Genomic DNA, 72089 nt, shown 5'->3' with positions numbered 1-72089 from the left:
AAATAACTAGTCAACACTCGACCCATCCTCCTGTTTACACAGTAACTATTGTGACAATCGTCAATAGTCAGAATTCGTACGTACTTAGCTTTTAGATAGTAGTATACTGACTAGTAAGGAATTCTTTTAAGTTTAAATGCAGCAAAAAACAAACTTACATATTCCTAGCCCTAGTATAGCAGGCCTAGGAATGATATAGAAACAGCCAATGTTGAATCTCGATGACCACCGGATGGACAGGATTAAAGGATCCTAGAGCCATGAGGGCACTACGAGTCAACTACAACCACAAAGGAGGAATGACAATGAGAAAGCAAGAGACAGAGAGCATAGAGATTAGCATAATGCTAATCTCTATGCATGTGGAATGACCTTCCCAACCATGTTGAAGACTGTACCTCTCTCAACCAGTTTAAGATAGAAACGAAGCACTACCTAATAAATACCCTGTAACCTACCTTACCCCTCTATTCTCAATCCATGTCTGGTTTTTTTAAACAACGCTGTTTGTCGACCTAATTGTATTTGTGCTGCTTTTTCAGCCATGTTCCCCCATTTTTTATCTCTATTTTTATTTGTTCTCAACACATTTTATTCTTTATACTCAATTAGTATTAAGATTTAGTCATTAATGCTTTTCATGCCCAAAACGCTTTGCGTAATTACAATACAATACAATACAATACAATTTTATTTAGGTAAGGTACATACATACAATAAATATTTACAAGGATTGTTTGACTTATAGGTATAGCTAGTACATACAATGCCTAAAGCCACTATTACGCAAAGCGTTTCGGGCATGATAAACTTAAATGACAAGCTTAATACTAATTGAGCATAATGAGTAGAATGAAAACAAGAAATGAAAACATAGATGAAAAAGCAGCACAAATACAATTATGTCGACAAACAGCGCTCTTTAAAGAAAAAAACAGACATTGGTTGACAATAGAAGGGTAAGGTAGGTTACAGGGAATTTATTAGGTATAGCTTCGCTTTTAACTTAAACTGGTTGAGAGAGGTACAGTCTTTAACATGGTTGGGAAGGTCATTCCACATTCTGGGCCCCTTGATTTGTAGAGCATTTCTAGTTTGATTAAGTCGTACTATAGGAATATCAAAACTGTATTTATTTCTGGTGTGATGCTCATGGGTTCTGATACAACCTTCTATGAAGCTTTTGAGATCAGAATAGGCATTATAGTTTAGCGTTTTATATATGTATAATACACATGAGAGAATGTGCAGTGACTTAATGTCTAACATATTCAGAGATTTAAGTAGGGGTACCGAGTGATGTCTGGGGCCAGAATTGGATATTGTCCTAATAGCAGCTTTGTGTTGAGTAATTAGAGGACGTAAGTGATTTTGGGTAGTAGAGCCCCAAGCACAAATACCATAGTTGAGATATGGATAGATAAGGGAGTAATAGAGAGTCACCAGGGCAGTGGCTTTAAGCATTGTAATTAAAGCATTGCACTTTAATTAGTGGCTTTAAGCATTGTATGTACTAATCAATCTTTGTAAAATCTCTTGTATGTATATACCTTACCTAAATAAACATTTATTTATTTATTTATTTATTATTTATAAAGTTCTGCTGTGAAGACGCTAGCCTTCGAAGGGAGGCGACACATATAAGTGCGGTCAGGAGAAGCAACAGAGTAGTCCACACCGTCCGCAGACTTAGACCCATTGGTGAAGACGGAAATAGAGTGGGAGTGCAAAGAAAAGTGCTCAAGGAAAAGGCGTTTCAGAATCGTAGGAGGGGTAGAAGCTGTAGTGATGTGAGTCAAGGACGTACAAAACTTTGCTAGAGGAACTCTCCACGGAGGCAAGGATGGAATAATACGAGGAGAAACATTAGAAATATGAACAGAAAGAGAATCCTGTAAGCGAGATAACCGGACAAAAAAAGGGAGGCGATGAAGAACAACAGGAACCACAGGAGGGGTAAAAGTTAAAGCACGACAGAAGAGAGAGGAAGGATGTTGTAAGGACTGCTCAAGATAGCAAAGACAGTAGCGATCACGGAGGTCCTGGAGAGAGAGGATGCCAGTGTCAACATACAAACTGAGGGCGGGAGTCAAACGAAAGGCACCAGAGCTGAGATGCAACCCAGTATGGTGCAAAGCATCAAGACGGCAAAGAGTAGAAGGAGAAGCAGAAGAGTATGCAGGGCAACCATAATCGAGTTTAGACAGAACGAGAGAGGAGTGGAAATAGAGGAGCGTGCGCCTATCCGCTTCCCAAGAAGTATGGGACAAAACCTTAAGGAGGTTAAGGGCCTTAGAGCATTCAACTCAGAGGTAAGAGATATGGGCTGACCAAGACAAATGAGTGTCAAAGATTAACCCCAAAAGCTTTGCGGAGTACACAAGGTGATGACCATAAAGTGACAAAGAGAGACAAAGAACGACATGCTTTCGAGTAAAAGTCATAGCACAAGTCTTAGACACAAAGAACTTGAAGCCATGATCAGTGGCCCAAGACGACATGACATCAATCGCAAGTTGAGGCCGCCGTTGAAGGAGAGGCGAATCATCACCCTGACAACAAAGGGTAAGATCGTCAACATAGAGAGCGGAGAAGACGCCAGAAGGAAAAAAGGAAAGAAGACCGTTGAGGCCAACTAGAAAAAGAGTAGTGCTCATAACACTACCCTGGGGTACACCCTCATACTGCCGAAAAGGGGCAGAGAGAGTGGCATCAAGCTGCACACGAAAGGAACGACGAGAGAGGGAACTCTGGAGGAAGAGAGGGAGATGACCACGAAGGCCAAAAGAATGAAGTTGAGACAGAATATGATACCGCCAGGTAGTGTCGTAAGCCTTTTCCAGGTCAAAAAGGTTGGCAACAACGGAGGTCTTCGCAGCAAAAGCAGTACGAATATAGACCTCCAAGTTCACCAGGACATTCGTTGTGCTGCACCACTTGCGAAAACCATATTAAGAAGGGGAGAGATGGTGATAGTATTCTAAGAACCACATCAAACGAACGTTAACCATACGTTCAAAGAGCTTGCAAACACAACTCGTGATGGCAAGGGGGGAAGTCGTTGGGGGATGACCCCGAGACACCCTGGTTTCCGAACAGGGAGGTCAACAGCATCGAGCCAGTCTTCAGGGACTGACGATGACTCCCAGACCCGATTTTGCAGACTCAGTAAATACTGAGACGTACACGGAGAGAGTTAGCAAACCATTTCATAATGAATGCCATCGGAGCCCACTGCCATAGAACCACAGAGGGCTAGGGCAGACTGAAGCTCAGAGAGAGAGAAGGGATCATTATAGGGAAGGCGAAGATGAGTACAGAAATTTAAAGGACGAGATTCAAGAATAGGCTTACGAAGAAGGAAGGATTGGGGAAGATGAGAACCAGAACTAACATGAAAAGTGGGAACCCAGTTCGGTCGCGACCTGCAATGGGTCCACCACAAGAACACCACAAGAACATCATGGGGGCGAAGGACCGGCGAGACATCGGGAACGAACTTACAAGGGTAAGTTGGTAATCTTGCGAATACGCTTCCAGACCAGTGATAGAGGAGTTTTGGACATAACAGTGGAGACAAGACATCCAGCAAGCACGTTTAGCCGAACAGATGGTCCTACGGGCCACCGCACTCGCCTTTTGAAACAAAAGAAAAGACTCAACTTTCTGCCGGCGGCGATGTCTCTTCCAGGCTGCACGCTTACAGCGGACAGCACGAGTACAGTCTACATTCCACCAGGGAACACACTTCCACATTCCCCAAGAGGAAGATCGAGGAATGGAGTGGAGGGCAGCATCAAAGACAGTGTCATGAAAAAGAAGGAGGGCATGAGGGAGAGGCAGAATGGAGAGGTTGGAAATAGTAACATGGAGAGTAAAGAGGCACCAGTCAGCCTCTGCAAACCGCCACCTAGGGAAGGAGAGAGGAGGGTGAAAAGAGAAAAAACTAACAAGGATAGGAAAATGGTCACTGCCATGGAAGTCATCAAGGACCCACCACCCAAAATCTGAGGAGAGGGATGACGAGCACAGAGAAAGATCGAGACAGGAAAGGGAGCAAGTCCGAGAGTCCAAATGAGTGGGCTCACCAGAATTAAGAAGAGACAGGAAAGAAGAGAGGAAGAAAGGTTCAAGGAGGTGACCCTGGGTGTTTGTCAGCACATCTCCCCAAAAGGCATGACGACAATTGAAATCACCCAGCAGGAGCACAGGTTCTGGCAAGGAGTCTAGGAGGTGTTTAAGATCAGCAAGAGAAAGTGGGACAGTGGGGAGGAGATAAATGGAACAAACCACGTACCATTTACGCACAAAGACACACGCAGCAGAACAGTGGAGAGGCGAGGAAAAAGTAAGGGGAGGAAGGGAACATCTGAGTGAATCAAGAGAGCAGAAGGGTTATGGGCCCCAGAAACAGCTGGGGGGGGGGGGGGGTGAGAGAAAAGAATAGCCACGGAAGCGACCAGGACGAGCACCAAGCATCGGCTCCTGGAGACAGACACAAAGGGGGGCGAAAACTGTGAAATTAGAAGTTGGAGGTCAAGGAAATTGGCGTATTATCCACGGATGTTCCACGGAAGAATAGACATTGGCAAAAAGAGAAAGGATTGCAACAGAGATCAAAGAAGAAACAAAGGTGAAAAGGGAATACAGCACGTGAAAGAAGCACAGGGTCAGGATCAGCGAAGCCAGGGTTACTGGGCATGGGTAAACTGAGTAAAGAAGGAGGGAAAGAAGTGGGAGGACAGACCAGAGGTGGACGAACAGGGTCTGGAGGAGGAAAAGGAAGAGGAGGAGGAGGAGGAGGAGGAGGAGGGGCAGAAAGAGGGGAGCGCACCTCAGCAAGGGCAGTATCCGAGACAGAACCGGGGGCTAAACAAACCCCCACAGTAGGAACAGGGAGCTCCACCACCGAAGCGGGAGGGGAAGGAACGAAAGAATCAGTGATAGGGGGTTGAGAAGAAAGCGAAGCCTTCTTACCTACCGGGAAGGAGGAAGGAGAGGAGCCAGGTTTCCGCTTCTGACTCAAAGAGACAGGTATCCCAGCAGCAATGTATTGGGCAACAGACTCCAGCATCTCGAAAGGAGAAGAAGAGTGCCAGCGAACAATATGACCACCAGGAGAGCGATGGACATCGGCCCGCACTGTCAGGTAGTGTGGTGAGCCAAGAGACGGAGGAGAATGACGGGAAGGAAGACCAGAAGGAGAGGAGAAAGAAGACACAGGAGACATGACAGACTGGGTAGAAAGAAGGGGTACCCTAGACAGAGAACCAGAAGGGGGGGACCCTCTGGGACAGAACGGAGGGAAACAAGGGAGGTGGTGGTGGATGTGTCCGGGTCTAAGGCTTGGAAACGGTTGTGGGACTGAGTAAGGTGGGAAGGACGAGGAGAGGAAGAGCGCACCACGCGAGCATAAGATACGCCAGTGAAAGAGGGGAGACAATGAACTTAGCGCCGAACCTCAGGAAAAGACAAGTGGTCCCGGTGCTTCAAGTTGAGGACAGCCGCCTCAAGTTTGTAACGTATACACGTGCGGGAGAAGGTAGGGTTGGCCTCATCGCAATTGAGGCAGCGAACCTAGGGAGAAGTGCACTCCAGCTTAGAGTGACCCTCGCCTCCACACATGAGACAGAGACAGGACTAGAGCATTTGAGGGCACCATGCCCAAACCTCCAGCACTTTTTCAGAGCCAAGGAGATGGAATATACGCCTGAATGGAGCATCTGGCACCAGCAAGAATGACAGGGCGGAAGGGTCCTACCATCAAAGTTATTCTTCACAACCCGAAGGGGCAGACGGCGATAACCATGAGGGGGATGAGTAAACATATCCACCTGGAGGACAGAATTACCCTGGGCCTTGAGGATATGCTTGATATCCTCGAGGTCTTTTCAGTCTTTTAGATTCCTAACACCAGTCGCAACATGGTGTGGGAGGAGAACAGTGCCAACACTGGCATTTACCCGAGCGCTCTTTGTGACCCGAACAGGGGTCTCGCCAAGGCAGGATAAGGCGGCCAAGCGGGTGGCTGCATCCTGAGAAGCAGCAACGACACGGGTACCAAGACGGGTGGGGTTGAAGGTAACTGAGGCATCTACGGAATCTACAAGATGCCTATGAAGGGAAAAATTGTCAGGAGTTGAATGTAAAGGATGGAGGTCAAAGTACTTAGTCCATGAAGCAGGACCAAACAAAGCATGGTACAAATTAGTATGGCAAGGGAGCATACGAGAGTAGCCGTGGCGGGGACAGCGATGAGAACCTTTAGAGAGAGACTGGTCAAAAGGCGCAGTAGTCATAATAAGATGGAGCCATGCAAGGGGTCGAGGCGGTTACCACAGCAGGCATGGGGCTCGACCCAACCACAGAGGAGGGAGGGGAGCAGGAAGGAAGAGTCCGGTCTGGGCCTAAACCGGGCCCTGTAGCAGGGGGCTACAGATCCTGGTCTTCCAGGACGGTCCGACTCAGGGGCCTGGTCACCCACCCCATGAGCCTGGGTAAGAGAAGTCGTGTCGTCATCCATGCAGCAAACAGTATCAAAAGTTTGGGACCTGGAACCAAGAGATGCCACCTACCAGGGCAGCCAGGGAGACTGAGCAAGGGCCAGTGCAGGAAGGGTGCGTTGTCCCGAGCGGTGCTCCCCCTTTTCAACAGGGGAGTCCTACTACATCGTTCATTCTCCCACACTGGTGCTAAGACCCCATTCCCCCTATCGCCCCAGCCTGGACACCCAACCATCCACTCAGGGCAGCCCCTCACAGGCGACTCCTCCAGCGGGTGGTCCGATGGCTCATAAGACCCCTACGTGGTGCCCTTCAGCACTTCCCTTCCACCACCCAAAAAGGGGCAGGAGAGGGGGCAAAGGCAACATACACCGGTCACAGGGCGGTGTACGTGAGCCCCCCTCACCACGGCAAGGAGGCACCACGGAGGGGTTAAAAGGGGCAATACCAGTCGTCTTATACTCCAGAAATTATGAAACTTGACAGCAATAATAAGTTTTTAAACTCAAATATACTTTTATTGTTTATTATCAAGACAAGTTGAGGTACACAACTGTTATCAATCAAACCTTTATCGGTATACAAATCATGGAATACATTCTTAAGGAAAAGAACATCACTTGTGATACAGAAATCACAGTATCATGATACATTTAATGAACAAATCCACAAAGGCCGTATTGAGGGTTCAAACTTGTGTCCGGGCTAAGATGCACGCTAAGGTCCGACTAAGGCGCTTCCGGGATCATCCAGCACATAAATCAGTACAACCACGATGGGTCGCACCTCTGCGGCCAGATCACTTCGCCGCCACACCCACACAAGCAACACCATATTCAAGTGGTGTTCCTGACAAAGAAAAAAAAAAGATTCTCTATAATATTCTCTTTACTCCGAGTAAATACCTAACCTGTCCTCCGATAAAGAGCATCACTTTTTGCTCATATGCATCACACAAGGCCAAAAAAATTACGAGAAAATGAAAGCAACTCAAGAAAGTGATGTACTGTCCCATTTTCTGTTTTGGAGCCTCTGGTAGGGTAGGAGAGACTACTTTAAATTGACCGTTTTCTTGACATTGTGAAATCTTTGGAGGATGGCCTGAAACACCGTCCATCCCCCTGAAACCAGGTAATGATGATCACTGTTATTTATTACCCGAGGCAAACTTACATTACTGTATAGTGTGCCCAAAGCATGGTCTTTGGGCATGTGTGTTACGAACCAAAATTCCCCGCCTGAGCACGAAATCGTGAAGTCCACGCCATCTGTGAGTCCGCTCCCCCAAAATCCCACAACATGGACAACGCCATCTAGTGATGACGAGAGATGCCGGCAATAAGTGCTGGATGCCTGTCCTAGTCGGCTCGTGACGTAGCCGCTGCTGATCTCTGGTGAGGTGGCGTTTAGACAGTGAATGCCATCTATGGAGTGAATAGGTGGATGTTTGTGTCTAAGCTAGTAAGTGATGTTTCCTAGTGATCCCATGTAGTGTCCCCAGTACTGATGACGTGTCTGCTTTCAGAGTCAACCTAGGACGGCTGTGAGGTACGTTGAATCAGTCTACCCAAGGCAGCCAAGGTCTCTTCACCGGTCTGCTTTGTAGACGCTGTGAGCCACCCCCGGACGAACTCTACTGAGTGTGTGATAGCCTGCTTGAGGAGTGGCAGTGACGGGCTTCGCCGTCTCCGGGGCTGGCTGGTGGAAGAGACCACCCACTGCGGTGCTGACCGAGGAGAGTGAACAGCGAGTCACACGAGGCTCCTGCCTAGGTCTCGCAACCTTAGTATTAGTCGTGGAGTGGCTTAACAGCGAGGCTGACTAGTACCTGCCAGCTACAGGCTGGACTGTGGTTGTAGGCCATCACGACGAGGCACCCAGTGGGATTGTAATTTGGCTGGCCTGTGGCCAGGGTAGATTCATCGTGGGTTCTGGGCGACGGAAGAGAAAACCAGGAAAGGCTACCCAGAGTGAGCATCGCAAAGTATCCAATGTCTTCCGAGGAAGACGAAGATGTAAATACTGTGTAGTAATAATTCCCTTTTGTGACTTTAATTTACATATGGTGGTGGGAAAGGAATATATATAATTAAACATACTTGTGTATTTAATGTACCTCCCCCATTGATTTTACTTGCGTTACGGAGCTCACCCCTTGAAAGCCTCTACTAACTTGGGGCCGGATACCCAAAAAACTAATACCATCAGAAAAGAACCTGGTTGCGTCCCAGTAGGGCCATAACAACGTGCTCTTAACAAATGAATCAAATTACATCCAAAAGATCTATTTGGTCTCAAGTCTAACACACAGTTATGTAAATGAACTCCACATCTCACCAGCTTGTACCATGTAAGGTAGACAACAACAACAGTTATGGTAAATAGACACTCATCTTGACAATGTCCAAAATGAGCTCATATTCTAGTGTAAAAGTCAAATGAGAAGTAAAGTGTACCTCTAGCACACCCTAACAAACTGTTTATAATTAAAAATAATTTAAAACACAACAAAACTTTTGGCTACACTGACACCACAACCGTTACTCACCAGACTAATCAGACACATTACAATCTCAGATTCTACACACTCACACTGTAAGCTCATTGAAGTGCAAACTAACATTACTAACAGTAGTAAGTCCAACAGAACCAACAAGCTAGAAGGCTTATTCAATAAATTCAATTTCAACAATAAGAGGATCGACTGGGAAGAAATAAATATAGACCTTGGAAACATTCATTGGGAAACCATCTTAAGCGACAAAACTCTCACACAGGGAATAGCTCCACTGACAGCTGAAACCTACTAGATCTACTTAGAGAACATGCCTGTGAGGAGGGTCAGAAAGAGGATAACTCTAGAAAGAGAACACGCAGACGACTGTACAGAAGGAAAAACGGAAATTGCTTAAACAGACACAACTGTCTTTAGAAAGGAAAAAAATAACGGAAATTGCTTAAACAGACACAACTGTCTTTAGAAAGGAAAATAAATCTAAACAGAGAGATCGAAGAAATAATTCTATGAATAGAGCAGACATTGAAGTGATCATATTAGTGAGGGAAACAGATAACAGACTGAACAAAAACCATCTAATTATCGCAGGGGACTTTAATATTGATCTCTGTGAGCCTGAGGACCCTCCTGTTGCTAGCTTCCTAAACTGTATGAATTCCTGTTTCCTCATATCATTAATCACTAGACCTACATGATGTAAACAATGTATTAACTCATAATCACAATATCTCTGTAATCAATTTGAATGTTAGATCCCTAGGTAAACACTTCGATGATGTTAGTGCCTTGATTGAAACTATTGACAACAAATTCTCTTTTGTTATACTTACTGAAACATGGTTGAAAGAGGATACTACTCAACTCTTTAACATGCCTAACTACTCAGCAATTCACAACTGTCGTCAACTTCAGAGAGGTGGTGGCACTGCTCTTTACTACCACCATGAACTAACATGCTTAAAAGAAATTAGAACTAGAGACTGCTATGGGGAGTATATCTTCGCCAGCTTCAGAGTCAAGGGTGCCGAGTCTGTCCTGTCTGTGGACGCAGTTTATAGAATTCCTAACACTGATGTGTCCGAATTCAACTCAAACCTTAGAAATCTAATACTTGATAACAGACTGAACAAAAACCACCTAATTATTGCAGGGGACTTAAATATTGACCTCTGCGAGCCTGAACACCCTACTGCTGTTAGCTTCCTCAACTGTATGAATTCCTGCTTCCTCATACCCTTAATCACTAGACCTACTAGAATCACTGATAGCACTGCCACGATTCTAGATCACATCTGGACAAACATAACCTCTCCGCTTACTTCAGGTATAATCACCGATAGCACTACAGACCATTACCCCACATTTCTCTTAACTAACATTAGCAAACCACATCTTGAGTCAAGAGAGATACGTTTTAGACTGCACAATGAAACTGCTATAGACAATTTTATAACTGCTGCTGATAATGTCAACTGGGAGTCCGAGTTAGGTAACATAGAGGACATCAACCTAGCAGTGCAATCTTTTCTTCAAAAAACTCTTAGCCTTTATAATACCCACTGTCCTATGCTTACAAAACAAGTCACAACCAAAAGGCTTAACAATCCCTGGCTTACAAAGGGAATACTTAAATCTATTAATAAAAAACATGACCTTGAGAAGAAGTATAGGTTAGGAATTGTCTCCAAAAATTCTCAAAGAATTACTCATTATTGCTATCTAAGATAATTACACGAGCCAAAACTAAATACTACGAAGATAAATTTACCCAAATAAAGAGCAACATTAAACAAACTTGGAGCACAATTTCACAAATATTGGGATCAAAGAAGTCTTTAAATAACAAACCGACTCTCCTGTCTAATAACGATGGTCAGCTTTCAGCCTCTGATTCTGCTATTGAGTTCAATAGGTTCTTCTCTTCCATTGGTTCATCCCTTGCAAATGATATTCCATCTTCCAGTACTGACATTAAGGACTATCTTACAGGTAACTATCCACAGTCTCTGTACCTAAAGCCTATTAATTCCACTGACGTCAATGAGATAATCCTTTCCCTTAAAACCAAGTCTAGTGCCCTTGAGGAGATACCAACTTTAATTTACAAAAAAGCCTCCAGATCTTTAGCCCCTGCTATTGCTTTGCTCTTCAACAAGTCACTTGAACTCCAAACCTTTCCAGATATTCTAAAAAAAAAGCGAGAGTAATGCCTGTCCACAAATGTGGTGATCTCACAGATGTTAACAACTACAGACCTATATCAATCCTGCCAAACTTGTCAAAACATTTTGAAAAACTAATCTATAAGCAGCTTTACTCATATCTAGCCAAACTCAATATACTTAGCCCTTGCCAATATGGCTTCAGACCCAAAAAAAGCACTAACGATGCACTTATTAGTATGCTTAACTCGATTCATACAGCTCTTGATAAAAATGAGTTCCCTGTTGGGTTATTTGTGGACCTGCGTAAAGCTTTTGATACTGTCAACCACCAAAACCTTCTTTTTAAATTACATCATTATGGAGTCAGAGGACACTCCCTACAACACCTCAAATCCTACCTTACTGACAGGCTCCAATATGTTTCTGTGAATAATACAATTTCTCCCACCCTACCCATCAACATTGGTGTTCCTCGGGGCAGCATACTTGGCCCTCTCCTCTTTCTCATCTACATTAATGACCTTCCAAATGCCTCCCAACACCTCAAACCAATTCTATTTGCTGACGACACAACCTTCATTTACTCCAGTCCTGATCCACTTGCTCTAAATGCAACAGTAAATACTGAGCTTAATAAAGTCCATCTTTGGCTAACTGCCAACAAACTCACCCTTAACATTGACAAAACTTTCTATATTCTGTTTGGCAATAAATCCTCTAATCAAATAAATCTCAAAATAAACAATACCCAAATTTGTAACAAATTAGATGGCAAATTCCTGGGCATTCTCCTTGACCACAAGCTGAATTTCCAGGGACACATTCTAAATATATCAAAAAAAGTTTCAAAAACTGTGGGCATTCTTTCTAAGATCAGATATTATGTACCACGCCCTGTCCTGGTGACTCTCTATTACTCCCTTATCTATCCATATCTCAACTATGGTATTTGTGCTTGGGACTCTACTACCCAAAATCACTTACGTCCTCTAATTACTCAACACAAAGCTGCTATTAGGACAATATCCAACTCTGGCTCCAGACATCACTCGGTACCCCTACTCAAATCCCTGAATATGTTAGACATTAAGTCTCTGCACATTCTCTCATGTGTATTATACATATATAAAACGCTAAACTATAATGCCAATCCTGATCTCAAAAGCTTCATAGAAGGTTGTAACAGAACCCATTAGCACCACACCAGAAATAAATACAGTTTTGATATTCCTAGAGTACGACTTAATCTAACTAGAAATGCTCTACAAATCAAGGGGCCCAGAATGTGGAATGACCTTCCCGACCATGTTAAAGACTGTACCTCTCTCAACCAGTTTAAGTTAAAAACGAAGCTATACCTAATAAATTCCCTGTAACCTACCTTACCCTTCTATTGTCAACCAATGTCTGTTTTTCTTTAAAGAGCGCTGTTTGTCGACATATTTGTATTTGTGCTGCTTTTTCATCAATGTTTTCATTTCTTGTTTTCATCTACTCATTATGCTCAATTAGTATTAAGCTTGTCATTTAAGTTTATCATGCCCGAAACGCTTTGCGTAATAGTGGCTTTAGGCATTGTATGTACTAGCTCTACCTATAAGTCAACCAATCTTTGTAAAAATTTATTGTATGTATGTACCTTACCTAGATAAAATATTATATTATATTATTATATTATTATTATTACTAGAATCACTGATAGTACTGCCACGGCTCTTGATCACATCTGGACCAACATAACCTCCCCGCTTACTTCAAGGATAATCATCGATAACACTACAGACCATTACCCCACATTTCTCCTAACATTAACAAACCACCTCTAGAGACAAGGGAGATAAGCTTTAGGCTGCACAATGAAACTGCCATAGGCAATTTTATAGCTGCTGCTGCTAATGTCAACTGGAGTCCGAATTAGGTAACATAGGGGACATAAACCTAGCAGTGCAATCTTTTCTTCAAAAAACTCTCAGCCTTTATAACACCCACTGTCCTATGCTTACTAAACAAGTCACAACAAAAAGGCTAAACAATCCTTGGCTTACAAAGGGAATACTTAAATCCATTAACATAAAACATGACTTTCAGAAGAAATGTAGGTTAGGAATCGTCTCCAAAGAATTTTCAAAGAATTACTCATCATTGCTATCTAAAATAATTAGAAGAGCCCAAGTTAAATACTACGAAGATAAATTTACCCAAACAAAGGGCAATATTAAGAAAACATGGAGCACAATTTCAAAAATATTGGGATCAAAGAAGAGTTCAAATAACAAACCGACTCTCCTGTCTAATAACGATGGTCAGCTTTCAGCCTCTGATTCTGCTATTGAGTTCAATAGGTTCTTCTCTTCCATTGGGTCATCCCTTGCAAATGTTATTCCATCATCCAGTACTGATGTTTATGACTATCTTACAAGTAACTATCCACAGTTTCTGTACCTAACGCCTGCAAATTCCACTGATGTAAATGAGATAATCCTTTCCCTTAAAACCAAGTATAGCGCCCTTGAGGAGATACCAACTTTAATTTACAAAAAAGCCTCTTGATCTTTAGCCACTGCTATTGCATTGCTCTTCAACAAGTCACTTGATCTCCAAACCTTTCCAGATATTTAAAAAAAAAGCGAGAGTAACCCCTGTCCATAAATGTGGTGATCTCACTGATGTTAACAACTACAGACCTATATCAATCCTGCCAAACTTGTCAAAAATATTTGAAAAACTAATCTACAAGCAGCTTTACTCTTATCTAGCCAAACACAATATACTTAGCTCTTGTCAATATGGCTTCAGACCCAAAAAAAGCAGTAATGATGCACTTATTAGTATGATTAACTTGATACATGCAGCTCTTGATAAAAATGAGTTCCCTGTTGGGTTATTTGTGAACCTGCGTAAGGCTTTTGACACTGTCAATCACCAAAACCGTCTTCTTAAATTACTTCATTATAGGGTCAGAGGTCACTCCCTGCAATACATCAAATCTTACCTTACTGACAGGCTCCAGTATGTTTCTGTGAATAATTCAATATCTCTCACCCTACCAAACAACATTGGTGTTCCTCAGGGCAGCATACTTGACCCTCTCCTCTTTCTCATCTACATTAATGACCTTCCGAATGCCTCCCAACATCTCAAACCAATTCTATTTGCTGACGACACAACCTTCTTTTATTCCAGTCCTGACCCCCTTGCTCTAAATGTCACAGTGAATACTGAGCTAAATAAAGTCCATCTTTGGCTAACTGCCAACAAACTCACCCTTAACATTGACAAAACTTTCTATATTTTGTTTGGCAATAAATCCTCAAATCAAATAAATCTCAGGATAAATAATACCAAAATTTGTAACAAATTAGATGGCAAATCAAGGGACCCAGAATGTGGAATGACGTTCCCAATCAGGTTAAAGACTGTACCTCTCTCAACCAGTTTAAGATAAAAACTAAGCACTACCTAACTAACTCGCTGTAACCTACCTTACCCCTGTAATGTCAACCCATGTCTGTTATTTTTAAACATTGCTGTTTGTTGACCAAATTGTATTTTTACTGTTTTTCTGCCATGTTCCCCTTTTTTTTATTTTTTTATTTTCTCAACACATTTTATGCTTTAATCTCAATTAGTATTTAGTTTTAGCCTTCAGTGTTTTTCCTGCCCGAAACGCTTTGCGTAATAGTGGCTTTAGGCATTGTATGTACTAGCTGTATCTATAAATTCATCAATATTTGTATCACGCCTTGTATGTATGTACTTTACCTGAATAAACATTAGATTTTTTTATTTATGTACATAACATCTGATTTAGAAAAGAAAGCCAAGTGATTTTAAAATATTTTTTAGCTATGTTTTGTATGTGGCACTGGAAATTCAGCTTGTTATCAATAAGAAGTTCATGGAACTTGCCATCTACTTTATTACCAATCTGGATATTGCCAATTCTTGATTTAAGAAAATGAGGGTTGTGTAAACAGCAAATAAAACTGGCTTGAGGAATTGAGACACATTTGGAATTTCATTTATGTAGATGAGAAAAAGTACGTAAGTAATTATGTAAAGAGGGCACCAAGCCGGGAAGGTTATGAAGCACCATTAACTATGTGGAATATAAAAAAAATGGTAAATATCACTACGAATGCCAATTCGAGAACAAAAGCCCATAAGGCAAATGATATCCCCGAGCAAAAATCTGCTATCACAATAATAACAAATTCTGCTTTCAGACAACATTCAGCCCTCTTGTTTAACTCCCTTAACGTGCTAAACATAATCTCACTCCACAAATTTTCTTGTGTCAATTACATTTACAAAATCCTGTTCTTAAACGCAAATCCTGCTCTGAAACTCTCCATGGACAGATGTAATAGGACCCATTATCACCACACCAGAAATAAATATCTCTCTGATATCCCCAGAGTCAAACTTAATCTGTGTAAACACTCTATGCAAATAAAGGGACCCAGTCTATGGAACTCACTCCCTAATGAATTGAAAAGCTGTCCAACTTTTGCGTCATTCAAAAACAAAACCAAAAAGTACCTAATCTCATCTGCATAGTTTTTTACCTTGTTGCTTTAAAATTGCACTGTATCTATTGCTACCCAATCTCCCTATCTTTATGTACCCAATCTGAACATCTTTACCAATGTAATCATTACTGTCGTCTTATATGTGCTATCAATCTGCTGTACAGTGTCTGTTAATCTTGTTTAAATTACCAATCAAGTTGTCAATGTAATCAACCAGAGCTTTAATATACCAATGTTCTTTAATATACTTACTATTCTCTCTCATCTCATTTTTTTTCTTGCAATGTATCTGGTATTATTTTATTAATTCTGCTAAAATTTACCTACTTAAATTTATCTGTTAGATTAAGGACCTGCCCGAAACGCTGCACGTACTAGTGGCTTTACAAGATTGTAAATACTGTGCTATGTATTCTCTCTAACCCAATGTACCTTCTTGTATATAAATAAATAAAATAAAATAAAATATCAAAGGTATCTGATTCATCAAGGATTCTATCGAGGGACAAGTGAGGGACTGTTGGGAAGCAAGACATACGCACCTCCTGTTAGTCAGGTTATTCGACAAGGATGTGTACGACCATAAGAGGGACAATGCAATATGAACAATAAAGAGCAGGGAGGCACTCCATTAAGTGCCTATGAATTAAACATGTATGGCTAATACATAATCTCTTCAGAGCCAATTCTCACCGCTGCTTACGGTGGTAGGAAGAAGGCCAAGGAGACATGCTACCTTTAGGAGAACGCAGTTTATCAGGAGTAACAGAAAACCAACAATCCTGCTAACGGGCAAGGATTGAAGAATGAATAACTGGATAGAAGACAGAATAAGAAACATCTTTATGGGAGATGGGGCAAGTGCAGAGAGCCTCCTTAGTTACAAAGTCTGCACACTCAGTTAAGGACACCAATATGGCTTGGGACCCAGCAAAACTCCACTGTCCTAAATCTGCTGGAGATAAGAAACAAACAATGTTGATGTTGACCAGACCACACACTAGAAATTGAAGGGACGACGACGTTTCGGTCCGTCCTAGACCATTCTCAAGTCGATTGTGATGAGGACAGGTAGGGACAGGCATTAAATAGGCAAGAGAGAGCTGAGGAGGAAAGTCAGGTGTATGACCGTACGGCTTTCCCCCTTCCATTTCTTTCTTTCTCTTTCCCTTTCTTTCTCTCTTCTCCCTTTTTCTGTTCATTGTCTTCTACGCTCCCTTGCTATCCTCTTCTTATTCCTATTACTATATCCTTCGGTGGTTATAATAGGAGCTGCCTCGTATGGGCCAATAGGCCTGCTGCAGTTCTCATTACTACTATCCCCTACACCTGACTTTCCTCCTCAGCTCTCTCTTGCTTATTTAATGCCTGTCCCTACCTGTCCTCATCACAATCGACTTGAGAATGGTCCAGGACGGGCCGAAACGTCGTCGTCCCTTCAATTTCTAGTGTGTGGTCTGGTCAACATACTTCAGCCACGTTATTGTGACTCATCGCCTGCAGACAATGTTGAATTTCGACAACCACAGGATGAACTGGATTAAATGCCAGTCTCCGTGGTGTAGTGGTAAGACACTCGCCTGGCGTTCCGCGAGCGCTATGTCATGGGTTCGTATCCTGGCCGGGGAGGATTTAATGGGCGCAATTCCTTAACTGTAGCCTCTGTTTAACGCAACAGTAAAATGTGTACTTGGATGAAAAAACGATTCTTCGCGGCAGGGGATCGTATTCCAGGGACCGTAGGATTAAGGACTTGCCCGAAACGCTACGCGTACTAGTGGCTGTACAAGAATGTAACAACTCTTGTATATATCTCAAAAAAAAAAAAAAAAAATGACTACAGAGTCATGAAAAGGCACTGTGAGAGTTAACTACAACAACAAAGGAAAAGTGACAGCAAGAAAGCAGTTGACGAAGAGCATACAAAACAACATGAAAATCTTCTGTGAAGATGCTCTGGAGGCAGGCAACACATAGATGTGGTCTGGAAAAATAACAGAGTAGTCTACACCATCTGCAGACTTTGACCCATCTGTGAAGTCGGAAATGGAGCGGGAGTGTGATGAAAAGTGTGCAAGAAAAAGTACGACATAAGTGAAAGTGAGGAGGGTGTTGTAGGGACTGCACAATGTAACGAAGACAGTAGCGATCACGGCGATCCTGTAGAGACAGGATGCCTGTTTCGACATACAGGCTTTGGGTAGGAGTCGAACGCAAGACACCAGGGCTGAAGAATAACCCAGTATGGTGCAGAGCATCAAGACAGCAAAGAGTAAAATGAGAAGCAGATGAGTAAGCACGACAACCATAATTGAGTTTAGACAGTACAAGAGAGGAGCTTGCTCGTATCAGCTCCCCAGGAAGTATAACTTACCTTAAGTAAGTTAGGGACCTTAAAACATTCAACTCAGAGGTAAGAGATATGGGGAGACCAAGACAAATGAGTGTTAAAGAATAACCCCATAAGTTTAGCAGAATCTATGCACAAGAGCCGGTCGGCCGAGCGGACAGCACGCTGGACTTGTGATCCTGTGGTCCTGGGTTCGATCCCAGGCGCCGGCGAGAAACAATGGGCAGAGTTTCTTTCACCCTATGCCCCTGTTACCTAGCAGTAAAATAGGTACCTGGGTGTTAGTCAGCTGTCACGGGCTGCTTCCTGGGGGTGGAGGCCTGGTCGAGGACCGGGCCGCGGGGACACTAAAAAAAAACCCGAAATCATCTCAAGATAACCTCAAGAAAAGGGGATTACCATAAAGCGACTAAGGGGGACGAAGAATGACCTACTTCCGAGTAAAAGTCAGAGCACAAGTTTGAGTTGTGGAGAACTTGATGCCATGATTGATTGTCCAGGACGACACGGCATCAATCGCAAGTTGAAGATACAGTTGGAGGAAAGGCAATTCATCACCTCGACATCGAAGTGTAAGATCGCTGACAGAGAGCTGAGAAGATGCCAGAGGAAAGGGAGTAAAGATGATTGAGGGCAACCAGGAAAATGAGCAAGTGCTCAGAACACTACCGTGGGGTACACCTTCGTAATGCCGAAAAGAGGCAGAATGGTACAAACCCTCACTCTAAAGGAACGATTAGAGAGGAAGCTTTGTAGGAAGAGAAGAAGATTACCACGAAGGCCAAAGTAACAGAGTTGGGACAGAATACAGTACGCCATCTCCAGGTGGTGTCGTATGCCTTTTCCAGGTGAAAAAAGGACAACAGCAACAACAGAGATCTTAGCAGCAAAAGCAGTATGAATATAGACCACCAAGTTCATCAAGACATCAGTCATGTTTTGACACTTGCGAAAGCCAAATTGAGAATGGGAGAGGTGGCAATAGTGTTCCAAAAACCACATTATACTGACATTGAACATACATTCAAAGAGTATGGAGACGCAACTCGTGAGGGCAATGGGGCAGATGTCCTTAGGAGCTGTCCCTAGAGACCCTGGTTTCCGAATAGGAAACCAGGGTCCAGGTTGAGGTGTTGGGAGGCATTTGGAAGGTCATTAATGTAGATGAGAAAGAGGAGAGGGCCAAGTATGCTGCCCTGAGGAACACCAATGTTGATGGGTAGGGTGGGAGAAATTGTATTATTCACAGAAACATACTGGAGCCTGTCAGTAAGATAAGATTTGAGGTATTGCAGGGAGTGTCCTCTGACTCCATAATGATGTAATTTAAGAAGAAGGTTTTGATGGTTGACAGTGTCAAAAGCCTTACGCAGGTCCACAAATAACCCAACAGGAAACTCCTTTTTATCAAGAGCTGCGTGAATTAAGTTAATCATACTAATAAGTGCATCGTTAGTGCTTTTTTGGGTCTGAAGCCATGTTGACAAGAGCTAAGTATATTATGTTTGGCTAGAAAAGAGTAAAGCTGCTTGTAGATTAGTTTTTCGAATATTTTTGGCAAGTTAGGCAGGATTGATATAGGTCTGTAGTTGTTAACATCTGAGAGATCACCACATTTGTGGACAGGGGTTACTCTTGCTTTTTTTAGAATGTCAGGAAAGGTTTAGAGTTCAAGTGACTTGTTGAAGAGCAATGCAATAGCAGGGGCTAGAGATCTGGAGGCTTTTTTGTAAATTAAAGTTGGTATCTTCTCGAGGGCACTAGACTTGGTTTTAAGGGAAAGGATTATTTCATTGACATCAGTGGAACTAGTAGGCTTTAGGTACAGAGACTGTGGATAGTTACCTGTAAGATAGTCCTTAACATCAGTACAGGAAGATGGAATATCATTTGCAAGGGATGATCCAATGGAAGAGAAGAACCTATTGAACTCAATAGCAGAATCAGAGGCTGAAAGCTGACCAACGTTATTGGAAAGGAGTGTTGGTTTGTTATTTAAAATCTTCTTTGATCCCAATATTTGTGAAATTGTGCTCCAAGTTTTTTTAATGTTGCTCTTTATTTGGGTAAATTTATCTTCATAGTATTTAGTTTTGGCTCGTCTAATTATTTTAGATAGCAATAACGAGTAATTCTTTGAGAATTCTTTGGAGACTGTTCCTAGCCTATACTTCTTCTCAAGGTCGTGTTTTTTGTTAATGGATTTAAGTATTCCCTTTGTAAGCCAAGGATTGTTAAGTCTTTTGCTTGTGACTTGTTTTGTAAGCATAGGACAGTGGGTGTTATAAAGGCTAAGAGTTGTTTGTAGAAAAGATTGCACTGCTAGGTTGATGTCCCCTATGTTACCTAACTCGGACTCCCAGTTGACATTATCAGCAGCAGTTATAAAATTGTTTATAGCAGTTTCATTGTGCAGCCTAAAGCTTAACTCCCTTGTCTCTAGAGGTGGTTTGCTAATGTTAGTTAAGAGAAATGTGGGGTAATGGTCTGTAGTGCTATCGGTGATTATACCTGAAGTAAGCGGAGAGGTTATGTTGGTCCAGATGTGATCTAGAGTCGTAGCAGTACTATCAGTGATTCTAGTTGGTCTAGTGATTAAGGGTATGAGGAAGCAGGAATTCATACAGTTTAGGAAGCTAACAGCAGTAGGGTGTTCAGGCTCGCAGAGGTCAATATTAAAGTCCCCTGCGATAATTAGATGGTTTTTGTTCAATCTGTTATCTAGTATTAGATTTCTAAGGTTTGAGTTGAATTCAGACACATCAGTGTTAGGAATTCTATAGACTGCACCCACAGACAGGACAGACTCGGCACCCTTGACTCTGAAACTGGTGAAGATATACTCCCCACAGCAGTCTCTAGTTCTAATTATTTTTAAGCATGTTAGTTCTTGGTGGTAGTAAAGAGCAGTACCACCACCTCTCTGCATTTGACGACAGTTGTGAATTGCCGAGTAGTTAGGCATGTTAAAGAGTTGAGTAATTAGGGAGAGGAGGGGCAGAAACAGGGGAGCGCACCTCATCAAGGGCAGCATCCAAGAGATAATTGAGGGCCAAGGGAATTTCCATATTTGGGACAGAGGACTTAACCACCGAAATGGGAGGGCGATTCAAGGATAGAGTCGGAGCCGGAAGGTGAGGAAGAGATTGATGCCTTTTTACCTGCTGGGGAGGAAGAAGAGGAGCCAGGCTTATGTTTTTGATATAGACAGGTGTGCCAGCAGCATCGTACTGGGCGACAGCCGTTACAGTCTCAAAAGAAGGAGAACAGGAGCAGTCAGTATGAAGATTGCTGGGAGGAGGGACAACGACCTAGATGGACAGGTGATGTGGAGGGCCAAAATACAAGAGGGGAGGGCCGAGAAGGAAAAGAGGGCACAGGAGACAGGGAAGGAAGGAAGGAAGGAAGGAAGGAAGGAAGGAAGGAAGGGAGGGAGGAAGGGAAGGGAGGCACCAGACAGAGAACCAGGAGGAAGACCCTCTGGCCCAGAATTCAATAGAGCAGGTGAGGTGGTGGTGGTGGTGCCCAGGTCCATGGCCTGGAAACGGTTGTAAAACTGAGAAAGTGGGAGAGGGTGACAAGTGGAACGCAATATATGAGTATAAGACATGCCAGAGGAAGATAAAAGATGGCGTACTTGGCGTCTCACCTCAAGAAAACATAAATGATTCTGATGTTTCAAATTGAGGATGGCTTCCTCAAATTTGTATTGCACACATGTGCGGGAGAAGGTAGGGTGGGCATCACTGCAATTGATGCAGTGAGCTTGGGAAGAAAAGCACTGTCTTATAATGATCTGAGTATCCACACAAGGGGCATAGAGACACGGCATTTGTGCATTTGAAGCGACCATGCCCAAATTTCCAGCACCTATTGGAGAGGGAGAACAGATGCTCCTTCAGGAACATCTGGTACCAGCAAGAATTACGGAAGACGGAAGGGACTTACTATCAAAAGTGATTTTCATTACGCAAAGAGACTGGCCAGGATGACCACGAGGGAGGTCGAGTAACATCAATCTGGAGCATTGAATGGCCTTGAGTTTCAAGGATATGTTTACTATCCTTGTGACAATCTATTGGGGCAATCCCTATATATCTACATATATATATATTGGTGTATACTGGCAGCAGGTCTTCTTTCAAACATGTTTCATTGAATATGACCGCATATTCTGTATTTATTATTTTCTGGTTTAGGGCTTCTATCCCTCTAACTATTTTCTTAGCATCAGGGCTTAGTTGAAATAGGAGTTCTCCAAAACTCATTTTCGTACTTTTAAGGTGAAGAAAAGAAGTGATTTACTATAGAATGTATTACACTTATTTATACAATTTGCACAACGTTTCGAACCTCCATGGTTCATTCTCAAGTGAAGCGATTTTACAGGGCTGGTTGATTTTATACCAGCATTGGGTCAAGTGATAAGACAATAAAGGTGAAAACATGGGGGAATACATAAGGGATAAATGTGGGGTGAAACATAAGAACATAAGAATAGAGGTAACTGCAGAAGGCTTATTGGCCCATACGAGGCAGCTTCTATCTACATACAAAGATTAATCAAGTGTAATTGGCCTGTTATGTTGAACATTGTTTTCTGTGTTGGCATCGTTATGTTCTGGTCTTGTCCTTACTCTCATGGTGGGTAGAGTAAATAGTTCCGTGATTTGGGTGTTCATGGTAGGTTGTTCTATTCTTATGTGAATTGCTTCAAGAATTTGTAATCTTCTTGCATCTTGGGTTTTGTCTATTATACAGGAATTCTTGTTCAACATTTCTCTTGTTAGGGTAATGTCATGGGCTTGTCTCATGTGATTCCTAGGGGCACCGGATTGAAGATGGCATGCCAAACGCCTCGTCAGCTTGGTCGACGTCATACCTATGTACTTAGATTGAAGGTTACATCCTTCGTGGGGGCAAGTGTACATGTATACAATGCTTGACTGCTGTAGAGGGTTCTCCGTCGGCTTCGGGCTGTTTTTGATAAGGAGTTCGGAAGTCTTCTTGGTTTTGTAGAATATTATGAGGTTTATGCTTTGGTTAGGAGTAATGCTTTTTACTCCTTTACAGATTATTTCTTTCATTATTCTTTCCTCTTCTATAGGTTCACTGGGCATGATTGATTTGTAATATAATTTTATTGGAAGTATTGTGGTTTCTGTTCTAGGTTCTGGATTATACCAACGGTCCAAGTGTCTTCTCATAGCAGCGTTTATTTCCGCGTTGCTATATCCGTTGTTCAACAATGCCTGAGTTACTCTTTCAAACTCTCTACTCACGTTGCTCCACGAATATAAGCATTGAGAACACTGGCTTTGTATCTTTGGGGGCACTCACTTCTACCGTTCAGGCATAATCCTATGTTGGTGGGCTTGGTATATACGTTGGTGCTTAAGGGGCCATGGGACCAGGATTTAAAAAATTGTTGTAGGGTATTCATAATTTATTATCCTGATACATGTGAAAGGTGCTGCACCTAGGCCAAGTTTCAGCATCTCAGCCTAAATAGAGACGGAGAAAAAACAAAAAACAAAAAAAAAGACGAATTTTTCAACCATGTTCAATTGATTTCACAGCCCACAATTGTGAACCAAAATCATTTATACGACACTCAGCTATGACCTTACTATATAATAAAGATTTGCATGTCACATTATTATCCCAGATGTATTTAGTGCAATAATACAGATTTTATAAAAGTTTCCCAAAAACGTATGCAACAAAATGAGGTGTATCATTATTTATAAAATCAATAAATCTACGTAGATAAGAATAATGACATGCGTTTATAGAGGCGTAAACTCTACATATAATGTGCAAGTTTCATGTAAATAGAATAATAAATAATTATTATCCCAGATGTATGTCACATTATTATCCCAGATGTATTTAGTGCAATAATACAGATTTTATAAAAGTTTCCCAAAAACGTATGCAACAAAATGAGGTGTATCATTATTTGTAAAATCAATAAATCTACGTAGATAAGAATAATGACATGCGTTTATAGAGGCGTAAACTCTACATATAATGTGCAAGTTTCATGTAAATAGAATAATAAATAAAGGCTGTGAAATTTTATCTAGTTGTAAAAGTTGGAGTTGCGTAGCGCGCTCTCAAAGTTTACTCAACCTGCGGTCACTCGTGACTGGTGATTTACGCATTGCGGCCAGCTCGTATGGAGAGCTCGCATGCATCTAGCTGTCAATGCTTTTCTCTTGTTCGTTTGGTAAGTCATATTGCAGTACAAATAGCTAAAAATAGCATGTTCTGGGAGATATTGTGTGAGCGCGTCAGCATACATCCTCTCTCCATGAGAGACACGCACTGACTGCACCACCCTCGTGTCAGACAATAGAGTGTTGCCATTTGTGTGAGTTTATATTCATTTTATGCATAACATGTTATTTTCAACGCTATTACGAAAAATAAGACATCTACAACGTAAGATACAATACCCCGCGGCGTACTCACGGCGCGAGGACCAGATTCACGAAAGTTGCAGCGTGAAATTTGACTCTAATTACGATATTTTTCAAGATATCATTAAACGGTTTGGACCACAGTGTTGCCAGAACGTTGTAGTATTTTTCGTAATTTTTCGTAAATATTCCATTTTTCATCGGATTTTCGTTTACCATACACAGTCTTTAAGTCCAGTCGAGTTAAGTCCAAATTAGTCCAGTCCAGTTCTAATATTCTGGACTATCTTACAGGTAACTATCCACAGTCTCTGTACCTAATGCCTACTAATTCCACTGATGTTACTGACATAATCCTTAACCTTAAAACCAAGTCTAGTGCCCTCGAGGAGATACCAACTCTTATTTACAAAAAAGCCTCCAGATTTTTAGCTCCTGCCATTGCATTGTTCTTCAACAAGTCACTTGAACTCCAAACCTTTCCAGAAATTCTAAAAAAGCGAGAGTAACCCCTGTCCACAAATGTGGTGATCCCTCTGATGTTAACAACTTCAGACCTATATCAATCCTGCCAAACTTGTCTAAAATATTTTAAAAACTTATCTACAAGCACCTTTACTCTTATCTAGCCAAACACAATATACTTAGCTAATGCCAATATGGCTTCAGACTCCATAAAAGCACTAACGATGCACTTATTTGTATGATTAACTTGATACATGCAGCTCTTGCTAAAAATGAGTTCCCTGTTGGGTTATTTGTGGACCTGCGTAAGGCTTTTGACACTGTCAACCACCAAAACCTTCTTCTTATATTACAACATTATGGAGTCAGAGGACACTCCCTGCAGTACATTAAGTCTTACCTTACTGACAGGCTCCAATATGTTTCTGTGAATAATTCAATTTCTCCCACCCTACCCATCAACACTGGTGTTCCCCAGGGCAGCATACTTGGCCCTCTCCTCTTTCTCATCTACATTAATGATCTTCCAAATGCCTCCCAACATCTCAAACCAATTCTATTTGCTGACGACACAACCTTCATTTACTCCAGTCCTGACCCCCTTGCTCTAAATGTTACAGTGAATATTGAGCTAAATAAAGTCCATCACTGGCTAACTGCCAACAAACTCACCCTCAATATTGACAAAACTTTCTATATTTTGTTTGGCAATAAATCCTCAAATCAAATAAATCTCAGGATTAACAATACCCAAACTTGTAACAAAGTAGATGGCAAATTCCTTGGCGTTCTCATTGACCACAAGCTGAATTTCAAGGGACACATTCTAAATATATCCCAAAAAAGTTTCAAAAACTGTTGGCATTGTTCCTAAGATCAGATATTATGTACCACGCCCTGCCCTGGTGATGCTCTATTACTCTCTCATCTATCCTTATCTCAACTATGGTATTTGTGCTTGGGGTTCTACTACCCAAAATTATTTACGTCCTCTAATTACTCAACACAAAGCTGCTATTAGGACAATATCTAATTCTGGCCCCAGACATCACTCGGCACCCTTACTCAAATCTCTGAATATGTTAGATATTAAGTCACTGCACATCCTCTCATGTGTATTATATATATATATATATATATATATATATATATATATATATATATATATATATATATATATATATATATATATATATATATATATATATATATATATAAAATGCTGAACTGTAATGTCAATCCTGACCTTAAAAGCTTCCTAGAAGGTTGTAACAGATCCCATGAGCACCACACCAAAAACAAATACTTATTTGATATTCCAAGAGTATGACTTAGTCAAACTAGAAATGTTTTACAAATCAAGGGTCCTCGAATGTGGAATGACCTTCCTGTGGTGTTGTGTGTTACTGAGGAAGTCTTGGTTGTGGGGTTGATATAAAGCCATTGCTTGATTATTGACTTTAATACTTAAACTAATACATGACTAGCAGCTTCCAAGCTGGTAGCGTCCTGTACGCTCCCTTGTTTACCTCTCTCTTGGCGTCTGACTCGCCGCACATAGAAAACGGATGGTACCGTTTTCTGTGAACATGACATCCCTCCTTTTCTTTAAAAAGAATGAATACAGGATGTCTACCATGCTTGTAGCACAAAGCAAAGTTATTGACACAAAGTAAGTTATTAACATATCAAGAGATATTGCATACATTTAACATTAATTAAGCACACAAAGAATTTAAACAACTTAATCTTTACCACAAAGGATTTCAGTGTTAAAAATACATATGCAATGTTAAACAAAAATGAAAGAAACTGTAATAGAAAGTTACAAAATATTGAATGAGAGATCTGCATTATTCAAACAATATTAAATTTAGTTTAGCATAATAAGTAAATACTTTGCATTACATAGGAACACAATTAATCATCAAATCGTGTAGGGCGTTTAACATGACGTTTAGGACGAGAGTCCCCAAATACAAGAACATCCCTCGATGAATTGTTTATTGAGTTATAACTCATTTTTTCTTTTTCCTTTGTACGACTTTGCACTTCATCATTTTCTACACTAGTTGGAATCACTTTGAAATAAGCCATATTGCGTGTTATACTATGATCTCTATTACTCGCTGTTACCATAGTTCCTTTTACACTAATCACTTTATATGGTTTTGTATCATACGGCATATCTAGCTTTCCTTCTTTTTTTTCTTTTTAACGAGAACAGTATCTCCAACCTGTTCCTTTGCACGTTGATCATGAGCAATTTTCATTTTTCCCTTGGCCAGTGCATCCTGAGCGAGACAATGACAGTGAGATCCTCATAGGACGTCCAAATAAGAGTTCGCCAGGCGACTTACCCAGTGTTCCATGTGGTGTTGCACGGTAGTTCCTGAGAAAAGCATACATAGCTTGTTTCCAGGATCGTCCTTCGGCATGAGCACAGCGTACCGCTTTCATGAGAGGTAGCATGAATCTCCCGACTTCTCCATTTGCTTGAGGATGTAGCGGCATCACACGGCGGTGTTTGAATCCAATATGCTCAGCAAAGTTGACGAAGTCTTGTCCATTAAATGGCGGTCCATTGTCCGTCTTGACAACTTCAGGAATGCCAAAGTTTGAAAAGATCTTGTCGAGTTTCGGGATGACGGCCTTTGCAGATGTGGAAGTGATGATTTCTACTACTGGATAACGTGAGTGATCATCAATGACTGCCATCAAGTACTCTCCAGTTGGTAGTGGTCCGCAGAAATCCATCGATACTTCCGTCCATGGTGCAGCAGGTAGTGGTGAAGGTTGTAGAGGTGTTGGTCTTGAAGTATCCACTGCAGCTTGGCAAGGGACACAGGCATCATGCATGTCCTTTGCTTGACGATCAATGCCAGGAAACCACACCTTTTCTCATAGCAGCTGTTTGGTCCTTACAAGACCTTGGTGTCCTTGATGTGCAAGCTTCAGAGCACGTTGCTGGAGAACAGCTGGAATGACGATACGAGTACCTCGCAGCACGGTGTCGCGTTGTTGCGTAACACTTAATTCTGTCTGGATACATTCAAGTGCTTTGAATGCATCTTGGTCAACTCCTGAGGGTGGGATGCGTGGAAACTTTTTCTTAGTCAATGCATCCACTGTTGCTTGCAGAGTTGGGTCCTCTAGGGTTGCAGTACGGATTTCATCAAGAGTGAGAGCCTTAGGGACTGCATCACAGGTTACAGAGTGTACATATTCCTCGGACACTTGCTGATGCTTGGTGATGGTGAAACTGTTGGCAGGATGTCGATTGATGTAATCAGCAGGATTGCCTGCACCCGGCTTGTATTTCACCGTAAAGTTGTATGGTTGCAGACGAAGAGCCCATCTCTCAATGCGAGCTGGTGGTTTGGACTTTGGATTATTGAAGATGGTCTCCAACGGTTTGTGGTCAGTGACTTTCGTGGTGAAGGGTGCACCAAGCAGATACACATTGAAGTGTTCACAGCCCCATACAAGAGCAAGAGCTTCCTTCTCTGTCTGACTGTATCGTTGCTCAACATCTGTGAGAGAACGGCTGGCGTAGGCAATTACTACTCTGGAATCTGGTTGATCAGGTTTGTGTTGGGCTAACACAGCACCTAAACCAATAGGACTAGCATCCACCGTTAACTCAGTGTCCATTGATGGATCAAAGTACGCAGCAGTCGCATTCTCTACAAGTGAATCTTTCACAGCATCAAATGCATTTTGCTCGATATCGCTCCTGTACCATGATGCATTTTTCTTCAGTCACGTAGAGGCTTCGTAATGGTAGCAAAATCTGGAATGAAGCGAGAACAGTAGTTTGCCATTCCCAGAAAACTATGTACTTCAGTGGATGTTGAAGGAGGTGCAGCAGTCTTGATATCTGCAACTTTCTTAGGATCAGGAGACAGACCTTTGTCACTAAGTACATGTCCAAAGAATTAAATTTTATGTTGATTGAACTCACACTTAGCTCGGCATAGCGTCAATTTTTGTTCTCGTAGGCGTTGCAGTGTTGTACGAAGAGCTTTGTCGTGTTCAGCTTGGGTACGGCCATAAACAATGATGTCATCAGACATGTTGTCAGCATTAGGTATATCTTGCAATACCTGGCTAATGATGTGCTGGAATACCTCAGCAGCACTGTTAATACCAAAACTCAGGCGCTTGTACCTATACAGACCTCGATGTGTCGTAAACGTTGTGATGAAGCGACTCTCATCATCAAGTTCAAGCTGATGATAGCCCTTGTTTAAATCTAACTTGCTGAATACAGTTGCACCATTCAAGTGGTAGATCATATCATCTACAGTGGGTGTAGGATGGCGTTCACGCATTATTGCCTTGTTGGGAACACGCATGTCCACACAAATGCGTATCTCATCTGGATTCTTCGGCTTTGGTGGAGTGACAATTGGGCTTACCCATGGTGTTGGACCTGTTACTGGTTCAATGATATCTAGTTCCATCAGCTTATTCAGTTCGGCATCGACTTTCTTGTGAGTATGGAATGGTTGTCGGCGATGTGGTTGGGCAGCTGGAATTACATCTGGGTTGATATGCAGATGTACATTGCTATCAGTATAACAACCTATGGATTCAAATCGATCAGAAAATTCAGCAACAATAGCATCAACATTGTTTGCAGATTCCACTGCTACAGCATTAGAAAGCTGAAGTAGCCCCAATTTGGTTGAAGTCTTGTAACTGAGTAGAGACTCCTTTGCATTCCTAACAACATGGAATGTAGTAATGAGCATTGCACTCTTTGACTTAATCTCTGCAGCGAAAGTTCCAATCACTGGCAAGGCTACCTTTGAAGCATAGGCAGTGGCTTTGCCATTATAGTTCTCAAGCTTTGGGAACTGTTTTTTAAATATTTCATAGTGGCACTCAGCAATGGTGTCAATGTTTGATTCAGTGTCAATTAGAACTTTGAGACAAATACCAGCAATGTATACTATAGTCTCTGGGTTGTTTGGAAGATCATTCCATTCTGTGACTGATTGTACTCCATAAATGTAATCACATTCACTGTTATCTGAGACTGGTTGTAATGACATGTTGTCTTGTACATTATTAACATTCTGGATGTAACACGGGTACGGGTTCCTCTCTCTTTACTTCTCTTCCTCTACTCCCTCTACCCGTATTCTTACTTATTATTCTCTACCAAGGGACTCCAAAACTTTTACCAAAGCCAACTCCACGCCACGTGGTCCTAAGACGATTGACCGACTTAGGATTCTACACCCAGTATGACGTGACCTAAGCTCTGAACAAAACCCTAGAGTCACCTCTGCTGCCACCACCAGACCAGTAATACAAGAGCAATGATCGAGGTCTGGATCGATCACGCTAATTAATCAACCTAGGGGCTTGATCCCCACTATAAACGATGACCTTGAGTGTGGAATAAATTACACGGTAATGATAATTCCGATTCGATGTTAGAATCGGCGCCCAATGCAACTCTGCCTCGTGTGGACCACGTGACCAGGACAAGTATACACATAAAACACATGGAAACAATAAAATGCAAATTAATAACAAATTTAATTTATTAAAAGAAAACTAAAACAAAATCTAAATAGGTTCACTCCCTATCACTTTAACACTCCCTACTTGACCTGAGTGGCAAATGAGACTATTTCTATACTTAACAATAGCAACTATACCTTGGGCGACCACAGCTCTAGGTGTTGGGGCTGTTCTTGGGGAGAGGTAAGATGTTGACCTCTTATCCCAGCTGCTTCCGTGACCACACTGATTTGTCCTCGTCTGGCCTAGCCCAGACTAGAACCTTGTATCCTTCCGCCTAGTCAAAGTTTTTCCAAGTTACTAGCCAGGTTTAAGTTATAACAATTAACCTCTGTTGTACTTAATTGATCCAGACTGGTTGAATTATTTTACTGAATTAAATTACAAACATCTAACGGCAGAACTGTTCCCGATCCCCAAAAATGGTTATTAAAACTTTGAGAAATAGTAGACCTGTCAACCCCTGATGACCTATGACCGCCGGTCACTCCGCTTTAAAAGTTAGATCTGATTCGTGACGTCACTGATGGTGACTTAACTCAATAATTAGAATACTCTTGATATTGTATCCAGTACTATTATATAATACAATTTTAATGCAAAATGAATAAAGGCTAATTTTCTCTAAATTACTGAATACTATAGGATGATTCATTATACGCAGTTATGAACAAAGCGTCGGTTATTTCCACCGCGAATTCCCCTGGGGGTCAGGTCACCATGCGGCTCAGCTTCCCATTCTCTTTTGTCGATAAACCACTCTGGATAATTCTTACAACAGCCTAGTTTGTTACAACCCCCCCGCACAAGCACTTAGTAAACCTTGTTAATTTGTTAAAATTCACGAGGTTTAGTATCCAAACCCACAATTCAACTCATGCCACAAACAAAAGCTAACCTAACTAATAAAATTTGACAAATAATAGTCCAACATCATAATGAACATGTTCATATTTCATAAATTTCTCAGCTGTCAACTGACAGCAATCCTCCAATATCAGGAAACATACATCCTATCCTTACTGACATAGCTAAATAACATGTCCCTACTCTACCATCAAAACTAGCTATTAAACTCTCTTGGCTCTTCACTAGCCAAGTCCATGTGTCCTCTAGAGCCGGCCACACCGTGCTCAAACAAACATTAAAGTTATAAGTTCAGACTGAACTTTGTCATCCGGGAGCGTACTACGGAACTATCAGTTCACATCCGTGTACTAACCACTCCCCATCAATGTCAACCTTGACATGTTAAGGAACACACCTAATGTTTATTACAGGTATCTAAAAATAAAAAGAATTCCTATACTATATCACAGGTTTCAGCTGACTGTACAGCCAAGTGTTCTCACTCCCTAGAAGTGTCAATGTTTATATTGGTCCGCCTCTCCTGTGTTCAAACATTCTGAAAAAAATAGCACAACATAATTTTCCATAACCGTTTGTTCTGGGCTGAGACAATTACACAGGGGCTTCGATTTTGATTACTGACCAATTTATAGAGTAAAATTCATATATTATACCAGAATTATTTTAAATCTGTTTTTCAACATTTATAAAGTATTGATTCTAAATCTGTTTTTCAACATTTAACGGCAGAACTGTTCCCGATCCCCAAAAATGGTTATTAAAACTTTGAGAAATAGTAGACCTGTCAACCCCTGATGACCTATGACCGCCGGTCACTCCGCTTTAAAAGTTAGATCTGATTCGTGACGTCACTGATGGTGACTTAACTCAATAATTAGAATACTCTTGATATTGTATCCAGTACTATTATACAATACAATTTTAATGCAAAATGAATAAAGGCTAATTTTCTCTAAATTACTGAATACTATAGGATGATTCATTATACGCAGTTATGAACAAAGCGTCGGTTATTTCCACCGCGAATTCCCCTGGGGGTCAGGTCACCATGCGGCTCAGCTTCCCATTCTCTTTTGTCGATAAACCACTCTGGATAATTCTTACAACAGCCTAGTTTGTTACATGGATATGAGGTGCAATATTGTGTTTACCACCTCGACACCTATGAACTGATCCTCGTACAGTGCTTTTATTCACTGACTGTGGTTTCTTGAGTGCAGACCGACACATAGCACCAAAATGACCTAGTCTTCCACAATCATAGCACGTCTTACCTTGAGCAGGACAAACATTATCTTGGTGTGGGTAGTCTCCTCCACAATTGTAACATTTATTGTTGACACCCCTCTGATGTGGGTCGTTGTGACTGCTTGAGTCTTGTTCCTTGACCCCAGTTGTGATGTAGTTCTCGGCTCAATTTGCTGTTAGGTTTGGCATGATATCTTCTGTGATCACGGTGTCCTCCCTGAACCTTACGTACCTCATCACTGTTAGTAACAGTGGCAGAACCGTTATTGGCACTGCACTCCATTACACGAGCATCACGTGCAGCATCTTCCATTCGACGAGCAGTATCCAGTATCTTGGTAAGAGAACTTTCATCATCAACAAGTTCTAGAGCTCTTCGACGGAGACGTGTAGATGTGCATGTTTCAATTATTTGCTGTTTGATTTCTTTGTCAACATCAGCAAACTCACAATAGGCTGCTAAACCCTGCAGACGTGTGTGGTATTGATCAACGGTTTCATTAGAGAGTTGTTTTGATCTCCTGAAATGCATAATTTCCATTGCAGTATTTTGTCTTGGTTTGAAATGTTCTGTTAATTTGGCTTTGGCAGTGTCATAATCTTTGGCACCACCAGTGTCTTTCAGTGTGTCAAAGATGTCACAAACTCTATCACCTGCATAATGAAGTAGAAAGGCACGCTTTCTTTCAGCACTTTTGATGTCAGAAATTATCAACATATTTTCAAACCTTTTAAGCCATTTGATCCACCTCTGTGACAGGTTTGTCTGGTCACAGTCAGAATCAAATGCAGGAAACTCAGGTATATTTGCCATTTTTACTGAATAAATGTAAACTTATCACTTAAAATGTTCCTCAGAATATTAAACCCTTACTACACTGTATATGTTAGTTAAGAATTCACTGTAATTACTTTAATTTTGCAAAGCACACAAGCATTTTAATGCAAAAGTTCACAGCAGTGCACAATATAGCAGCAACTGACTTCTTACCTAGCCTTTGTGTACATGTGTTGTTCCTACTCACAGCAGCACAGCAGTTGTCAGCAGTTGGTACAGCAGTTGTCAGCAGTTGGTACAGCAGTTGTCAGCAGTTGGTACAGCAGTTGGCAGCAGTTGGTACAGCAGTTGGTACAGCAGTTGGTACAGCAGTTGGTACAACAGTTGGCAGCAGTTGGTACAGCAGTTGGTACAGCAGTTGGCAGCAGTTGGTACAGCAGTTGGCAGCAGTTGTCAGCAGTTGGCACAGCAGTAGTCAGCAGTTGGTACAGCAGTTGGTACAGCAGTTGGTACAGCAGTTGGCAGCAGTTGGTACAGCAGTTGGTACAGCAGTAGTCAGCAGTTGGTACAGCACTTGGTACAGCAGTTGGTACAGCAGTTGGCAGCAGTTGGTACAGCAGTTGGTACAGCAGTTGGCAGCAGTTCGTACAGCAGTTGGCAGCAGTTGGTACAGCAGTTGGTACAGCACTTGGTACAGCAGTTGGTACAGCAGTAGTCAGCAGTTGGTACAGCACTTGGTACAGCAGTTGGTACAGCAGTTGGCAGCAGTTGGTACAGCAGTTGGTACAGCAGTTGGCAGCAGTTGTCAGCAGTTGTCAGCAGTTGGTACAGCAGTTGGCACAGCAGTTGGTACAGCAGTTAGTACAGCAGTTGGCAGCAGTTGTCAGCAGTTGGTACAGCAGTTGGCAGCAGTTGGTACAGCAGTTGGTACAGCAGTTGGCAGCAGTTGGTACAGCAGTTGGCAGCAGTTGGTACAGCAGTAGTCAGCAGTTGGTACAGCACTTGGTACAGCAGTTGGTACAGCAGTTGGCAGCAGTTGGTACAGCAGTTGGTACAGCAGTAGTCAGCAGTTGGTACAGCACTTGGTACAGCAGTTGGTACAGCAGTTGGTACAGCAGTTGGCAGCAGTTCGTACAGCAGTTGTCAGCAGTTGGTACAGCAGTTGGTACAGCAGTTGGTACAGCAGTTGGCAGCAGTTGGTACAGCAGTTGGTACAGCAGTTGGTACAGCAGTTGGCAGCAGTTGGTACAGCAGTTGGCAGCAGTTGGTACAGCAGTTGTCAGCAGTTGTCAGCAGTTGGTACAGCAGTTGGCAGCAGTTGTCAGCAGTTGGTACAGCAGTTGGTACAGCAGTTGGCAGCAGTTGTCAGCAGTTGGTACAGCAGTTGGTACAGCAGTTGCAGCAGTTGTCAGCAGTTGGTACAGCAGTTGGTACAGCAGTTGGTACAACAGTTTGCACAGCAGTTGGTACAGCAGTTGGCACAGCAGTTGGTTCAGCAGTTGGCAGCAGTTGTCAGCAGTTGGTACAGCAGTTGGCAGCAGTTGGTACAGCAGTTGGTACAGCAGTTGGTACAGCAGTTGTCAGCAGTTGGTACAGCAGTTGGCAGCAGTTGGTACAGCAGTTGGCAGCAGTTGGTACAGCAGTTGGTACAGCAGTTGGCAGCAGTTGGTACAGCAGTTGGCAGCAGTTGGTACAGCAGTTGGTACAGCAGTTGGCAGCAGTTGGTACAGCAGTTGGTACAGCAGTTGTCAGCAGTTGGCAGCAGTTGGTACAGCAGTTGGCAGCAGTTGGTACAGCAGTTGGTACAGCAGTTGGTACAGCAGTTGGTACAGCAGTTGGTACAGCAGTTGGCAGCAATGTTGTTGTTTGATGAGTTTTCAGCACTGTCAACACAGCAGAGTTCACAGCATGATGAAATTTGTAGCACGAAGTGTCGTTTTGTACACAAAACATCGGGTTTTGTACACAGCATCAAAGCGTCGTTTCGTACACAGCATCGGCACACATGGATCGCAGATTCCTTAGTACACGGCTTCAGTCAGCACAGCTTGGTTAGCACATAGCATTGGTTAGCACACAGCATTGGTTAGCACACAGCATCAGTTAGCACACAGCATTGGTTAGCACACAGCATCAGGTATGGTGCTCACAGAGAGCACGACTTCCTTCCTCCTCCGGGGGCGAGACCGCATGTTCTTCCTTGTGTTTTAAGCTGAACAAATACCTGCGTTCCCAGTTCATCCTCATCTCCAGTGTGGTGTTTGTGTGTAGCTGAGGAAGTCTTGGTTGTAGGGTAGTAATTTCCTCAACCTTGTGAAGGTCACGGGTCTTGTTTACGTTAATTCGTGGCCTTCCCTCCTTCTTTGCTCTGTGGATTTTCCGGGGCTGGAACTTTACTCTGCAAATGAAGAGAGAGTGGTCGGTGTCACAATCTGCGCTCTGGAAGCTGCGGGTCAGGTTGACGCTTCTCAGATTGCTTTGCCACGTAAGCACCAAGTAGAGTTGGTGCCAATACTTAGACCTGGGTGTCTCCAGGAAACCTTATGCTGGGGCTTGGTGTCGAAGAAGGAGATGATGATGCAGAGATCATGACGACACCAGAACTCCAGGAGGCGCTGCCCACTCTCATGCATCTTCCCAAACTGGTCCAAGTAGGAAGGCCAAGAGCTGTGATCCAGAACCAATTCTTGCATTAAAGTCTCCCAGGAAGAAGACTGGCTCTTGTTGAGGTATGTCTCTGAGAGTTAGGCCGAGGTCATCATAGAACTCGTCCTTCGCTTCGGAAGAGGAGATCAGTTTTGGTGCATAGGCGTTGATGAGGCTGGCCATTCCTGCTGCTGTATGAAGCTGAAGTTTGATGATCCTTGCAGACCCCTCCGTGGCCGGTACTATGGACCCTAACAACCTGTTCCTGATGGCAAAGCCAACGCCATGCTCCCTTACCTCTTCTGGTGGTTTGCCCTGCCAGTAGAAGGTAAAATTCTTCTCCCGTATGCTGCTGGTCGCGGGCAGACGTGTCTCCTGCAAGGCGACTATGTCCATCTGGAGCCTGCGTAGTTCATTGTTGATCACAGATGTCTTGCGGGCATTGTTCACTTCCAGTCGATCTTCCGAGTGATCCGGTGTCATGCTCCTTACATTTCATGTGCCCAGTTTGAAAGCTGGGTAGCTCTGTGTTTGTTTTCTTTTGCCTGGTGCATGGGTTGACGATCCGCTTATTGGATTGTGGCCCTAAGCCTCACGCACCCAGTGGAGCAGGTGGACCGTGGCGGGACAGCACCTTATTGGATGGGGGCTGCCCAGCTTGAGGTGGGCGACAGCTGTCCTATGAAATCGGATGATTTCTCCCAGAAGGCTTATCACCGGTAACTGTCGCTTCCCGTGTTGAGCCATCGCCAAGGAGATGCTGGAGTGTCCTCTCCAGGGCACAGGCCTGGGCAGTAATTATGGAGGATCAGCTGTTGCCCATGCAGCAGATCCACCCTCTCCACGCCACCGATGTGATCCAAGGGAAGGGCAGGCGCCGATATGCTTGGCACCAGTGTCGTCGCAGGAGTTGCCAGAATGTAGCTGTAAACAGCTGCAAACTGCCTTAGGGACTCCGACTCCGGATTTTTCCTCAGGGTTGACTCCCGAAGTCTTTCCCATGCGTGGGTTTAGCCACAAATAAATAAATAAATAAATAAATGTTTATTTAGGTAAGGTACATACATACAAGAGAAATTACAAAGAATAATTGATTTATAGATAGGGCTAGTACATACAATGCCTAAAGCCACTATTACGCAAAGCGTTTCGGGCATGAAAAACTTAAATGACTAAAGCTTAATACTAATTGAGTATAAAGAATAAAATGTGTTGAGAACAAATAAAAATAGAGATAAAAAAGGGGGTACATGGGTGAAAAAGCAGCACAAATACAATAGGTCGACAAACAGCGTTGATTAAAAAAAAAACAGACATGGGTTGACAATAGAGGGGTAAGGTAGATTACAGGGAATTTATTAGGTAGTGTTTCGTTTTTATCTTAAACTGGTTGAGAGAGGTACAGTCTTTAACATGGTTGGGAAGGTCATTCCACATTCTGGGCCCCTTGATTTGTAGAGCATTTCTAGTTTGATTAAGTCGTACTCTTGGAATATCAAAACTGTATTTATTTCTGGTGTGGTGCTCATGGGTTCTGTTACAACCTTCAATGAAGCATTTGAGTTCAGGATTGGCATTACAGTTCAGCGTTTTATATATGTATAATACACATGAGAGAATGTGCAGTGACTTAATATTTAACATATTCAGAGATTTGAGTAGGGGTACCGAGTGATGTCTGGGGCTAGAGTTGGATATTGTCCTAATAGCAGCTTTGTGTTGAGTAATTAGAGGACGTAAATGATTTTGGGTAGTAGAACCCCAAGCACAAATACCATAGTTGAGATATGAATAGATGAGGGAGTAATAGAGAGTCACCAGGGCAGGGCGGGGTACATAATATCTGATCTTAGAAAGAATGCCAACAGTTTTTGAAACTTTTTTTGATATATTTAGAATGTGTCCCTGGAAATTCAGCTTGTGGTCAATGAGAATGCCACGGAATTTGCCATCTAATTTGTTACAAATTTGGGTATTGTTTATTTTGAGATTTATTTGATTAGAGGATTTATTGCCAAACAGAATATAGAAAGTTTTGTCAATGTTAAGGGTGAGTTTGTTGGCAGTTAGCCAAAGATGGACTTTATTTAGCTCAGTATTTACTGTGGCATATAGAGTAAAGGGGTCAGGACTGGAGTAAATGAAGGTTGTGTCGTCAGCAAATAGAATTGGTTTGAGGTGTTGGGAGGCATTTGGAAGGTCATTAATGTAGATGAGAAAGAGAAGGCCAAGTATGCTGCCCTGAGGAACACCAATGTTGATGGGTAGGGTGGGAGAAATTTAATTATTCACAGAAACATACTGGAGCCTGTCAGTAAGGTAGGATTTGAGGTATTGCAGGGAGTGTCCTCTGACTCCATGTTACGGCCCTCTCGGGACGCAACGGGGTTCTTGCTCTGATGTCGTTAGAGGAAGATATTGGTATCCGTTCCCAAGCCAGTAGAGGCTATCAAGGGATGAGATCCGTGACGCAAGTAACTTAAAGGGAGTAGGGAAAGAAAGTTAAGAACTTAATATTATAATTAACACCATCACCGATTAAATATATAGAATAAAAGAGTACACAAGGGGGAGGGATATTAACACTTGACAAGGGGATTCTTCACAAGGTAGTCTTCTGCTGAAGACTCTGGATAATTTCAAGACTCTGGTAATCCTCAGTTAGGTGCTGAGTCCTTGGTGCTTTCTTCGTGGCCTCAAGACGTGTCCTCTGAGAACGCCGAGCCTACCCTGGCCACAGGTCAGCCACAACACAGGTCCACTGGGGGCACCGTCGTGGAGGCCGTCAACCACACGTCCAGCAGGTCTGCTGGCAGGTACTGAGCCACCAAGGCTGGTACGGCCACTCCACGAACGATAAAAGGGGTACGCCCTTGGCAGGAGTCTCGTGTGATATCACCAATCACCCTCCTGTCCTCAATACCCCAGTGGATTATCGTCTCCAACCGTCGGTCCCGGGTAAATCCTTCCACTGCCACTCCACTGGCAGGCTTAACACACCACAGTGTTCTTCCGGGGGGACGACGTCACAACAGCTGCAGCAAACTTTACTGTATGGAGACTGGCTGCCTCGGGTAGACTCACTCCACCTTCAACACAGTGGTCCCAGGTCGGCTCTGTAAACAGACACGTCATCAATAACTGGGACACTAATACACCACACTCACAGGCTCAGATACTAACGCCTGACGTATCCAGTCCATAGATGGCGCTGTCGTCGGAGCACCACCTCACCAGAGGTCAGGAGCGGCGGTGTTGAGCGCTGAACCAGACTGGAAACTGGTCCTCGAGGCCAGTACACGCTGTCCTCACTAGGTGTCGTCGTTCGTTTGGCGGGGGTTTCGGGAGCTGACCCACAGATGGCGTGTTTGTCACTGCTCCAGGCTCGGACGTTGAATCCGGATTCGTAACACTCCATAATGATGTAATTTAAGAAGAAGGTTTTGGTGGTTGACAGTGTCAAAAGCCTTACGCAGGTCCACAAATATCCCAACAGGGAACTCATTTTTATCAAGAGCTGCATGAATCAAGTTAATCATACTAATAAGTGCATCGTTAGTGCTTTTTTTGGGTCTGAAGCCATATTGGCAAGAGCTAAGTATATTGAGTTTGGCTAGATAAGAGTAAAGCTGCTTGTAGATTAGTTTTTAAAAAAATTTTGATAAGTTAGGCAGGATTGATATAGGTCTGTAGTTGTTAACATCTGTGAGATCACCACATTTGTGTACAGGGGTTACTCTCGCTTTTTTTTTAGATATCTGGAAAGGTTTTCCAGATACAAGCAATTTCAACAAAGATGACAAACAAAAAATAAAAATAAAATTGAAAAATCGTTGGAAAGGAAAGGCAGAGCTTAAGTACACTTTGGTAGTATGTGAGACTACAAATTATGTTCTAGTTATTCAGCTGATATCCCACAGTCATCCAGTAAAGAAGTGAGGTGTGCCTCAGTGGTTATGACATAAGTTTTTCCAGAGTCAGTCTTCCTAGCTATTATTTTACCATCGCGCACAAAACAATGTTTAATAGCAGGGGACCTTTTGCAGATTCCACGTAGTTTAAATAAGAGATTTTGTCTGAATCTGGTAAGACATTCGTTCACATAAACATTGGATTTCCTAGCGACTGCAGTAGTGATAAGGTCTGACTTGCGGGAGCAGCTATCTAATTTCACACGAATCTTCCTGTTATTTGTACTAGATGATTTCGTACCCACTCTATAAGCTGACTTAATGTCACTTGCTTCGATTGAATAATTCAACTTAGTACGCAATTCCTGGATCACGATGGCAGTACAGTCTTCTCTGTCAGTTTCATGGGGAAAATCCTGTGATGAGATGATGACAGAATCAAGGAGCTTAAGTTGGTCTGATTCGTCTTGGGTTGCATTGTGTTGCTGTTGTAGGGAGTTAAAATGGTTCTCTAACATTTGTAACATCTCTTCTTGGTTCTTAGAGGTTTGGGTATAGTCTTGGGTATAGTTGGGTAATTGTTTTATTGTGAAGACCTCCTGGAATCTCTTGTTGAGTTCTTCACACACCTCCTTGTCATTCTCTGTGTATCTGTTATCCCCTTTTCGCAGCTTCATCACTTGTTCCTTCACTGCTGTTTTCCTCCTGATGTGGCTGTGGAGCAGCTTTGGTTGGGTCTTGGCTTTACTCACGCTGTCATTTTCAAACTGTCTCTCTGCTTTCCTCCTCATTCTGAGGTACTCATTTCTGGCCCTCTGGTATCTCTCCATGCTGTCTGGTGTTCTGATATTTCTGTAGTTTCTCCGTGATCTTTTACTCAGTTGCTTCGCTACCTTGCATTCCTGGTTGAACCATGGGTTTTTCTGTTGTTTTTAGTTTTTCTCCTTTTGGACAGGAATAAACCTGTCTGCAGCTTCCTGGCATTTCTGAGTGACAAATTCCATCATGACCTGCACATTCTTGTCTCTAAGTTCTGTTTCCCATGGTATTCCCCCTGAGGAAATTCCTCATCTCGTCATATTTTCCTCTTCGGTAATTCAGTCTTTTTCCCTCCGATCCCATCCTTGGATAGGTTATCTCTACCTCCACCAAGTACTCAAAGGTCAGTACACTGTGGTCACTCATTCCTATGGGGGCTTCAACTTTGACTTCCCTTATTTCTGACTCATTCAGGGTGAATATCAAGTCGAGTCTAGCTGGTTCATCATTCCCTCTCACTCTTGTGGGTTCCTTGACATGCTGGCTCAGAAAATTCCTTGTTTCCACTTTCAAGAGTTTAGCTCTCCACGTATCTGCACCACCATGTGGGTCCCCATTCTCCCAGTCTATCTTTCCATGGTTGAAATCGCTCATGATTAAGAGTCTTGAGCCATTCCTGCAGGCAACTGAAGCTGCTCTCTCTATTATATTAATGGTTGCCATGTTGTTCCTATCAAACTCCTGTCTAGGTCTTCTGTCATTTAGGGGAGGGTTGTAAATGACTGCCACTATTATCTTAGGTCCACCCATTGTTATAGTTCCTGTTATGTAGTCTCTGAATCCGTCACAGCCCGGAATTTCCATGTACTCACCTAGTTGTGTTTGTGGGGGTTGAGCTCTGGCTCTTTGGTCCCGCCTCTCAACCGTCAATCAACAGATGTACAGATTCCTGAGCCTATTGGGCTCTATCATATCTACGCTTGAAACTGTGTATGGAGTCAGCCTCCACCACATCACTTCCTAATGCATTCCATTTGTCAACCACTCTGACACTAAAAAAGTTCTTTCTAATATCTCTGTGGCTCATTTGGGCACTCAGTTTCCACCTGTGTCCCCTTGTGCGTGTGCCCCTTGTGTTAAATAGCCTGTCTTTATCTACCCTATCAATTCCCTTCAGAATCTTGAATGTGGTGATCATGTCCCCCCTAACTCTTCTGTCTTCCAGCAAAGTGAGGTTTAATTCCCGTAGTCTCTCCTCGTAACTCATACCTCTCAGCTCGGGTACTAGTCTGGTGGCAAACCTTTGAACCTTTTCCAGTTTAGTCTTATCCTTGACTAGATATGGACTCCATGCTGGGGCTGCATACTCCAGGATTGGCCTGACATATGTGGTATACAAAGTTCTGAATGATTCTTTACACAAGTTTCTGAATGCCGTTCGTATGTTGGCCAGCCTGGCATATGCCACTGATGTTATCCTCTTGATATGTGCTGCAGGAGACAGGTCTGATGTGATATCAACTCCCAAGTTTTTTCTTTCTCTGATTCCTGAAGAATTTTCTCTCCCAGATGATACCTTGTATCTGGCCTCCTGCTCCCTACACCTATCTTCATTACATTACATTTGGTTGGGTTAAACTCTAACAACCATTTGTTCGACCATTCCTTCAGCTTGTCTAGGTCTTCTTGAAGCCTCAAACAGTCCTCTTCTATTTTAATCCTTCTCATAATTTTGGCATCGTCCGCAAACATTGAGATAAATGAATCGATACCCTCCGGGAGATCATTTACATATATCAGAAACAAGATAGGACCGCGTACAGAGCCCTGTGGGACTCCACTGGTGACTTCACGCCAATCGGAGGTCTCACCCCTCAACGTAACTCTCTGCTTCCTATTGCTTAGGTACTCCCTTATCCACTGGAGCACCTTACCAGCTACACCTGCCTGTCTCTCCAGCTTATGTACCAGCCTCTTATGCGGTACTGTATCAAAGGCTTTCCGACAATCCAAGAAAATGCAGTCCGCCCAGGACTCTCTTTCTTGCTTAATCTTTGTCACCTGATCGTAGAATTCTATCAAGCCTGTAAGGCAAGATTTACCCTCCGTGAACCCATGTTGGCGATTTTTCACGAAGTCCCTTCTCTCCAGATCTGTTACCAGGTTTTTTCTCACGATCTTCTCCATCACCTTGCATGGTATACAAGTCAAGGACACTGGCCTGTAGTTCACTGCCTCTTGCCTGTCGCCCTTTTTGTATATTGGGACCACATTCGCCGTCTTCCATGTTTCTGGTAGGTCTCCCATCTCCAGTGACTTACTATACACTATAGAGAGTGGCAAGCAAAGTGCCTCTGCACACTCTTTCAGTATCCATGGTGAGATCCCGTCTGGACCAACAGCCTTTCTAACATCCAGATCCAGCAGGTGTCTCTTGACCTCCTCTCTCGTAATTTCGAACTCTTCCAAGGCCGCCTGGTTTACCTTCCTTTCTCCTAGCACAGTGACCTCACCTTGTTCTATTGTGAAGACCTCCTGGAACCTCTTGTTGAGTTCTTCACACACCACTTTGTCATTCTCTGTATACCTGTCCTCGCCTGTTCTAAGTTTCAATACCTGTTCTTTCACTGTTGTTTTCCTTCTGATGTGACTGTGGAGTAGCTTTGGTTCGGTCTTGGCTTTGTTTGCTATATCATTTTCAAAACTTTTCTCTGCTTCTCTCCTCACCCTGACATACTCATCCCTGGTTCTCTGGTATCTCTCTCTGCTTTCTGGTGTTCTGTTATTCCGGAAGTTCCTCCACGCCCTTTTGTTCAGTTTCTTCGCTTCCATACATGCCCTATTATACCATGGATTCTTTTGTTGCTTCACGGATTTTTTCCTTTGGGCCGGGATGAACCTCTTTACTGCCTCCTGACACTTTTGGGAAACATAGTCCATCATACCCTGTACAGACTTATCTCTGAGGTCTGTGTCCCAAGGTATTTCACTTAGGAAACTTCTCATCTGTTCATAATTTCCCTTTCGGTATGCCAGCCTTTTGAATCCTAGTTCTTTTTTGGGGGAGATAATTCCTAGCTCTACCAGGTACTCAAAGTTCAATACACTGTGGTCACTCATTCCCAAGGGCGCTTCCATCTTAACTTCCCTTATATCCCACTCATTTAGGGTAAATATCAAATCAAGCATTGCTGGTTCATCTTCTCCTCTCATTCTTGTTGGTTCCTTGATGTGCTGGCTTAGAAAGTTTCTTGTTGCCACGTCCAGCAGCTTAGCTCTCCATGTTTCTGGTCATCTATGCGGGTCTCTGTTCTCCCAATCTATCTTCCCATGGTTGAAGTCTCCCATAATTAGTAGTCCAAATCCATTCCTGCTAGCAACAGAAGCTGCTCTTTCTATTATGTTAATGGTGGCCATGTTGTTTCTATCATATTCCTGTCTGGGTCTTCTGTCATTTGGTGGTGGATTATATATGACTACTACTATAATTTTTTTCCCTCCATTTGTTACGGTACCTGCTATGTAGTCACTGAAATCTTCACAGCCCTGAATATCCATCTCCTCAAAATCCCAGCCTTTTCTTATCAGCAGAGCTATGCCACCACCACCTCTTCCTTCCCTCATTTCCTCATAACATAATAGTCATGTGGGAACATTGCATTTGTTATCGTTTTTGTTAGCTTTGTTTCTGTGAGGGCTATTATGTCTGGGTTTTTCTCTAGTACCCGTTCTCCAAGCTCATTTGCTTTATTTGTAATTCCATCTATGTTAGTGTATATTGCCTTGAGACTTTCTTTTGTCCCTTCTCAAATCGCCTCCTTGGTGAGTGTTCTGCTGGTGGGGGAAGCTGTTCTATGGGTGTGAGGTCCTGTGAGGTGGATAACAGGGTCTCAGAGGATACTGGGATGAGGGGCGGGGGATCCTGTGAAAGGGGAGGGACAGGGAGGGTATGGGGTGAGAGGGGAGGGAGGACAGGAAGGAAAGGGGGGAGGGAGGACTCGGCGGGAGGAGGGGAGGGAGGACTCGGCGGGAGGAGGGGAGGGGGTATAAAGGTATGGATTGGGTGTGGGGGGAGGGAGATTTGGCAGAACATTTGAGTAGGGGCAGGGAGAGTTCAAGTAGGGGGGTTTTCTATGCAGAGGAGGGTGTCGGGGTTGTCCTTCCCTCTGGTGTTACTGGGTAGCTAGTTGTGGGTTCCCCCTCGCCTCTGGGGGTGTTGTGTTGGGAGCTGTGACTTCCTGGTTTTCCCCTCTTGACCTGCGCCTCTTCCTTGCTTCTGCCGCCACGGCTCTCTCCTCCCGTGTCATGTCTCTCTGGAGAAATACATTTTTTAATTTTCCCACGTTCAGTGAGAAAATTCCACGTTCCAAATTTTCCAAATTTCCCACGTTCAATTTTCAGTGAGCTCTTCTTTGATAGAATCTTCTCCTTTGTGCTCTCGTATGTATGTATGTATGAGAGCGTGTACATGTGTATACAACATTAATAATTTTGTAACTAGCGACAAAATTGTTATTTGCTTAGCTAAACGAACTAGAGGGTTTAGTACCTGAACTGATTATGTGCCTCTGTAATCCTTTACACCACCGCCCACGGGATGGGTATGGGGTGCATAATAAAGAAAGAAATTGAATAGTACACTGGCTTTGTATATATATATATATATATATATATATATATATATATATATATATATATATATATATATATATATATATATATATATATATATATATATATATATATATATATATATATATATATATATATATATATATATATATATATATATATATATATATATATATATTATTAAATATGACCGAAAAAATAAGATTAATAATTAAAAATTCTAACACGAATTTTCTCAATATTTCTTTTCACTGTTGATGGTAATTGAAAAATCAATTCTCCAAAATTCATTTTTATTTCTAGTCTGACGCGACACTTGAACGCGTTTCGTAATAACTTATTACATTTTCAAAGACTTTTAGTTTACATACACACAACTATAACCTGCAAACACTAAACAGAGTTCTTACTATACTATGATTTAAACAGCTTTCATTATATTTTATACCCTCATTTTGGGTGAGGTGATATGTTACAACAGTTTTGGATGAGGTGAACAAAACTTTCAACACAAGACAGAACACGAAACAATGGGTATTAATTGGGTAAATTGATGGTAAGAATGGAAGTAACTGCAGAGGGCCTATTGGCTCATATTTCTTGATGCTTCTATATTGGAACGGAGTCTTGAAGTGGGTAGAATATAGTTGTGCATTAATTGGCTGTTGACTGCTGGTGTTGACTTCTTGATGTGTAGTGCCTAGCAGATGTCAAGCCGCCTGCTATCGCTGTATCTATCGATGATTTCTGTGTTGTTTGCTAAGATTTCTCTGGTGATGGTCTGGTTGTGGGAAGAGATTATATGTTCCTTAATGGAGCCCTGTTGCTTATGCATCGTTAATCGCCTGGAAAGAGATGTTGTTGTCTTGCCTATATACTGAGTTCTTTGAGGCTTACAGTCCCCAAGTGGGCATTTGAAGGCAAAGACGACGTTGGTCTCTTTTAAAACGTTCTGCTTTGTGTCTGGAGAGTTTCTCATGAGTAGGCTGGCCGTTTTTTTTTATAGTAAATCGTCAGTTCTATCTTCTGATTTTTGTCTGTAGGGATAACGTTTCTATTAACAATATCTTTCAGGACCCTTTCCTCCATTTTATGAGCTGTGGAAATGAAGTTCCTGTAAAATAGTCTAATAGGGGGTATAGGTGTTGTGTTAGTTGTCTCTTCAGAGGTTGCATGACGTTTCACCTTTCTTCTTATGATGTCTTCAACGAAACCATTGGAGAAGCCGTTGTTGACTAGGACCTGCCTTACCCTATAGAGTTCTTCATCGACTTGCTTCCATCCTGATCGAGCTGTGGCTGAGGGCACGGTCGACATAAGCGTTATCAACACTCCTCTTGTACCTGTCTGGGCAGTCACTGTTGGCAATTAGGCACATTCCTATGTTTGTTTCCTTAGTGTAGACTGCAATGTGGAAACCTCCGCTCCTTTCCATGACTGTTACAGGAAAGACTGCTATCAAAATATACTAATATATATATATATATATATATATATATATATATATATATATATATATATATATATATATATATATATATATTATATATATATATATATATATATATATATATATGTATATATATATATATATATATATATATATATATTATATATATATATATATATATATATATATATATATATATATATATATATATATATATATTAATAATAATAATAATAATAATAATAATTTTTATTTAGGTAAAGGTACATACATAAAGAGATTTTACAAAGTTTGTTGGCTTTAAAGATAGAGCTAGTACATACAATGCCTAAAGCCACTAATTACGCAAAGCGTTTCGGGCAGGAAAAAACACTAATGACTAAAGCTTAAAACTAATGGGTAAAAAGAAAAAAATGCGTTGAGTACAAATAAAAATAGAGGTAAAAGAGGGGGGAACATTGTTGAAAAAGCAGCACAAATACAATTACAAATTATTACAGAAAATTACATTCAAACAGCGTTGATTTGAAAAAAAAAAAAAAACATACATGGGTTGACAATAGAGGGGTAAGGTAGGTTACAGGGAATTTATTAGGTATAGCTTCGTTTTTAACTTAAACTGGTTGAGAGAGGTACAGTCTTTAACATGGTTGGGAAGGTCATTCCACATTCTGGGCCCCTTTAATTGATTTGTAGAGCATTTCTGGTTTGATTAAGTCGTACTCTAGGAATATCAAAACTGTATTTTTTCTGAGGTTGGAAGAAAACGTGCTCAGTTTGGGGACTTGTTTATTTTATAATGGTAAATAATAAATTAATATATAAAATTAATATATAATAAATTAATTTATTATATAAATTAATTTATTATATATATCAACAAATAATAAATTAATAGATAAAATTATTACTATATAATAAATAATATTAATAATAACAAATAGTATAATGATAAGCAATTATTTTTAATGAATCAAATAGCTAATTAGGATGAATGATAAATAATTATTGACTAGTGCATAACAATAAAGTATTAAGGAATAATTACAATGAATAATCCTTAATGATAAAGTAGAGATCAATTACAATTAATAACTACATCCATAGGTAGTAAATGAAAGTTGCATTAATTAGACTAATTACAATTCATGGGAATATTTCTTAGCTATCTGCAGGCTTATCACTTTGGGGGTTCCGGCGGAGCACCCCCAATCCCGCGAGGGCCAGCGGGAGAAGGATTAAGGAGAAGGGGTTCCTTACTCTTACTAGAACGTAGACTGGGCAAAGGATTAGCTGCGGACAGCGGGACACTTGGGGACCGGCGCTGCACCCCCACCGCAGGCCAGCTGGCCGGACCCCCCCCCCCCCGAAGGGCGAGGCCCGCTGGTCGCAAGGAGGCCTCAGAGTGGCAGTGCAACAACGTCCCGGACGTAGTCAGCTGGGTGTTCCAGCTGGTTGCTGGACCCGCCGTTAACTCCGATGGCTAGCCCGTCAAGAGAGCCGAGTGGCCCTGTCAATTCTAAAGGTAAGAGGGCGTGGTCGGCTGAAGGCGAGCCTAGCTCTGCGAGGGCGGCGCGAATTAATCGCCCTGAAGAAGTGTTGCCTGCTCACTGGGCGCGGGCCGGGTAGAACTTGCCGGGGGGCGCTCGCTGGGCTAGGGTACACGTGCGTCCTGCACTGCGCTTGTAGGATCCGAAGAGTGTTGATTCCTGACCATGTAAGCGATACCTGGTCCAGTCGGAGCGTGCGTCGATTTTTTGTCGCGTAGATCACCTCCCCCGGGCATAAAGATATAAGGCAGTAAGGGTGGGCAGAAGCGGCATGCAGTGTTATCGTGACAGGCAAGGGCACAGACGAGAGGGAAAACCTTAGCTGAATCAATACGGAGACGAAAAACGGGGGGAGGGAGCCCGGCACAGGAATTAAGAGATTCCTTAATTAACAATCCTGGATGAATAAGGAGTTTCCGAATAATTATACTGTAGCAATGAAGGGGGCTAACAATTCTAAGAATCTTCCAGCAAACAGAAGGGGGAGGTACCTTTGCTAAGAGCAAAGGTGGGAGAAAGCCAGTAGGAGAACAGCAAAGAAGCACAAAGCAACTATAAACAGGGATAATACGAAACACTGTAAATCTTGAATATAAACCAATACATATACCAAGAACGGGAATATACAACAAAGCAATATATACATAAACAATAAAATGGAATAAGAACCAATTCTTAAAGCCAAATCTATAACATGCTTGTGTCCTGAGCGGATGTAGAATGTGAGCGGGGAACATTACCCTTGGTCTCCATCCCATCTCTGCCTCCAGACGGGTGATAGGGCTGGATAGAAGCCAAGGAGTCTGCCTTAAGTGGCCGCTGAGTGTAGTCGTGTGTTGTCAATGAGCGTTTGCAAGCCGCAGCTAGTACGCCGTGAACTTCGGCTACATCTTTTAGAACAGGAGCAAAGTGAAATCGACGGCAGGGAATCGTCATCCAGTAACTGTAATAAGGAATAATATTAAGAATACAATGTCGTAAATAATCGTACAATGTAAGAATACAATGTAATATCGTAAATAACCGATGACGGCAAGTGCCGCAGAATGGAAGGAATTAAGAAAGCAACGCCAAACCATAATAACAATTTATATTTTTAATAAAATAATACTGGAATGACAGTAACGATACGGAATAATATTAATACTACCATATAGCCCAGCAAATAAGGGAAGATAATAGTATTAACGTAGGCCCTGGGCGGCTGCAACCCGGCACCTCTGCGTGTGTTGTAATGGTGATAAGAGGAATATCCGGCTCGCGTTCTCTTCCTCGCCGCAGAATTTTTAGGCATGAGGCAAAAGCAATGCTATAAATTGCGGAAGTAATACAACTCATAACTGAAAGTTTAGCAGTCATAAGATATATTTTAAAATTGTTCACAAATAATATAAATTATAAATCACCAAAACGGCGTACCGCACGACGCCAGGGCGTCAAAGCTTAAGGTAGAGATAACCGAGACGGCGAGTAGCCACTCGCTCGGCCTAACTGGCCTTACCTAACAACTTAAAGTCGAGCGAACAAGCATAAAATTCCACCGGGAAGTAAAACCTGCAGCTGGTGTTGGGAGGGCATCAATTGAATTAAACTGTGATAGGGTAAATGTAAACATTTAGGCCGTAAATGATAAACCACATTACGTAACCAGGAGAAACAACAAATATGCCGCAAGGCTACCCGTAATAACAGTAATAATTTACAGAGGAAACTAAACATAAATGCAGGGCCTGAAACTTAAAGCAGGAGACAAGGGGCCCGTAACACCGCGACTAGCACGTCCTAACTGACTTTACTTAATAACTTAAGGCAAAGCAAAAGTTAAACAAACATACTGTAAACACAGTAAAAGACACGTGCAATACAACAAAGCATCCTGAGCGGGAATAAAGAGAGTAGGCTAGTGGGAAAAGCGAAGCCAGGGAAACTGAAGCAAGATGCAAGAGGCCTGCGACACGGCAACTAGCACAACCTAGCTGGCTTAGTTAATAACTCAAATACAATAAGCACGGGATTATTTATAAGTTAAAGAATTATGCACGTGGGTAGTACCTGGACCTTAAACCCACATTAACGTAGCGTGTATAACACAAACACCAATAGTCAAAATTGTGCAAAATAATGGATCAACTTAACGACCGTTGCCGAATGTTGAACTGCAAAAACCTGCCATCAGCGGCTGGAACATCGGGGCTGGGCACCTGCAGCTGGACATCGACAGCTGGAGCATCAACATCTGATAAAGGGAGGAAAATAGCGGCAACTGGCCACCAGGGAAGACCTTAGTGGTAAGTAGAGGGCCAGCTGCAAGACAATTTAGGCTAAAGATTGGAATATAACTGTCCTAGAAATAACGGGAACCATTCATGAAGCTGGGAAAGCGAGAATTACAAAACTGAAAAGAGTGTTAAATTGATGGGCGCAACGTCGGGTGGAACGCTTCAGCTGGAGGTTCATGACTGAAGCATCGGCTGCCGGGAAGCCTAAGATGGAACTGGGGCGTTAGCAGCTGTAACATCGTCTGCTGAAACTAGCTGAATCTGTGAGGGCGCCCGCTGCAACAGCTACGGCCGAGCCACCAGCTGGCCCATCCTCTGCAGAACAACACCGGCTGGGACGACGTCGTTGGAAAAGCCTAACAATGTAATAAATTATTATATGAATAATCGTAAATAAATGGTGTAAATAATAAAATTATAAACCAATTATAACTATAATTAATTATAACTAATTATAAATAATTAAACTGCAAAACAAAGTATACTCAAAATAAAGCTGGACTATAACTCGTTAGAGAAACGGGATTAACACTTTGAGCCGAGGTAAATACAACCAAATACATTAACGAAAAGGAGTGAAAAAAGACACTTCGGCTGGAAGGCTTCAGCTGGAACTTCGCGACCGGGCTACACCGGGCAGACAACACGTCTGGATAAACCAGCGGCCTGGGAGGCCGCAGTGACATCCGGGCTTCGCCGTGCAGACAACACGTCTGGATAAACCAGCGGCCTGCGAGGCCACCTATTTATATGACCAAATAAATATAAAACTGAAAACATCGCCGGCTTGACTCGTCACAGGAAGGACGTCGGCTGGGAAGCCGCAGTACCTTCCGACTAAATTGAGGAATAAACTGAAAGTCTTTAATACACGTCGTGACTGAAAGACCCCATAGCATAACCTAACTAGCTCGTCCTAGCTGACTTAACTTAAAACTCAATGACAAATATTCAAAGTTTCAAATATATAAAGTAAGTAAATATGTAAGTAAATATATAAAGTTTATATTAAAATATATAAAGTAAATATATAAATGATGCGCAGCACAAATGTTACTAAATAAGTAAGATGTAATAAATTGTGGTAGGCTAAATGGAACATTTCGCCCTAGAATAAATAAAACCAATTTTACATTAAGAAAAACGGAGGAGAAGCATAACAAAATATAACCATGTAAGGAAGGTGAATAAACTGCAATAGCTAAGCATAAACTACTGTAACTACCGATGAAACTAGGCAAAAGTGCCGGGCCAGGAGACGTGAAGCTAAAATAAGGGCCCGCGAATACTGCAAATAGCACATCCTGGCTGACTTTACTTAATAATTTACTTAGTAAATCTGCAACTAGCACAACCTGGCTGACTTTACTTAATAATTTACTTAGTAACTCTGCAAATAGCACATCCTGGCTGACTTTACTTAATGACGTAAGGCAAGGTAAAAAGTGGGCAAGCATACTGAACACAGCAACGCAAAATTAAACATGGGACATGAGCAAAGCATCAACTGTCGGAGTAAATTAAGGAGGCTGTTTGGGAAAAAGAGTCCGTGGTAACCTGAAAGCAGGAGGCATGTTAGTGCTGAAATGTAGAACATAATTATGAATAGGGCAAGGCATGGCACGTGGTATCTGCAAGTACAAAATAAGGGTATACAATCGGCGTGTATATATAGCCATTTTTACATTAAGAGAACGGAGGTGATGCATAACAAATATAACCAAATAAGCAACGTGAATAAACTGCAAGAGCCAAGCGTAAATTACTGTAACTACTGAGGAAACTAGGCAAAATGCAGGGCCAGGGAACGTAAAGGAAAATAAGGGCCCGCGAATACTGCAAATAGCACCTCCTGGCTGACTTTACTTAATAAATTACTTATAACTCTGCAAATAGGACATCCTGGCTGACTTTACTTAATGACGTAAGACAAGGAAAAGTGAACAAACATACTGTAACACAGCGAACGCAAAAATTGAACATGCGACATGCACAATGCATCGAAAGAATGAGTAAATTAAGTTAGGCTGTTGGCAAAATGGATCCGTGGTGATCTGAAAGCAGAGGCATGTCAGTGCTGAAATGTAGAACATAATTATGAATAAGGGCAAGGCATGTCGCGAGATGTCTGCAAGTACAAAATAAGAAACCTTCCATATAAAGTGTGCGAAGAGTCTTAATTTACATTGTCTAGGAAGGCAAAGAATGGGATATCATTAAATATACGACGTTCCCGACGACGCTTCGACGCCGCCATCTGCTGGAGGAATCGTGCCCCAGGCAACATGGGGGCCACCCCCCTGTCCAGGGCACTGCCCCTGGATCTGGACGCCGAGGACTTAACGAACACCGAGGGAGACGAGTCATCCTGGATTGCCGGCGGCAACGCCGAAACCAGGGCCTGTGGTGCGTACCGTTAGACGTAAACCTGCAGACGTCGTCGAGCTGATCTCGGGTCCGTGCTCCAACGCCAGCGTCTCCCTCCGACGAAGAAGAACGACAGACGACACAAGGCGGACGGGCAGGGCGCGTAAGACAAACGCACCGGGCTACCCTGGCCAGGCGGGAGCGCCTGGGAACCAACCTGCCGGGCAACACCGGCCAGACGGAGGACATGGAGTAACGGTCCTGGCTACCCCCCCAGGCAAGCAGGACACGTGCCTGAGGGCCTGGATGACGGAAAGCTTGAAATAACACACCGGGCTACACCGGCCAGACGTACGTCTGGGGACTACATGCCGGACTTACACCGGGCAGACGGACGTCTGGGGACAACTTGTTCGGCGACAACTCCGGGGAAGACGTACCTGGGAACTCCGGGACACCAAGGGGCCTGGGACTAACACCCCGGGCAACACGGCCGGGCGAGACGTCCGAGGGCGACGTGCCTAGCTGAGGACACACCACACACGCCAAGGACCCCGTGGTCATTACTTGCCAAATTACAGCATTACAACTTCATTAATAAATTAAGGAAACTTATGGAAAACAAGTCCATAAACAAAGCTAGGGGCCAGAGGCCTGTGACACTGCAGCTAGCCTAACCTAGCTAACTTTACCTAATAACTTAAAGGCAATAGCAGAAGTTAAACAAACAAATGTAAAACCAGCTAAAGAAACACGCAGCTTGACACTGCATAAAATTCAATAATAAATTAAGGAAACTTATGGAAAACTAATCCATGAAAACAAAGCTAGGGGCCAGAGGCCTGTGACACTGCAGCTAGCCTAACCTAGCTAACTTTACCTACTAACTTATAGGCAAAGACCAAAAGTTAAAACAAACCTAAATGTAAAACCAGCTAAAGAAACATGCAGCTTAACACTGCATAAATTTCAGTAGTAAATTAAGGAAACTTGGGGGAAAACAAGTCCATGAAAACAAAGCTAGGGGCCAGAGGCCTGTGACACAGCAGGCAGCCTAACCTAGCTGACTTTCCCTAATAACTTAAAGGCAATAAGCTAAAGTTAAATAAACCTAAATGTACAGCCTGCAAGAGAAACATGGAGCTTGACACTGCATTAAATTCATTAATAAGTTAAGGAAATTTATGGAAAATACTAGTCCATTAAACTTAAAGCTGGTGGCCAGAGGCCTGTGACTCGGCAGCTAGCCTAACCTAGCTGACTTTACCTAATAACTTATAGGCAATAAGCAAAAGTTAAAACAGACCTGAATGAAAAGCCTGCAAAAGAAAACATGCAGCTTGCCACCATTAAATTCATTAATAAATTAAGGAACTTATGAAAATACAAATCCATGAAAATTTAAAGCTAGGGGCGAAAGCAAAGGTAAAATTACAGTAAATATTGTAGCGTGAGGAAACACACCCTGACTAACAGTCAGACTGTAAGGAAGGACTTATAAAAAGAACGTAAATAATAAATAACGGCATAACAGAAGTCGCCCAACAGCATACCTCACGGCGACTGGGTGAGGGAGCTTAAGGACAGGGCGGAGCAGATGGGGAAGGTGAGGGTGGGGGTGGACAGGCCTCCTCCCGAGTGTGCTTCAAATAACAGCCACCTACTGGTGAAAAACCCAGTACCCCATAACACCGAGGGTCACCTCCCCCTCTAGGACCACTGCACCTGCATTTGGTCACCAAGGCTGGACCAACAGGCGTGCTTCAGGGCGCGCGCGCCCACAAAGAGACAAACAGTGGTCCGACGCGCCAACAACACAACACTGGTCGGCGCGCCAACAAAACACAAACACTACCTTAAATGTTGAGAAGGGCAGGACGCCCCTAACGGGTCGCTCCGAGAGGAACTGGGTAGGGTCCATGCTGGGAGAACAGTTGAGCGGGCTAAACTTCTGTGTTTACGACTCGCTGAGCAGCAGTGAGTCGTTATGTAAGAGCAGCTGCTGGCTTTTTGGGAAAGGGGCCCACGCCGTCTCCGTCCCGGTTTATATAACCTCGGGTCAATGCGCACGCAGCTCGGGGCGGTTAAAATCAGCTTCCAGACATACGTTTTCTTCCACTCAGAAAACCCACCGTTTTTGGGAAACAGTGTTCTTTATTTCTGGTGTGGTGCTCATGGGTTCTGTTACAACCTTCTATGAAGCTTTTGAGATCAGGATTGGCATTATAGTTTAGCGTTTTATATATGTATAATACACATGAGAGAATGTGCAGTGACTTAATGTCTAACATATTCAGAGATTTGAGTAGGGGTACCGAGTGATGTCTGGGGCCAGAATTGGATATTGTCCTAATAGCAGCTTTGTGTTGAGTAATTAGAGGACGTAAGTGATTTTGGGTAGTAGAGCCCCAAGCACAATTACCATAGTTGAGATATGGATAGATAAGGGAGTAATAGAGAGTCACCAGGGCAGGGCGTGGTACATAATATCTGATCTTAGAAAGAATGCCCACAGTTTTTGAAACTTTTTTTGATATGTTTAGAATGTGTCCCTGGAAATTCAGCTTGTGGTCAATGAGAATGCCAAGGAATTTGCCACCTAATTTGTTACAAATTTGGGTATTGTTTATTTTGAGATTTATTTGATTAGAGGATTTATTGCCAAACAGAATATAGAAAGTTTTGTCAATGTTAAGGGTGAGTTTGTTGGCAGTTAGCCACAGATGGACTTTATTTAGCTCAGTATTTACTGTGGCCTTTAGAGCAAGGGGATCAGGACTGGAGTAAATGAAGATTGTGTCGTCAGCAAATACAATTGGTTTGAGGTGTTGGGAGGCATTTGGAAGGTCATTAATGTAGATGAGAAAGAGGAGAGGGCCAAGTATGCTGCCCTGGGGAACACCAATGTTGATGGGTAGGGTGGGAGAAATTGTATTATTCACAGAAACACATTGGAGCCTGTCAGTAAGGTAGGATTTGAGGTATTGTAGGGAGTGTCCTCTGACACCATAATGATGTAATTTAAGAAGAAGGTTTTGGTGTTTGACCAAACCACCAAATGTAGTTGGTGATATGTCGTACCTAGTAGCCAGAATGGACTTTTCAGCCTGCTATGGAAGGCTCGATTTGCCTAATAAGCCAAGTTTTCATGAATTAATATATTTTCTCAAATTTTTTCTTATGAAATGATAAAGCTACCCATTTCATTAAGTATGAAGTCAATTTTTTTTTATTGGGGTAAAAATTAACGTAGATATATGACCGAACCAAACCAACCCTACCTAACCTATCTTTATAGGTTAGGTTAGGTTAGGTAGCCAAAAAAAATAGGTTAGGTTAGGTTAGGTAGTCGAAAAAACATTAATTCATGAAAACTTGGCTTATTAGGCAAATCGAGCCTTGCATAGTAGGCTGTGAAGTGCGTTCTGGCTACTACGTACGACATATATATATATATATATATATATATATGTCGTACCTAGTAGCCAGAACTCACTTCTCAGCCTACTATGCAAGGCCAAATTTGCCTAGTAAGCCAAGTTTTCATGAATTAATTGTTTTTCGACTACCTAACCTACCTAACCTAACCTAACCTAACTTTTTCGGCTACCTAACCAAACCTAACCTATAAAGATAGGTTAGGTTAGGTTAGGTAGGGTTGGTTAGGTTCGGTCATATATCTACGTTAATTTTAACTCCAATAAAAAAAAATTGACCTCATACATAATGAAATGGGTAGCTTTATCATTTCATAAGAAAAAAATTAGAAAAAATATATTAATTCAGGAAAACTTGGCTTATTAGGCAAATCGGGCCTTGAATAGTAGGCCAAAAAGTGAGTTCTGGCTACTAGGTACGACATATATATATATATATATATATACATATATATATATATATATATATATATATATATATATATATATATATATATATATATATATATATATATATGTCGTACCTAGTAGCCAGAACGCACTTCTCAGCCTACTATGCAAGGCCCGATTTGCCTAATAAGCCAAGTTTTCCTGAATTAATATATTTTCTCTAATTTTTTTCTTATGAAATGATAAAGCTACCCATTTCATTATGTATGAGGTCAATTTTATTTTATTGGAATTAAAATTAACGTAGATATATGACCGAACCTAACCAACCCTACCTAACCTAACCTAACCTATCTTTATAGGTTAGGTTAGGTTAGGTAGCCGAAAAAGTTAGGTTAGGTTAGGTTAGGTAGGTTAGGTAGTCGAAAAACAAATAATTCATGAAAACTTGGCTTATTAGACAAATCGGGCCTTGCATAGTAGGCTGAGAAGTGCGTTCTGGCTACTAGGTACGACATATATATATATATATATATATATATATATATATATATATATATATATATATATATATATATATATATATATATATATTTATATGTATATTTGTGTGTGCGTGTATATAAATCCCTTTTTTTCATTGATAAGCTTAGGTATACGCAGCATTGTGCTGCTAACCTATTCTATATAATTCTACGATATTCTATATGAAGAATTACAAGGAGTAAGTAAAAAAAACTGGCTATAAGTTTATCTTTTATCCGCACCTCACAGGCTTCATGAATAAATTAACAAGTAATGAATAGTATGACAATGTAGAGTTGAAGACAATGTATAACCACGAAGGAAAATTATGAAAGGAAAAAACTTAAGCACTTCCATGTTGATGAACATATCAGCCAAAGTATATTATGACGTGTTGATTATCACGCAAGTGCTTAAGTAATTTCCTGTTTGATTTTTCATTCATGGTTATACATTGTTATATGTATATATTTTCAGATTATAATTCGTAATATGCAAATATCTCCGAGTGAAATAGTGTACATCCGTATTTTTAATTTTTAATACAACATACATAATACATTTTTTAAGTATTTATTTATAATAAATAATGTAATTATTTAATTTATAATAATTTAATTATTAATAACATTATATAGTCGATTTAATATTGAACACGTACACATAAGCGAAACGTCCAAAACTGGTGTCCGAAATGGCAAAAAAATTAGTGTTGTCAATGTAAGGAGTATCTTGTATCCCTGTGAGAGAGCTGTTTCCTTCAAAAAGTGTAATCGTGTGGCATTATGTTTAAAGAAACAATTCCAAAGTACATTCTTTGATTGAAAAACATGAGGCTAAATACAAGCGTTAATTGTAAATGACCAGTTATAAACATAAATAAGAAGTAGGAAAAATGATATGTGGAACCAGACAAAAACATTGGAACGCTTAGGTGATGAGAGGGTAAACAACCGCCGCCATTTTAGCGCCCCAGCCGGTGATGTTCAGCACGAGCATTAAGAGAAAACCTTGACACAAACTGCACCTATCATAAAGAAGAAGCACCACCATTGACCGCCAAGTGCTCACATCAAGTCTAACTCTAAGAAACAACGCTCAAGCCTTGACGCTTCTCCCAACATCCGGGGGAGAAAACCTTCACACAAACTGCACCTGTCATAAAGAAGATGAAGACTCACCAGTGTCCACAGTGTCCGAAGGTATTCACCAGTCCTTCATATGTGAAGCGTCATATGTTAGTGCATTCAGGTGACAAACTTCACGAGTGTCCAGAGTGTGGGAAGAGATTCAGTCGGCGTGGACATTTGAAGAGGCACAGGATGGTGCATGCGGATGAGAGACCTTTTCAATGTGCAGAGTGTGGTAAAAAATTTAGAGAACGTGGATGTATAATAAAGCACATGTTAGTGCATTCAGGTGACAAGCCTCATGAGTGTCCAGAGTGTGGGAAGAGATTCAGTCGGCGTGGACATTTGAAGACTCACAGGATGGTGCATGCGGATGAGAGACCTTTTCAATGTGCAGAGTGTGGTAAAAAATTTAGAGAACGTGGATGTATAATAAAGCACATGTTAGTGCATTCAGGTGACAAGCCTAACGAGTGTCCAGAGTGTGGGAAGAGATTTAGTCATCTTGGAAGTATGAAGAGGCACAAGATGATACATGCAGATAATAGGCTAAACACTTTGAGTGTGAAAGATAATTAAGAGAATGTTGAAGGATAATGAGGCACATAATGGTACATTAACTTACCTTTAATCTAACAATGTGCTATCGTGCTATCACAATGTCAGTAGGATGTTCTTTTTTTTTTTTTTTTTTTTTGAGATATATACAAGAGTTGTTACATTCTTGTACAGCCACTAGTACGCGTAGCGTTTCGGGCAGGTCCCTGGAATATGAACCCCGCCGCGAAGAATCGTTTTTTCATCCAAGTACACATTTTACTGTTGCGTTAAACAGAGGCTACAGTTAAGGAATTGCGCCCAGTAAATCCTCCCCGGCCAGGATACGAACCCATGACATAGCGCTCGCGGAATGCCAGGCGAGTGTCTTTCCACTACACCACGGAGACTGTGAAAGCTATGGCGGTGATTGAGCCATGGTTGATGGTGACGTATGTAAACAAGGGGGGTAGTAATGTGTTAGACTCCAGAGATAGTGGCTCTACGCCAAGCACAATCACTCCGTCAGGCTCCTCGTCTGACACGGATGATGATGACGATGACGAAGAAGATGAGGACTGGAACTCAGGTGAGTCTACCTACTTGTGAGCACGTGAAGCTTTGGCCGAGTGTTTTGGCTTGGCATTGTGTACCTGACCCCTCTTCAGAGGTAATTATATTTTGTTTGAGAAATACACTTCACAATGAAAGGTAAAGAGATGAAGATATTTTATTATATTGTTCTTTTATGAAAGTTAGATGACTAAGCAAGAACTAGAGAAGCTGTCACTAGGAAAACTCAAAATTGCTTATAAGTACTGTATAGAAATATCTCTTTAATTTAGCAAAGGTAAAACAAAGCTTTAAATGTTTTTCTTCATATTTATGTAAATAATGTGCTTCCTTTTTTTGCTTCCTGTGGAATTTTATTTAAAATGTAATATACTCTGTAGCTAAGTTATGGACATTTTTGTTGTAATATTATTTAGCATTGGAGTTGGTAAAGAAGACAATCTGAGACGTACTTAAGGTGACACCATTTGATTGGTCTTGGTTTTGGACCATTTGATTGGTCTTGGCCTATTCCTAGACGAGAGACTCAACTTCAGCACCCACATTCAACACATAACTAAGAAAGTCTCTAAGACAGTTGGTATACTCTCCAAAATCAGATATTATGTTCCTAACTCTGCTCTCCTCTCACTATATTATGTACTAATCTACCCCTATCTTAATTATGGTATCTGTGCATAGGGGTCTACCACTGCAAACCACCTTAAGCCCATCATCATGCAGCAAAAATCTGCTATCAGAATAATAACTAACTCTGCTTTCAGACAACACTCGGCTCCCTTGTTTAAATCCCTAAACTTGCTAAACATTAACTCGCTCCACACATTCTCTTGTGTCAACTACATTTACAAAACCAGGTTCTTAAATGCAAACCATGCTCTGAAACTCTCCCTGGACAGATGTAGTAGGACCCATTATCACCACACCAGAAATAAATATCTCTTTGATATCCCCAGGGTCAAACTTAATCTGTGTAAACACTCTATGCAAATTAAGGGACCTAGTCTATGGAACTCACTCCCTAGTGAATTGAAAAACTGTAAAACTTTTGCCTTAAAAGCAAAATAAAAAAGTACCTAATTTCATCTTCTTAGTTTCCTACACTGAGCTTTAAATTTGCTCTGTACCTAGTGTTACCCAATCTCCTAATTTTTATGTATTTAACCCAAACAACCTTATCATTGTGTTCATTGCTGTCTTCTTTTATGTGCTAGCCATATGCTGTATTGTGCCTACCAGTTTTTGTCAACTACCATTCAAGCTGTCATTGCAATCAATCTTAGCTACCTATGTGCTTTAATATACTGTACCTACAATTTTCTCTCATCGTTTTTTCTCTTGCCATGTAACTGTTATCATTTTTTTTTTATAAATTTTGCAAGTATTTACCTACTTAAAATTTTCTTAGATTAAGGACCTGCCCAAAACGCTGCACGTACTAGTGGCTTTACAAGACTGTAATTACCATATTATGTATCCTCACATTCCCAATGTACCTTCTTGTATATGCATAAATAAATAAATAAATTGGTAAGGAAATGTATATTAATCAAGGAATTTTCTCATCAGATTCATATGCAAACTGATGTCCATTTTTTTATTTTTGTTTAAGCCTATTTATGAGTTCTATTCTTGATTATAAATATTTCACCAAAGAGTATATTGAAGGCTGATTGGCATTTATAGCTGTCAGTCAAGTTAATATGAAATTTAAATTTATATTACTCTTAAAAATTTATCACTCTAAATTTACCAGAAATTTATTAATTCTAACCTAACTTTATCAGTTATGCTGTAATTGTCTGGGAATAATATTTTACCCGATTTACCTGAGGGCCACTAACCCGAGTGGCCTCGATGAGAACAGGAAGTTGTCGGCTTGTTGAAGGTTCCCTTCCCCCACCCAGTTTGCCTTCATGATTTTTTCCAGGTATATTTTGAAATTCAGCACAGTTTTGGCAGTTATGGCTTTGGTGGGTCGGCAGTTCCATTGATCAATAACCCTGTGGGTGAAAAAGCCTGATTCAAAGTTATATTAGTCTGATTGGCAATTATATTATCCTGACTGTCAATTTATATAAAAAAAATTATATCAGAGATATTTATGTTGTGTTGCTTATCGGTTCTATTACGTCTATCAATGGAGAGTTTCAGATCAGGGTTAGCATTTAGGAACAAGGTTTTGTACTTGTAAATAGCACAAGAGAATGTGTAGAGCAAGTGTATATGTAGCTCTACACATTTGGGTGTAGAGAGGTTGGGTGTTGTTTGAAGACAGTTTCATTGTTATGATAGCAGATTTTCGTTGGGTGATGATGGGCTTGAGGTAGTTTGTAGTGGATGAATGAACCTCATGCATAGATACTGTATGTTGAGATACCACCCCTAATTTACAAAAAAAGCCCCTAGATTTTTAGCTCCAGCCATTGCATTGCTCTACAACAAATTATTTGAACTCTAAACCTTTCCTGATATTTTGAGAAAAAAAGCAAGAGTAACCTTAGTCCATAAAAGCAGCAATCTCACTGAAGTCAACAATTATAGACCAATATCAATTCTGCCGATTTTGTCTAAATTATTTTAAAGTTAATTTACACGCAGCCTTACTCCTATTTATACTTAGTTCTTCCCATAATGGCTTCAGGCCCAAAAAAGGACCAATCATGCCCAGTTAGTATGATTAATTTCATTTATGCAGCCCTTGGAAAACTTATTCATTTATTTGTTGACCTACATAAGACGTTTTGACACTGTAAACACATTAACTTTGTTAAATTGCAACATTACGGAGTAAGAGGTCACTCCCTCCAATACCTACAATCTTACCTCAGTGACAAGCTCCAGTATGTCTCTGTGAATGATTCCAATTTTCCCACTCTACCCATTAACACTGGTGTCTCACCGGGCAGTATTCTTCACCCTCTCGTCTTTTTCATCTCTCCCTCCCTTTCCAGCTCGTTGCCATCGTGAGGGGGCTTGGTTGGCGGATGCTTGAGTGTGATGCTCCATGGGACAGTGTCCTATGTCCTTTTGAAGCCTTATGCTCCTGCTGCCTTCTTCACTAATTGTGCTGAATGCTTTTTCCTACTAAGTTTAATTTCTCCTTCCCAATTCTCCTTTTTAATTGCTATTTCCCAGCGACTTTTTGCTATTCTTGATCATTCTTTTAGTTGTCGTCTTCTGTTTTGACACTGGGTGTTAGGTGAGGCACAGTCTCTCGCCCGTAAAACTGTGGTACCCGAAATTGTTGAGCAAAGGGACACTTTTATTGTCACTCTTTTCCTTCGTTGCTGAGCCCAATCTTGATGGACTGATGGTTCTTAAAGTGGTGATTGCAGGGCATATATCCACTATGCACCCCTTGGGGGGGGGGCCACGTCTTATCGGGTGTCCTATCCTCTAATTGTGGCGCCATGGCGCCATTTATGCCCGAAACGCTTTGCGTAATAGTGGCTTTAGGCATTGTATGTACTAGCTCTATCTATAAGTCCACCAATCTTTGTAAAAATTTCTTGTATGTATGTACCTTACCTAAATACACATTTATTTATTTTTATTTACTTATTTTTAACTTTTTAAATGTGGGGTGGGAGACCAGGGCCCCGAGTCAGACTGTGATGGAAAGCTGGGCTCTGTAGCCCCCGCTACATTGAGCCCAGACTGGACTACTCCCCCGCTCCCCTTCCTCTTATGTGGTTGGGTCGAGCACCAAGCCCCCTGTGGTGACTACCTCGTCCCCTAGTACGACTCCATCTCTCATTGTGACTACTGCACCTTATGACCCCCCCCCCCTCTCTCTCTCTCTCTCTAGGGGGTTCTCACCACCGTCCCTGCCATGGCCACTCTCACATGCTTCCTTCCCATACCAATTCGTACCATGTCTTGTTTGATCTTGCTACGTGGACTAAGTCAAAATCAAATAAACTCAAATGTTTATTTAGGTAAGATACATACATACAAGAGATTTTACAAAGAGTGATGGATTTATAGATAGGGCTAGTACATAGAATGCCTAAAGCCACTATTACGCAAAGTGTTATTCTTGTTGGTGCCAGATGCTCCATTCAGGAGTACATACCCTCTTCTTGGCTTTGTAATAAGTGCTGGAAGTTCGGACATGGTGCCCTCAAACGCTCCAGTATTCTCTCTCTCTCTGCCCTTTGTGTGGGAACGAAGGTCACTCTAAGTTGGAGTGCACTTTTCCCCAGGCTCGCGGCCTCAATTGCGGTGATGCCCACCCTACCTTCTCTCGCATATGTATCCATTACAAACTTGAGGCAGACGTCCTCAACTTGAAGCACTGGGAAGGTTTGTCTTTTCCTGAGGCGAGGCGCCAAGTTCACCATCCCCCTCCTCCCCCTTTCGCTGGGGTTTCTTACGCTCACGTGTTGCACTCTTCCTCTCCTCGTCCTTCCCACCTTCCTCAGTCTCAACAGTTTCCAGGCCTTAGACCCGGACACGCCCACCGCCTGCTCCCCTGTTCCTTTACATTCTGACCCGAAGGTCCCCCCTCCTGGTTCTCTGTCTGAGGTTCCCCTTCTTTCTACCCAGTTTGCCATGTCTCCTGTGTCTTCTTTCTCATCTCCCTTTGATCCTCCTTCCCATCCTTCTCCTCTGTCTCTTAGCTCTCCACGCCGCCTGTCTGTGCGAGCTGATATCCATCCTTCTAGCGATCATCGTGTTGTTCGCTTTCGTTCTTCTTCTGTTTAGACATTTGAGTCTGTTGCCCAGTACGTTGCTGCTGGAACACCTGTCTCTCTGAGTCAGAAGCAAAAGCCTGGCTTATCTCCTTCCTCCTCCCCGACTGGTAAGAAAGCTTCACTTTCATCCTCACCCCCCTACCTCTGACTCTATCGCTCCACCCCTCCCATTTCGGTGGTCGAGCCCCCTGTTCCTGCTTTGGAGGTTTCTTTGGCCCCTGCTACCCTCTTGGTTCCTGCTCTTGCCGAGGTGTGCTTCCTGGTTTCTGCCCCTCCTGCTGTCCTTGAAAGTCCCTCTCGGTTGCCTCCTCCTCTGGTCCCTGCTCATCTGCCTCTGGTCTGTCCTCCCACTCCCTTCCCTCCATCCTTACTCAGTTTACCCATGCCCCCTATCCCTGACTTCGCTGACCCTAATCCTGTACTTCTTTGACATGCTGTGTTCCTTTTTAACCTTTGTTTCTTCATTGTTCTCTGTTCCTGTCCTTTCTCTTTTTGTCGATGTCTATTCTTCAATGGAATATTCGTGGATATTACGCCAGTTTCCATAAACTCCAACTTTTGATTTCACAGTTTTTGCTCCTTTGTGTCTGTCTCCAGGAGCCGATGCTTGGGGCTCATCCTGGTCGCTTCCGTGATTATTCCTTTCTCTCCCCCTGACCCCCCCCCCCCTCAGATTTTGCTGGGGCCAATAACTTTTCTGCTTTTGATTCGTTCTGATGTTCCCTTCATCCCCTTACTTTTTCCATCACTTCTCCAATGTTCTGTTGCCCGTGTCTTTGTGCGTAAATGGTACACAGTTTGTTCCATTTATCTCCCCCCAAATGTGCCCCTTTCTCTTCCCGATCTTAAACACCTAGTGGACTCCTTGCCAGAGTCTGTGCTCCTGCTGGGTGATTTCAGTTGTCGACATACCCTCTGGGGTGATGTTCTGACAAACACCCGGGGTCGCCTTCTCGAACCGTTCATCCTCTCTTCTTCCCTGTCTCTAAGGAATTCTGATGAGCCCACTCATTTGGACTCTTGGACTGCACCCTTTCCTGTCTTGATTTTTTCTTTGCTCGTTGTCTCTTTACTTGAATTTCACATGGCAGGTTCTTGATGACTTCCATGGCAGTGACCATTTCCCCATCCTTGTTACCTTTTTTCTTTTCACCCTGCCCTCTCCTTCCCTAGGTGGCAGTTTGCCGAGGCTGACTGGCATCAATTTACCCTCTGTGCTACTCTCTCCGACCTCTCCATTTTGCTTCTCCCTCGCTCCCTCGTCCTTTTTCATGACACCGTCTTCGATGCTGCCCTCCACTCTTTTCCTCGCTCTACCTCTCAGGAAACATGGAAGTGCGTTCCCTGGTGGAATGTGGACTGTGCTTGGGCTGTCTGGTATAAGCGTACAGCCTGGAAGAGACGCCGCCGCCGGCAGATGGCTGATTTTTGTCTTTTGTTTCGGAAGGTGAGTTCAGTGGTCCGTAGGACCATCTGTACAGGTAAACGTGAGTGTTGGAGGTCTTATGTTTCCACCATTACGTCCGAAAATACTCTGACGCAGATCTGGAAGGGTATCCGCAAGATAGTGGGTAAGTTTGCTTCTGATGTCTTGCCGGTCCTCCACCTCCGTGGTACTCTTGTGGTGGACCCGTTGCACATTGCGACCGAACTGGGTTCCCACTTTTCGTCTGTTAGCTCTGGTTCTCATCTTCCTTAATCTTTCCTTCTTCGTAAGCCTGTTCTTGAATCTCGTCCTTTAGATTTCTGCACTCATCTCAGCCTTCCCTATAACAATCCCTTCTCTCTGAACTTAAGTCTGCCCGGTCCCTCTGTGGTTCTATGGCAGTGGGTTCCGATGGCATTCATTATGAGATGCTTCACCATCTCCATCTGTGCATGTCTTGGTATTTACTGAGTCTGTATAATCGGGTCTGAGAGTCGTCTTCAGTACCTGAGGACTGGCTCGATGCCGTTGTCCTCCCCGTCCTCCCTGTTATGTTTCCAGGGTCTCTCGGGACATTCCCTAAGGACTTCCACCCTATTGCCCTCATGAGTTGTCTGCAAACTCTTTTGAACGTATGGTTAACGTTTGTCTGATGTGGTTTTTAGAACACTCACCACCTCTCCCCTTCTTAATTTGGTTTTCACAAGTGCCGCAGCACAACAGATGTCCTGGCAAACTTGGAGGTCTATATTTGTACTGCTTTTGCTGCGAAGACCTCTGTTGTTGCCGTCTTCTTTGACCTGGAAAAGGCTTACGACACCACCTGGAGATATCATATTCTGTCACAACTTCATTCATCTTGCCTTCATGGTAATCTCCCTCTCTTCCTCCAAAGCTTTATCTCTTGTTTCTTTTGAGTTAAGCTTGGTGCCACTCTCTCTGCCCCTTTTAGGCAATATGAGGGTGTACCCCAAGGTAGTGTTCTGAATACTACTCTTTTTCTAGTTGCCCTCAATGGTCTTATTTCCTCCCTTCTGGCGTTTTCTTCGCTCTCTATGTCGACGATCTTACCCTTTCCTATTGGGATGATGATTCGCCTCTCCTTCAACGGTGGCTTCAACTTGCGATTGATGCCATGTCATCTTGGGCCACTTATCATGGCTTCAAGTTCTCTATATCTAAGACTTGTGGTATGACTTTTGCTCAGAAGCATGTCGTTCTTTGTCCCTCTTTCGCTTTATGGTCATCTCCTTGTGTTCAGGGAGTCCACTAAGCTTTTGGGGTTAATCTTTGACACTCGTTTGTCTTGGTCGCCTCATATCTCTTACCTCCAAGTTGAATGCTCCAAGACCCTTACCATCCTTAAGGTTTTGTCCCATACTTCTTGGGGAGGTGATAGCCGCACACTCCTCTCTTTACATTCGTCTCTCGTCCTGTCTAAACTCGATTATGGTTGCCCTGCTTACTCGTCTCCTACTCTTCGTCGTCGTGATGCTTTGCACTGTACTGGGTTGCGCCTCAGCTCTGGTGCCTTTCGTTCGATTCCCACCCTCAGCTTGTATGTTGATACTGCCTTCCTATCTTTCCAGGATCACCGTGATCGCCACTGTCTTTGATATCTTGCGCGGTCTTTGCAACATCCTTCCTCTCGCCTGTTGTCATGCTTTGACTTTTACCCCTCCTGTAGTTCCTGTTCTTCATCACCACCTCCCTCTTTTTCGTCTTGTCTGTATTTAGATGTCACGTGGTGGATTCTTCGTGACCTCCATAACAGTGACCATTTCCCCATCCTTGTCACCTTTTTCTCTTTTCACCCTTCTCTCTCCTTCCCTAGGTGGCAGTTTGCCAAGGCTGACTGGAATCTATTCACTCTACATGCTACTCTTTTTGACCTCTCCTATCTGCCTCATCGTCGAGCCCTACTCCTTTTTTCATCACACCATATTAGATGCTGCCCTTCACTCTATTCCTTGCTCTACCTCCAGGGGCATGCGGAAGTGCGTTCCCAGGTAGAATGCTAGGTGTTTCGACTGTCCTCTGTAAGAGTGCAGCCTGGAAGAAAGACAGATACAGACAGACAGCTGTTTTCTTTTGTTTTATAAGGTGACTGCGGTCCGTACGGTTAAACGTGAGAGTTGGAAATCTTTTGTCTCCACTATTACGTCTGATATTCCTCTGCCCCAGATCTGGAAGAAAATCCGTAAGATTGCGAGTAAGTTTGTTCCAGATGTCTCGCCAGTCCTTCACTTCCATGATTCTATTGTGGCGGATCCTGTGACAGTCGCCACCGAACTGTGTTCCCCTTTTTCGACTGGTGGCTCCAGTTCTAGTCTTCCTTCATCTTTCCTTATTCGTAAGCACCTTCATGAATCTTGTCCTATAGATTTTCGCATGCATCTCCAGCTTCTCTATAATGATCTCTCTCTCCGAACACCAGTCTGCCCTGACTCTGCGGTTCTATGGCAGCGGGCTCAGAAAGCGAAACATCTCCTAATGAATGTCACCTCTCTCAATGCATGGTTTCAGTATATACTGAATCTGTTTAACCTTATCTGGCAGTCATCATTTGTCCCTGAGAACTGGCTTCAGGTGGTGGTTTTTCCTATTCAAAAACCAGGGTCTCTAGGGATAGCTGCTAAGGACATCTGCCCCATTGCCCTCACGAGTTGCGTCTGCAAACTCTTTGAACGTATGTTCAATGTCCTTATGATGTTGTTCTTAAAACACTATCGCCACCACCTACCTTCTCAATTTGGCTTTTACAAGTGTCATGACTGATGTCTTGGTGAACATGGTCTGTATATGTACTGCTTTTGCTGCAGAGACCTCTGTTGTTGCTGTCCTTTTTTTTACCTGGAAAAGGCATATGACACCACCTGGAGATATCATATTTTGTCCCAACTCCATTCGTGGTAATCTCTTCCTCTTCCTATGAAGCTTCCGCTCTAATCGTTCCTTTAGTGATGGTTTGTACCATTCTGCCTCTTTACGGCAATATGAAGGTGTACCCCACAGTAGTGTTCTGAGCACTTACTAATTTTCCTGGTTGCCCTCAGTGGTCTTCTTTACTCCCTTCCCTCTGGAATCTCAACAGCTCTGTATGTTGACAATCTTACCCATTGCTGTCAAGGTGATGACTTGCCTTTCCTTCAACGGCGACTTCAACTTGCGATTGATGCCGTGTCATCCTGGGACACCAATCATGGCATCAAGTTCTCTACAACTAAAACTTTTGCGATGACTTTTACTCGGAAGTAGGTCGTTTTTCATCCCCCTTTGTCGCTTTATGGTAGTCCCCTTTTGTGCAAAGATTTTGCTAAACTTATGGAGTTAATCTTTGAAACTCGTTTGTTTTGGTCTCTCCATATCTCTAACCTCTGAGTTGGATGCTCTAAGGTCCTTAATTTACTTAAGGTAAGTTATACTTCCTTGGGAGCTGATACGAGCACGCTCCACCTTCGTGCTGTCTAAACTCAAGTATGGTTGTCTTGCTTACTCGTCTGCCTCTCCTTCTACTTTATGCTGTCTTGATGCTCTGCATTATAATGGGTTATACCTCAGCTCTGGTGCCTTGCATTTGACTCCTACCCTAAGCCGGTATGATGAAACAGGCATACTGTATCTACAGGATCGCCATGATCGCTACTGTCTTTGCTACATTGCACAGTCCCTACAACACCTTCCTCACTCTCGCTTATGTCGTACTTTTCCTTGCACACTTTTCTTCACACTTCCGCTCCATTTCTGTCTTCACAGATGGGGTCAAAGTCTGCAGGTGGTGTAGCCTACTCTGTTGTTTTTTTCCTGACCACCTATGTGTCGCCTGCATCCAGAGACTAGCATCTCCACAGCAGAACTTTGTGCTATTTTGTATGCTCTTTGTCAACAGCTTTCTTGTTATCAATTTTCCTTTATTGTTGTAGTTGACTCTCACAGTGCCCTCATGGCTCTGGAGCCCTTTAATCCAGTTCATTCGGTTGTAGTCGAAATTCAACATAGGCTGTTTCTTATCTCCAATAGATTTAAGACAGTGGAATTTTGCCGGTTTCCCAGCCATATTTGTGTGTCCTTAAATGAGCGTGCGGACTCTGTCACTAAGGAGGCTATCTACACTTGCCCCCATCTCCCTTAAAGGTGTTCCTTATTCTGACTTCTACCCAGTTATTCATTCCTCCATCCTTACCCATTGGCAGGATTGTTGGTCTTCTGTTACTCGTGACATACTGCATACTCTTGAAGGTAGTGTGTCCCCATGGCCCTCCTCCCATCACCATAATTGGTGGTGAGAAATGGCTCTGATGAGATTACGTATTAGCCATAAATGTTTAATTCATAGGCACTTAATGGAGCGCCGCCCTGCTCTTTATTTTCCAAACTGCATTGTCCCTCTTATGGTCGTGCATATCCTTGTTGAATGTCCTGACTTCCAGGAGGCGTGTGTGTCTTGTTTCCTGACTGTCCCTCATGGTCACTTGTTCCTCGATAGAATCCTTGAGGAATCAGATACCTTTGATATTGTCTGCCTTATGCACTTTTGTTTTCGAATTGGCATCCTTAGTGATATATACCATTTTTTTATATCCCACACAGTTGATGGTGCTTCGTAGCCTTCTGGGCTTGGTGCCCTCTTTTGATAATTACTTGCGTACTCTTTCTCATCTACATTAATGACATTCCGAATACTTCTCAATACCTCAAGCCAGTTTTATTGGCTGTTTACACAACCCTCATTTTCTCTAATCCTAAGAATTGGCAATATCCAGATTGGTAATAAAGTAGATGGTAAATTCCATGATGTTCTCATTGATAAAAAGCTGAAATACCAGTGTCACATACAAATTATAGCTAAAAAATATTTTAAAATCACGTGGCATTCTTTTCTAAATCAGATATTATGTACGTCACCCTCTACCTTGGTTAAGCTTTATTGGCCTCTCGTCTGTCCTTATCACAATTTTGGTATCAATGCCTGGGGTTCTCCCTAAATTATCTATGATCTCTAATTACTCAAGACAAATCATCAATTAGAACAATAACAAACTGAAGCCACAGACAGCATTCTGCCCCCCCCCCCTTTCTTAAATCTAAATCATTGAATATTTTAGATATTAAGTCTAAGTCACTTCACACCCTATCAAGTGCACTATATATATATATATATATATATATATATATATATATATATATATATATATATATATATATATATATATATATATATATATATATTAGTATATTTTGGTAGCAGTCTTTCCTGTAGACATATATTATTAAATATGACCGAAAAAGTAAGATTAATAATTCTAACACGAATTTTCTCAATCTTTCGTACATTACGCTTCACTGTTGGAGGTAAATCAAAAATCACTTCTCCAAAATTCATTTTTATTTCTAGTCTGACGCGACACGGGCGCGTTTCGTAAAACTTATTACATTTTCAAAGACTTCACAAATACACAACTGATTAGAACGTATCTCTGATTTTATATCTACATTTGAGTGAGGTGGGAGGGGTGATGTGGCATTAACACAAGACAGAACAAGAGGGGATATTAATAGGGTATTAAAAGTATCAACACAAGACAGAACAGAAACAATGGGTATTGAATAGCAGTGTTTGTAGAAAGCCTATTGGTCCATATTTCTTGATGCTTCTATATTGGAGCGGAGTCTTGAGGTGGGTAGAATATAGTTGTGCAATAATTGGCTGTTGATTGGTGGTGTTGACTTCTTGATGTGTAGTGCCTCGCAAACGTCAAGCCGCCTGCTATCGCTGTATCTATCGATGATTTCTGTGTTGTTTACTAGGATTTCTCTGGCGATGGTTTGGTTATGGGAAGAGATTATATGTTCCTTAATGGAGCCCTGTTGCTTATGCATCGTTAAACGCCTAGAAAGAGATGTTGTTGTCTTGCCTATATACTGGGTTTTTTGGAGCTTACAGTCCCCAAGTGGGCATTTGAAGGCATAGACGACATTAGTCTCTTTTAAAGCATTCTGTTTTGTGTCTGGAGAGTTTCTCATGAGTAGGCTGCCGTTTTTCTGGTTTTATAGTAAATCGTCAGTTGTATCCTCTGATTTTTGTCTGTAGGGATAACGTTTCTATTAACAATATCTTTCAGGACCCTTTCCTCCGTTTTATGAGCTGTGGAAAAGAAGTTCCTGTAAAATAATCTAATAGGGGGTATAGGTGTTGTGTTAGTTGTCTCTTCAGAGGTTGCATGGCTTTTCACTTTCCTTCTTAAGATGTCTTCGATGAAACCATTGGAGAAGCCGTTATTGACTAGGACCTGCCTTACCCTACAGAGTTCTTCGTCGACTTGCTTCCATTCTGAGCTGTGGCTGAGAGCACGGTCGACGTATGCGTTAACAACACTCCTCTTGT

Source organism: Procambarus clarkii, chromosome 15 (genome assembly GCF_040958095.1).
Source record: "Procambarus clarkii isolate CNS0578487 chromosome 15, FALCON_Pclarkii_2.0, whole genome shotgun sequence".
Lineage (NCBI taxonomy): Eukaryota > Metazoa > Arthropoda > Malacostraca > Decapoda > Cambaridae > Procambarus > Procambarus clarkii.
Note: the sequence above shows the minus strand (reverse complement) of the source record.